General features: G+C 40.7%; 2 protein-coding genes across 4 annotated transcripts; both read left to right on the forward strand.

The window, feature by feature from the left end:
- Nucleotides 1-11,637: 11,637 nt before the first annotated feature.
- On the forward strand, nt 11,638-46,215 carry TUT7 (terminal uridylyl transferase 7). 3 transcript variants are annotated; one of them, XM_063319612.1, is made up of 29 exons: nt 11,638-11,747; nt 13,629-14,155; nt 16,943-17,118; nt 17,665-17,781; nt 18,785-18,962; nt 19,429-19,517; nt 20,552-20,603; nt 22,382-22,451; nt 23,325-23,451; nt 24,202-24,321; nt 25,320-25,451; nt 26,081-26,261; nt 26,618-27,759; nt 27,885-28,035; nt 28,785-28,871; nt 29,809-29,909; nt 30,431-30,488; nt 31,202-31,305; nt 32,292-32,381; nt 32,472-32,585; nt 32,694-32,771; nt 33,418-33,595; nt 34,288-34,335; nt 34,455-34,546; nt 35,026-35,141; nt 41,647-41,972; nt 43,822-43,898; nt 44,065-44,128; nt 45,218-46,215. In XM_063319612.1, the coding sequence occupies exons 2-29, from the start codon at nt 13,660-13,662 to the stop codon at nt 45,283-45,285; spliced, it is 4,632 nt and encodes a 1,543-aa protein (XP_063175682.1). In that variant the 5' UTR covers nt 11,638-11,747; nt 13,629-13,659; the 3' UTR covers nt 45,286-46,215. The 3 variants fall into 3 exon arrangements, with proteins under 3 accessions (XP_063175682.1, XP_063175680.1, XP_063175681.1); XM_063319610.1 differs by lacking the exon at nt 45,218-46,215 and having other exon boundaries at nt 44,065-45,211; XM_063319611.1 differs by lacking the exon at nt 45,218-46,215 and having other exon boundaries at nt 11,687-11,769; nt 44,065-45,211.
- A 2,950-nt stretch (nt 46,216-49,165) lies between these two features.
- On the forward strand, nt 49,166-57,402 carry ISCA1 (iron-sulfur cluster assembly 1). Its single transcript, XM_063320528.1, has 4 exons — nt 49,166-49,325; nt 50,900-50,953; nt 52,678-52,783; nt 55,620-57,402. The coding sequence occupies exons 1-4, from the start codon at nt 49,245-49,247 to the stop codon at nt 55,766-55,768; spliced, it is 390 nt and encodes a 129-aa protein (XP_063176598.1). The 5' UTR covers nt 49,166-49,244; the 3' UTR covers nt 55,769-57,402.
- The last annotated feature ends 13,975 nt before the right edge of the window (nt 57,403-71,377 follow it).

The following is a 71,377-nucleotide window of genomic DNA, read 5'->3' on the forward strand; positions in this document are numbered from 1 at the left end:
GTGGGAGAAAGAGTCGGAAGAGACAGCCTGTTCTGCAGCAGAGCAGTCACAAGAACAGGAGGAGGAAGAGACTGAGATCATAAATGACACATAAACCACTTGAGCCCTCTCCCTAAGTGAGCTGTGAGATATGTGAAAAGATTTTAGCCGTCAACAACATGATCAAATTCTCAACTGGTTACTCTGATGCTGGGATATTGGTACAAATAGTGAGGAATTAGAAGTTAAGGAAGATAGGATCCCTTGCTGTGGTGGTGACCTATAACCTGGATAATGACCAGGCATTCGAAGACCCAGATGAGATCTGGGGCATGCAGTCCATGTGGTGAAAATTTATACAAAGTCCAACGGTGTCATACGCCAGCACCCTGGCAATAATGAGCTGGATAGATATGGAGTCATCAATATGGATGGATTGGCCAGACAACTCCAAGAATACAAAGATAATCTCACTTCTTCCCTATGGACCTGTGTCTTGGCTGTGAAGGAACTGACACAAAAATTGTCAGAGCAATCCAAGGGTAGGTCTTCCTTACCCACGCCAACCAATGCCTCAGCCATTAAGTGTCAGCCTTTGTCTGTTCAAGAGTGAGGGTACCGGTGTCTCATGCCATGTTGAACCCTGTGGTTCTTCCTGCGTGACTAGGGGGAGGACATGAGGAAATGGGACAGTGAACCTATCTGGAGACTAGAAGCTGGTGTACAGGAACTGCAAGGAAAAACAATCAAAAGGCATCCATCCAGGAAAATTACTGTCCAGTGTCTGTTGGGCAGAGTAGAAGGGCTGGTCATACTTTTAACTTTGATAAAGGGACTTCTGTTTTGTAGTTACAAAAATCAGGTAACGAAGACTCCAACCAGGAATAGAGGGGTGCTGCTTTCAGTCAGGTGGGGAAAGGGACCGCCGGGTTTACTGGACTGTGTGGGTTCAATGGCCTGGCACATCAGCTGCACAGAAGTATAAAGCTCTAGTGGACACTGGTGCAACAGTGCACCCTGATACCATCAGATTATAAAGGGGCAGAATCCATCTGCATTTCTGGAACAACAAGAGGATCCCAAGAACTGTCTGCATTGGAGGCTGAGGTAAGCCTAACTGGGAATCAGTGGCAAAAGGACCCTATTGTAACTGGTCCAGAGGCTCCATGTATCCTTGGCATACGCTGTCTCAGGAGAGGTACTTCAAGGACTCAGAAGGGTACCAGTGAGCTTTTGGTATAGCTGCCTTGAGTACGGAGAAGCTTAAAGAGCTGTCTAGCTTGCCTGGTCTCTCAGGGGATCCTGCTTTTGTGGGGTTGCTGCAGGTTAAAGAACAGCAGCTGCCAATTGCTACCTCGACACTGCACCGGTGACAATATCGTACCAATGGAGATTCCCTGGTTCCCATCCTTAAGCTGATCTGGCGGCTGGAGAATCAAGGAGTGATCAGGAAGACTCATTTACCTTTTAATAGTCCCATATGGCCAGTGCAAAAATCTAACAGAGAATGGAGGCTAACAGTGGACTATCATGGCCTGAACGAAATCACACCACCGCTGAGTGCTGCTGTACCACATGCTAGAACTTCAGTATGAACTGCAGTCAAAGGCTGCCAAATGGTATGCAACAATGGATATTGCTAATGCATTTTTCTCAATCCCTTTGGTGGCAGAGTGCAGTTTGTTTTCACGTGGAGGGCTATCCAGTACCCCTGGAACTGGCTGCCCCAGGGGTGGAAACACAGCCCTACCATTTGCCATGGACTGGTCCAGAGTCCGCTGGAACAGGGTAAATCTCCAGAGCACCTGCAGTATATTGATGACATCATTGTGTGGGCCAACACAGCGGAGGAAGTACTTGAGAAGGGGAGAAGAAGAATCCAGATTCTTTTGAGAGCTGGTTTTCCTGTAAAAGAAAGCAAAGGACCTGCACAAGAGATCCAGTTTTTAGGGATAAAATGGCAAGATGGGTGCTGTCATCTCCCAAAGGATATGATCAATAAAATAACAGCTATGTCTCCACCAACTAACAAAAAAGAAACACAAGCTTTCTTAGGTGTGATGAGTTTTTGGAAAATGCATATTACAGGTTGCAGTCTGATCATAAGCCCTCGCTTCCAAGTGACAGGGAAGAAGAACGACTTTGAACGGGGCCCTGAGCAGCACCAAGCCTTTGAACAAATTAAATAGACATAGTTTCTGCAGTAGCACTGGGGCCAGTCTGGGCAGGACAAGGTGTGAAAAACGTGTTTTACGTCACAGCCAGGGATAATGGCCCCATCCGGAGCCTCTGCCAGAAAGCACCAGGAGAGACTTGAGGTTGACCCCTAGGGTTTTGGAGATATAGAGGATCTGAGGCCCGTTACACTCCAACTTAAAAAGAAATATTAGCAGCATATGAAGGAATTTGACCTGCTTCAGAAGTCGTTGGTACTGAAGCACAGCTCCTTTTGTCACCTTGATTTCTTGTGCTGGGCTGGATTTTCAAAGGGAGGGTCTGTTCTGCACATTGTCCAGCTGGTGCTATGTGGAGTAAGTGGGTCGCACTGATCACACGGTGGGCTTGAATTGGAAACCTTGACCACCCAGGAATTCTGGAAGTGATCATGGACTGGCCAGAGGGCCAAAACTTCAGAGTGTCACCAGAGGAGGTGACTCATGCTGAGGAGGCCCCAATGTACAATAAATTACCAGAAAATGAAAAGCAATATGCCCTGTTTACAGATAGATCCTGTCATATTGTCACCGAAATCACAAATGAACTTCTTAACAGCAATGTAGTCTTAAGAAGCAGGCAGTCTTTTATTCGGTGCCAGGGACGTGGGGGATCTTTGCACCTAACATGTCCACTGAATGACAGATTCACAGAGACTTATATCCACACAGAATATGCACGGTCATTACATTTCCAGCACTCACTGCCATATTCATTACATTTCCAGAACTCATATCCATATTCATTACATTTCCAGAGCTCATTTCCATATTCATGTCACCTTGGCACATGTGCATTAAGTCTGTTAGGAGCTTCATGGTAGGTTTTGGGTAGTTCCTGGTGGTGCACAGTAGCTGGTTTGAGCTGATAATAGTGGAATTTCTTTGTGTGAATTGGGCAAGATAAATGCAGATGCTTTTGCAACTCCCTCATTTATTTTGCAAGCTTGTTATCAGTCCCTCCAGTCTCTTCAAGGATGTGGTATTCTTCACTGTTTGTTCTTCTCAAGGAGTTACATTTACCTGTTTACCAGACTCGCAGTCCCTGGTTGTAACAATATTGTGGGAAAACAACAGATGTGGAAATATGCTGTGTGGAGTCCTACACAGTAAGTCACAGAAACTTCTGAAGGACAAGGTGAATCGAGCCAGTTTGCAGAGGTGAAAGCAATCCAGCTGGCTTTAGATATTGGTGAACAAGAAAAATGGCCAGTACTTTATCTCTATCCTGACTCATGGATGTTGGTAAATGCTCTGTGAGTGGCCACAGCAATGCAAGCAGAGCAACTGACAGAGCAGAGGTAAACCTATCTGGGCTGCTGAACTATGGCAAGATATTGCTGCTCAGGTAGAGAACCTGTTTGTAAAAGTATTTCATGTACATAGATGCTCATATACGCAAGAGTCGAGACACTGAAAAACATCAAAACAACAAGCAGGTGGACTAAGTGGATCTGGACTGGGAACATAATGGTTGACTATTTACAGCTCAATGGGCCCATGACACATTAGGACATCTAGGAAGGGATGCAACATACAAATGGGCTCATGATCGAGGGGTGGACTTGACCATTGATGCCATTGCACAGGTTATTCACGAAGGTGAAGCATGTGCCATAATCAAACAAGCCAAATGGCTAAAGCCTTCTTGGTATAGAGGACAATGGCTGAAATATTAATATGGGGAGGCCTGGCAGATTGATTATATCACATTACCATTAACCCACCATGGCAAGCACCATGTGCTTGCAATTACGGAAGTGACTAATGTATGGTTGGAAACATGCCCTGTGACCCATGCCACTGCCTGTAATACTATCTTGGGCCTTGAAAAGCAAGTTTTATGGTGACACAGCATGCTGAAAGAAATAAATCTGACAATGAGACTCATTTCTGAAGCAGCCTTATAAACGCCTAGACCAAGGAGCATGGCACTGAGTGGGTCTGTCACATCCCCTATCATGTATCAGCCTCCGGGAAAACTGAATGATATAATGGACTGTTAAAAACTACACTGAGAGCAATGGGTGCTGGGTCTTTCACGCATTGGGGTACACATTTAGCAGAAGCCAATTGGCTAGTTAACACTAGAGGATCTGACAGTCAACCTGGCCCTGTCCAATCAAAAACCCTGCACACTGTGGAAGGAGGTAAGATCCCCGTAGTACATGTATCAACTTGTTGGGAAAAACAGCCTGGGTTATTTCTTCCTCAGGACAGGGGAAACCTATTCATGGTATTGTTTTTGCTCAAGGACCTGGGTGCACCTGGTGGGTAAAGCAGAGGGATAGGGGAGTCCAACGTGTACCTCAAGGTGATGTAATCCTGGGTGAAAATAATCCATGATTTGAGTTGTATGATGGCAGTGTTACATGATGCTGCGTGTCACCACTGCTGTGGCTGCCATATATCAGCGGTATTACAGCAGGATATCACTGATAGCCAAGCTAGAGGCAAGAGGAGGAATTCACTGCAATGTTAAAACTTATGACCTAGTCCAAAGGGACCAGAAATAAAGAATGTAATGGATATACCTTTAAATCTTTGTAACCCATGATTTGATTTGCATGTTACAGGCAGTACTACAGCAGAAACCACCTAAATCAATGAAGGATGAACCTCACAAGAAGCAGTGCAAGTGCAACAGTGACTCCAGCTGATTTTAGTTCCCAGTAACCCCATGCAACACTACCTCTCCTGTCCTGGGTGAATACCATAACAGATGAAGCCCAAAGTCATACACCAAATGAACTCAATGAACATTTTATGGATATTTATGGACATTTAACAAACATTTTATGGGGAACAGGGTGATAATGAAGATGTATTGCAATAGGGTGGGACCTGAACATAATATAAATAGCATGGAATAAGGGGTGGAGAACGTACTGGCTGGGATAAAGTTAAATTTCTTCACAGTACCTAGTATGGGGCTATGTTTTGGATTTGTGCTGAAAACAGTGTTGGTAACACAGGCACAGCTCAGTTGCTGCTGAGCAGTGCTTACACAACATCACGGCCTTTTCTGCTTCTCACACTGCCCCACCAGTGAGTAGGCTGGGGGCGCACAAGAAGATTAGAGAGGCAATGACACTGGGCCAAGTTTTTTTCAGGTGTGAATGGGTCAGCTCCAATGTCTTCAGGAAAATCTCACCTTAAAATATTGGGCAGACAGGTTTTCTGACTTATCTGCAAGGGAAGAAATCTTCCACTGATGTAGACAAGCCGTAACATTTTCAATACTTCTTAGTAGCTTTTCGAGATGGAGAGTGTCGCAACAGTGGAATGCTGAGGTGACAAAGACAGCAAATATGGGGTGAGGCTCCAGGAGATGGCTGAGTCACAGTCAAAGCAGACACTCCATCTTTGCTCCCTACCACTCCTACACCTGGGCAATCCCATCCCCACTAGCACCAGTATGGCAGGTTTCTGATCCCAAATTGACCCAGTTTATCTCACAAAACCACAGAAAACCTCAATCATTTTTTTTTTTCTTGGTGGGCAAGCTTTCCTAAAGGAAAACAGCATCTATTGTACACACACACAAAAAAGCCACTTAGAAGATGTGCCAAATACTTGTTTAACCTAAGTAAATGTAGCTACGGAAAAACTGGGAATGTAATGACTTGGTTTAAGCTGGAACAAAAAGTCTGTGGCAGATTCAAGATCAGCACTCATGAAATTCCAGAGATTACATCTCCTCAAAAATAAAGTATGATTCCGTGATGCCCAATACTGTGATCTGTTCTTTAAGTTCAGTTTTACCATTTATATGTATCTCACTTATCTTGTCTGATTTAATGAGTTGTACTCTTTTAATATTTTTCAAATTCTCTCTCTTGTTTTCTTTTATTCCAGGTAAATTTTGCAAGATTTGCTAATTCCCATTTCAGTACATTTGGATTCAATATGCTGTTTAATTTTTCTTGCAAAAGCTGACTAATCATATTTAGAAAAAAATCCCAGCTAATCAAAGTTTGGGTCTTCCAAGTATCATGCATATTTAGGACATGTGGCCCTTTTAGCTCACTTCCTCTTGTATTTATCTGATCATAGAAAATGCTAGTATTTGAGTACACAATTATCCATCTAATCGAAATCTAAAACAGAACCTGAGAGTTTCATAAAAACAACAGGAATTTTAGTTTCATAAAAATGACAGGAACTTGAGACAGTCTGGCATGGGTGCACTAATGAGGAGCTTCCATAAGACTAAATGTTGTTTGACCCACCCCAGTCAGCATGCCATGAAACATGCTGGGCCTGTAGCCACTCAAACAATTTTATGGAAGAAGGTGGAAAGACAAGGCTCAGAAACGTTTCTGTGTTTGGCACCCCAGCCACATCTGCTCACAGTAATGGTTTTGGTAACTTCCGCTGTCATTAAGGGCAACAAGAAAAGCTTCTATAAGTTGTCAGTGATAAAAGGAAGACTAGGGAAGATGTGGGCCCTCCCAGAAGGAAACAGGAGACCTGGTCAACCAGGATAAGGAGAAGGCTGAGGTACTCAATCACTTTTTTGCCTCAGTCTTCACTGGCAAGGGCTCTAACCACACCACCCAAATCACAGAAGGCAAAGGCAGGTGCTGTGAGTATGAAGGACCCCCAACTGCAGGTGAAGATCGAGTACGAGACCATCTAAGGAACCTGAAGGTACACAAGTCCATGGGACCTGATGAAATCCATCCGCAACTTCTGAGAGAACTGGTGGATGAAGTTGCTAAGCTGCTTTCCATTATATTTGAAAAGTCATGGCAGTCTGGTGAAGTTCCCACTGACAGGAAAAGAGGAAATGTAACCCCCATTTTTAAAAAGGGAAAAAAGAAGACGCAAGGAACTACAGGCCAGTCAGTCTCACCTTTGTGCCCGGCAAGATCATGGAGCAAATCCTCCTGGAAACTCTGCTAAGGCACATGGAAAATAAGGAGGTGATTCGTGACAGCAAACATGGCTTCACTAAGGGCAAATTGTGCCTGACAAATTTGGTGGCCTTCTATGACAGGGTTACAGTGTTGGTGGATAAGGGGAGAGCAACAGACCTCATTTACCTGGACTTGTGCAAAACGTTTGACACTGTCCCGCACAAGATCCTGGTCTCTAAATTGGAGAGACGTGGATTTGATGATGGACCACTCGGTGGATGAGAAATTGGCGGATGGCCGCACTGAAAGTGTTGTGGTCAGTGGCTCAGTGTCCAAGTGGAAACCAGTGATGAGTGGCGTTCCTCAGGGGTCAGTACTGGGACCAGTTATGTTTAACATCTTTGTCTGCGACATAGGCAGTGGGATTGAGTGCACCCTCAGCAAGTTTGACAACAATACCAAGCTGTGTGGCACAGTCAACTCGCTGGAAGGAAGGGATGCCATCCAGAGGGATCTGGCCAGGCTTGAGTCGTGAGCCCATGTGAACCTCATGAAGTTCAACCAGGCCAAGTGCAAGGTCCTGCACGTGTGTCATGGCAATCCGAAGCACTAATACAGGCTGGGCAGAGAGTGGCTTGAGAGCAGCCCTGAAGAAAAAGACTTAGGGGTGTTAGTGGATGACAAGCTCAACATGAGCTGGCAATGTGTGCTTGCAGCCCAGAAAGCCAACTGCATCCTGGGCTGCATCAAAAGTAGTGTGTCCAGCAGATTGAGGGAGGTGATTTTGTCCCTCTGCTCCACTGTGGTGAGGCCCCACCTGGAGTACTGCGTCCAGCTCTGGAGTCCTCAGCACAAGAAGGACATGGACCTCTTGAAGTGAGACCAGGGGAGGGCCACAAAGATGATCAGCGTGCCGGAGCACCCCTCCTATGAGGACAGGCTGAGAGAGTTGGGGTTGTTCAGCCTGGAGAATAAAAGGCTCTGGGGAGACCTTACAGCAGCGTGTCAGTACCTAAAAGGGGCCTACAAGAAAACTGGAGAGGGACATTTTACAAGGGCATGTAGTGATAGGACAGGGGCTAATGGCTTCAAACTGGAAGAGGGCAGGTTTAGATTAGATATCAGGAAGAAATTTTTCACTATGAGAGTGGTGAGGCACTGCAACAGGTTGCCTAGAGAAGTCGTGGATGCCCCATCCCTGGAAGTGTTCAAGGCCAGGCTGGGTGGGGCTTTGAGCAACCTGGTCTAGTGGGAGGTGTCCCTGCCCATGGCAGGGGGGTTGTAACTGGATGATCTTTAAGGTCCCTTCCAATCCAAACCATTCTATGATTCTATGATTCCATGCCAGGCCATCTCCAGAGAGCGTCTTGCCAGGCAACTTTTCTTATTTTGGAGGGTCATACAGGGGAAGGCAAAAGTAACTTCCAAGTGCTGATGCAAACTAGGCTATAAAGCTATCATGTCCTGTCTTTGAAAGGTACCATAAGTAATTTTCGGAAGTTGCTGCTATTTACCTCTGTTCAAAATCTGTATACTGGTCCACATTTTGCTAAGGAAGTTCTGCATTGGAATGGGAAGGTGAATTCTCAGAAGGACCATGTGTGAGCTGATGCAGGCAGGACACTGGAACAACCACAAAACCATGGATAAAAGGCAAAGAACAAGTTTAATCTTAATACTTCACAGACTGGGGAATCTCCAAAGCAACTAGAGGCACACAAGCAGAGGACACGGCACCAAAGAGTGAGAGAGAGTCCTTGTTAGCAAGAGTCCTTGGCAGTGAGAGAGTCCTTGTTAGCAAGAGCATGCAAAGACTCCCTGGTCTTGCTATTTCAAGGGCTCAAGCATAGTTTTCCAACTGCTTTGACCTTCTTCAACAGTGCAGGATTCTCAAGCGGCTACATAAGGTGTCCCTGAGTCCATCACAGACTTATGTTATCTAAGTGCAAATGTTTTACTTGGAGGCACCGAAGTCTGAACAACAATTACTGTGACATAGGTGTTTCCCAGCACCCCAGGTGTGAGCTCACTTGAGCACCTCACTTGAGCTTATTTACAATCCTCCTCGCCGATCTTCCATTGCTTTCGCACAGACCATCTGATGAGGTGGGTTAAGAACACCTATTTTCCACAAATATGGATGCAAAAGTGTTGCGTGAAAGGGGCAAAGCAGTTTTGGCAGAAAATAAACGCCCTTGCATTCTAACACTCCTCACCGAGGTGGGAGGCTAGGTGCGGCTAGGTTTAAATTATGAGTGATGCCCAATTCACCACTATCAGTCCAGTTGTGTTTAATGTGTGTTAAACTGTTACGATTTGGATACACTAATAGTGGACTGCACCTTCAGTCTATTCGTGCTCCTGAACTAGCACGGCCACTCTCGAGTCTTTGGTCGCGTTCAATGAGAAATCAAAATGACTAGCTACTAAAACAGTGCAGTTTATTTAAACAACAGATATATAGGTTCTTAGGATTGACGGTGATAAATACACCGTCTGCAAAGCACGTGCAAATAAAAGTATTGTTAAATATACAAAACACGCGACAAAGTTATAAACAATTCAGCCTGGCTATAAATGTAGGAAAGAGATTCTCTAGAGAAATTTCTAAGTTCCCCAAGGAAGCACTCGGTATAGCCTAAGTCTTACCCAAAGGCGTCCCTGTGGGGGGGAAGAAAGGCTCAGCCCGTCGACTGGTCCCGGAAGTCAGTGATGGGGTTCTCCTCGACTTGTTCGCAATGGTGTCTTCCCCAATGTCCCCCCTCTGTCGGGCTATTTTTATACTATTTGTTATCTTCAAGGTGGAGTTTGAGTGACTTTCGTCATACATACTTTTATTATGATTGGTGTAAATTTTTCTCACTTCACAATTAAAGGTATAGTTTACAAGAAATTCAGGGCGCATAATCAAGATGGAGTGGTTGCACCTTGGAGGCGTGGGATGAAGGAGCGTTTTGGTATTATAATGACATTATAATGAGCAAAGTTTGCACAAATGACAGCATTTCATCAAAATTTGAAGAAATGTTGTCTCAGGGTAGCAAGTAGGTGGCTTATCTGTTTCATAGTACCATCTTGTTCCCGTATCTGCTGTTTGTCACAAGGCAAGGCCACAGAAGGTTACATTCCGTTCCGTCCCTCATGTAGCTTTGCAAGCATCCTTGTACAGGGAATCACAGATGTTGCATTCTTTGCATGCCAGCTGCGGCTGTATTCCACCTCAGAAGCGTTTTGATTTTATAACTTTCCTTAATGTGTGAACAATGCTGTATTTTTGTCCATTTTAGTAATTATTACACAAAAAGAGCAGCAGGAAGAGACCCTCCTAAACTAGGCATTAACTAAATAATGAAGGGGGCATGCAGAAACAGGGAGAAGCTGTAAGAGGAAGAGGCTGAGCGAGTGCAAGTAACATTCTGAAAATGTCACTTAATTCAGTGAGAACCGTAATTTAGTGAAAAGGGAAATAGAAGGTTTTCTTCTACAGGAAACCAGGTATGTGCCCACTTCCCCACCTGCCCAGGGTTTTCCCACTTCCTGCAATTTGTGTTTCTGTTTCTCTTGAGTCACTTGCTCTGAACATTACCTTCTTCGACTGGGGTGGTGTGAGGAAGTAACAATAGATTGGTGAGGAGGATTGTTCACACACTCAAGTGACTCGCACCTGGGGTATCGTAAAACACATACATCACACCAATGGTTATCTAGTCTTGTGTGCTTGACAAGTAGAACATCCGGACTTAGATAACACAGGCCTGTGATCGACTCAAAGGCAACTTATCAAACATGCTTGAGATGCCTGTCCTGCTTTGGAAACAATGAAAGCACAGTAGAAAACTATGCTTGCGTGAAGCCCTTAAATACAGGTGAGAAAAAGCATATTTGGATTCTCTCTCTCTCTCAGACTCTCTTGCTAACAAGGGACGAGCTCCATGGTGCCTGCATTCCTGCTTGTGCGCCTCTGCCCAGGTGCTGCTTCGGGGATCCCCCGGTTTGCGAGGTATTGAGATTAAATTTACTCTTTGCATTTCATTCTGGGTTTTGTGGTTGTTCCTGTGCCCTGCCTGCGGCAGCTCACACAGGTGGTTGGTTTGATGAGGCACCCAGGCTATGTGCGGTTGGGTTTGGTACCCGGCAGCGTGGCAGTGCCTTCACTCCTCCAGCGGACGAGCAAACAATGTTACGTTCTGGGTTTATTCTGCAGTATTTCCTTATATTGTGCTCTTTTTGCAATTGCTCGTGCCAGGCGCACACGACGCACCCCTTCCATTTTTGTCGGGTTCCACCGAACACTTAATTGCCGCTTTCTTCCGGCCTCGCGAAAGACCGCTCCACACCCACTCGCGGGTCCAGGGCTGGTCGTGACATAACGCCCGCGCCACCGGGAGCCCACCCGCCGACCCGCGGCCGCGGCCGCCCCCGCCTCCAGTGGGTCAGTGGGTCGGTGAGTGGGTCGGTGGCAGGGGGGAGGGTAAGGCCGGGGGCAGCTCCCTGCGACTCCCCCACCCCACGGCCGAAGCGAACCTACGGCCCAACCTACCCACGCCTTCCGTGAACACCGGCCCCGCCCCGCCCGGTTCGTCCCCGCCCCGTCGAGGGGAGGTGCCGGGCTGCCGGAAGAGCGGGTCGGATCGGCGGGGCAGAGGGCTCCGCACAGCTTCCGCCGCGGCAGGAGACGGGCCACCGGCGGCCAGTGAGTCCTCTTCCCTCGGCGGGTGCGGGCCCGGCGAGGCCTTCCCCGGCAGCGCGCGGTTTCCCCCAGCGTCCCTCCGCCCCGCACCGTCCCGGGCCTGGGCCACGGCCCGCCCGCCCCCGCCTTCCCCGCCGCTCGGCCCGCGGGTCGTCCGGATGAGGCGGCGGGGCAGGGCCCAGCCGGCCCTAGTCCCCCGCCGCTGCCCCGCGCCGGCCGCCTGACCGGCCCGCCTTCTGCAGGCCGTTCGGGGGTCGGGCCGCAGGGGGCTGGGCTGGGGGCCTTCGCCAGCCGGTGGGAGGGCTAGAAGCGGGAGGGGGCCGGGAGCTGCCGCCTGGGAGCAAGGGAGCCGCGACCCACGTAGCGTGTTTCCTGCGTGGTGCGTCCCGCGGGCGGCGCGGCCGGGGGCCCGCGGGGAGCCGTGTGTCCCCCGCCCCGGTGCGGGCCCGGCAGGCCGGCACCTCCCGTCGGGCTGGGGAGCCAGGGGACAGCGTAAACTGACTCTCCGGTGCCTTTCGGGGTGGCAGCGGAGCGCGGCACTGTCCGGGCTGGCGGCTGGGCGAGGGTGTTGCTGCTGGGGATCGTTCTGAAACAGGCTGGTTTTAGGTCACTCTGGAAATTCAGATGCGACGGCGGCTTCTTTCCTAAGATTGGACGCGGGTTCACTTTGTGCGTTTGAAACTTTTGTTTCATGTCTGAGCTGGAATAGCTGCAACTCCACGGTCGTACATAACCGGCTCTCGGGTCTTTAGGGCAGGACTCCTACTTGTTCTGTCACTTACGTGACAGCGAGAAAACCTCTGTTTAAGAGGAGCATAAATACTAAAAGCCTTAAGCCTATAGAAAGCAGGCACTGAGGTGCCTGAGGATGTCTTTGGGGCCTGCATAACTTAAACATTTAAGAAAATCAGGTACCCTACTCCCATATTAAAGGCAATAGGAGGGCATTTCCTGCTGCTTGTAAATGCCCTTCAGCCTTTGCTGCATCCTTAAGCACACACATTTCTTTTGAAAGAGAAAACTTTTTTTGTTTGGTTTTGTGTGGCTATACTTAAATTGAACAATATTCAGTGTCAATGTGACTGCTGACACTTTACAGTCTCTCCCAGCTAGCTTCCCATTTCACAGTCCACACGGGTTTATGCTAACATTGGAGTTATAGCTCCCTGGAAATGTTTTACGATAAGAACATGGATGTGACCAGGGGAGGGGGCAGTGGGCAGAGGAGACCAAATTGGTAGTCCAGATGTTTTAGAGAATACTAAAATAGCATGAAATACCAGTGCTTAATAACGAGTAATGTGAGACCTCAGAACGCTGGTATAGGTAAAACGTGCAGAGTGCACTGGGAGTGCAGCATAGTTTCTTAATCATTGTATCGTATTTGCCTGACAGATAGATTGTTACTCAACTTCTACATCTCTAGCTCCTCTGATCACAGTTTTCATTCTACTGTGGGGGAAAAGGGAATATTCTGATGATACTGAGGGGCTTTGGGGCCATCCTCATTATTGTCTGCTACATATTCTATGTACTACAAAGTTTCTTCTGTCATTCTTTCAAAGCTGAGACTCCTCTGTGGACTTGTAAAAGTAGTTATCTGTCCTAAAGGTGTCTAGATATAAATGCCTAAATAACCCATAGGCGGTCTCTGCAGTTTGTGAATCATCCATAGGTTTTAGACATTTTAAGAGAAGAAACCTAGCTGAGTTTTGAACTGCCTTTTGTTTGGTTGAAGCAAATTTTGCTTTCCACTAAGACTTGCTTGCCTTGATGGTATTACAGAGGCAGGGCTTTGGTTGTTGAGATTTCTATAACACATAATAACCAGTGTTTATCTCTTGATTAATTTTGAAATGCAGCTTTTAACTTCTCAATTTCTAGGTGGGGATCACTAAATTGAACAGCAATAACCATGGGAGATGCTGCAAAAACTTGCTTTGCAAAACAAAATAAGGATCAGGAAATTTTACATCAAGAAGAATTAAAAGGAAGTCCCTCACAGAAAGACTACCGAGTCATGGATGAATACAGAAATGGCCATAGCAATAAAACAGATACCAGCCTGCAAAAGAAAAAGGGAACACGTTATGATTATGGAAACAGTCCCAGGCGAGGGCCACGTAGTGTTTTGAGTAGCCCAAATTCACTTAGAAACACAACTTACAGTCAAGGGTCAAAGTTAAGTGATATCCAGAGAGACCAAATGAAGAAGTGGGTGTCTGATGACCATCGTGGTACTTCTGGCAGCTGGAGAGAGTACAGATCTGTTGCCTGGATTCCTGCACATAGCCGGAAAAGAAAGGACTCTTTTCATGAGGTTGAAGGTGGTGGAAACAGAAATGTAAGACAACAGCTTCAGGAAGACTTAATGAGTGAAGATGTGCCAGACATGCAGAAAGGAAGCTCTGGTAATCAACATGTTTGATTTTACATAACTATCCAGTAAAATATTCACATATTTTTAGTCCAGTGGTGATTTTTGGTCTGGGGTCTTCTAACACCTTATTCGATTCTTTTTCTATGTCCAGGCAGGCAAGCTGTTGACTACTCTGACCTTGTTGATCTGCAGTCTCTGCTGACAGTTGTAGCCTCCTTATCTTGTTTTCTTATACTAAAAGACTAAACACAGCACTGTACCAGCTTCTAGGAAAATTAATAAGAAAATTTATTCTGAAGCCTAAAGGCTTCAGCAAATCTAGCTACTTGTGTTATGTAAAGCTAAGCAAACAGCATAAATCACACCATAGTATAACCCCAAGTAGCTTATTCTAAGTAAAATTTATTTATTTAACCCAAACTAATATTTCTCAACAGAGAAACTTATTCATGAAAACTGAGGTACTGGCATATAGGAAAGGGCAAGTGTCTCTGTCTGGCTTTGGCACCCCACTTGAATGAATAAAATGGAAACAGTCCGAAGAAGAGCAAGAAGAATGCCAGGGCACATAGAAAACAGAAACTACACAAACTGTAAACAATCCCCAATCTTTCTGCAAAAGGAAAGGGTAGGGAGGCACGATAACAGTCTTCAGCTGTCTAGAAAGGCATTAAAAAGCTGATGTAGTAATCTGACTTGCATATTTCCAGTAGATGGGACAGAAAGCAATGGGCCTACGATTCAGCAAGAAAGGTTCAGATGAGGAATAAATGGAAAGTTTCTAATGGTCAAGGTAGGGAAGTACTGGAGAGGTTTTTCTGGACCGCTCATGGAGTATGTACCTGAAGGCCTTTAAGAACAGGTTAGGTGAGCATTGCTTAGGATTGACAAAGTTGATTTCATCCTGCTGTGAAGCACAGGCATGGCATAGCTCACCTCTTGAGGTCACTTCAAAAGCTCTAATTCTATGTCAAGTAGCAAACAATTATTAAAAATGTTTCTTCTAGCATTTCCTTTTACTTGAAATCTTTTCTGTGGTTATCCCTTTCCTTTACCTTTATGCCTTTTTACTGCAGCTCATAAGGAAGGAGTTTACTGAATCTCTGAGACACTGATTTTTCTGCAGGAGCTTTAACTTTAACTTGTCTTTAGTACTTTATTTAGTCATTTACCTATACTACTGCAACTGCCAAATATTAGAAGTATTTATTTATTTTATAATTTTTTAAAGTTAATTAGTGGTTACAGAAATAATTGGCAAGTAGGTAGTTGTCACATGCTTTCCTGCAAAGATGTTCATTTAATACAGATTTTTTCCAAATTCTGTCTACACTGATAAGTAAAAGTGTAGTTGAACAGCTACGGTGGGTCGTAGGATTTTGAGCTGGAGAGTCAGCAGGGAAAATGGAAGGGATATGTAAAGTTCAGAGACTCAAACTTCTGTTTCTGCTCCTTGGAGCTTCCTTTGGACTACTGTCCCTGCAATCTGCTAAGCCTTAGTTCTCTTTATTCCGGCATAAACTTGTGCTGCTACTGAAAGAAATTATATTGTCATTCTTGCTCTGGTCCTGTTTACCACACTAGCACATGCGTGCTGCTTAGTGAACTGAATCAAACTGGTTTAAAGTACACAAGTTGTTCCCCCTTTGCCAATTGTTAGAGACAAATATTGTGATCACAGGAAGGAAACTTTGTAAGCATATTTGGTAGAGCAGTTGTGTTTTATCTTCTTTTTTTTTTTAACAATTATTACAAATGAAAACATGCTATGATAAGGGTTTTGGAGCTTAAGGAACTTGCATAAACTTTCTCAGAAGCAGTGAACTTTAGAAATTCCAAGCATCTGAACATCCTGTATAGCTGTTCAAGTGAAAGGTAAGATGTGATCTGAAGTCACATGTGAAAATCTGGTGTGTGTATATTAATTCCTGACATGATTTTTACAGGTATTGGACCAATAGCAATCCCTGCTTCAAAATGATGGCAAAGTCTGCTTAAAAGTAGAACTGGTATTTACATTGCTTCGTTCCAGAACTTTCGCTGTAAATATAACAAGCTTTCTAAATCATGTTTATTCTGCCAGTTTTATAGCTTTATTAAGCAATGTGTGCAAATACTTGGCAAGTTCATTTATTGACTTACGTAGCCAATAGAGGTTATTAGTTTGTTGGGGTTTTTTTCGCTTGTCTATTTAATAATGTGAAGGCAATACTGATCCATATGCCAGTTTAACTGAAAGGCAAGCAGCATTAACAGGCGGTTATTGCTGGTGGTAATAAATTGTTGTATGCCAGCTAAACCATGCCAGTGCTATATCATAGTGCTGTTAGCTCTTACAAATCATTCAGATAGGTCTACACTCACTAATTTGGTCATCTTTGTAGTGGTCTATGGGTCAGTTCATTTTCTTGCTTGTTCATCTACCTAAGCCTGACCAAGATCCCAAAATGTTTATTCTGCCTTTTTGTCATAATGACATACAGGTATGTCCCAACTAGGCAGTGAAATCTATTGCATTTAGTGTTATTTTTTTGCCAGTTCTAACAAAGCCATCTAAATAAGGTTGGTGACTTGGACAGGAGAAATCAATGGTTTTTAATGGTTCAGAACAAAGGTACTATAGATTATGATATAAATATACAGCCTTGCTATTATCAGACTTACACAGAACAGAATATGAAACAATGCAGGGTAGATGATTTGTATCTTATTTGACTCACACATAAGTAGAATGGTAATTAAAGAAGAAAAACCAAACAAAATGCTTTGTGGTACTCTGAAGTTATTTGACATATTTGCTTTCCTAACTCTTTATAAGAAATGACAAAGCTTAAGAAACTAAGAAAATTGAGAAGAACTAGACAAGATGAACATGATCAAGATGAAGTGGATGGTCCAGTCATAGATGAATCTGTGCTGTCGGCAAAAGAACTTCTAGGGTTGCAGCAAGCTGAAGAACGATTGAAGCGAGACTGCATTTATAGACTGAAGAAGGTGCCACTGTCTTTACTTCTATAGTCCTCTCTTATTTTCTTGTCTGTAAATACAATATAGCGGGTACACTTCAAGCAATTTCTCTGACTGTAGCAGGAAAGTCTAGTTATAGAATTGATGTAATGTACAAAATGGGGGCTATTAATGAATTGTCAAGAGAAGGCAGGTTATTCTTTGGGGTTTTGCTATGTGTCTTCGTTTGGCAGCAAGTTAAGCACAAAAAATCGCTGCTTCTTTAGTTCATGAATTAACATCAGATCACTGCATGCCAGGGCAGTGGACCAGAAAGGTTTTATTGTATATTTGTTCAGTTAATATATTCTTCCATGGGCGTTGGGTAGTTTCCACAAGGCTTGATTGACCAGTACCACCATTCTGCTGGCATTATTTTTGATATGCAAACTTTTGACTCTAGAGATGAAGTTAGGAAAGCTAAAGTGAATATTTCTGGATTTCAAAGTTAGTCATTCAACTTAGCAAGTGTATTGAGTGAAATGAAGTGGTATCTTTCTATATTTTAGGGGTTTTTTACTCTCTTTGTTTTAGCAACCTCGAAGCTACCCGTCAGCAAAATATACCTGCAAATTGTGTGACGTTTTGATTGAGTCAGTGCCTTTTGCTCATAAACATATTAAAGAGAAAAGACACAAGAAGAGCCTAAAGGTGAGTTAAGGACAAGAAAAAGTATAAAATGCATATTTATGAAACTGTCTTCACCCTACTAATGACAATGAAACTATACTGCTTCGAACATCGTTCCACATTTATTTTTTTACTGTGTTTGAATCTTCTTAAAAACTCTTATTTAATCATATTGGTAAAAAGAGTAAACTTGGGACTTTGCTTCTGCTCCCAGCTTTGTAATATAATTTGTACTTTTTCATGCCTATTGTTACATTAAAAGAAGTCCTCATTTAAAGTGTAACTCAGTAATATTTTGTTGGTGGTGACTGAAGTATAATAAAAAACAACTGACTCTTCTGTTTTGCTGTTCTATAATTCTTCTTGTAGGCTACTTACGTGCATTCTTCTTGGTGTATATTTCATTGGCATATTTCAACAACGAAGAGTTTTGAACAATTCCAGGGCAATGAGGAGTAGCAATAAGCAAATATAGTTGGTATGGCAGAATTAGAAATTATAACCTATGTATCATGGTGAAGATTTTAGTTCAGAAATACAGTAAAAATTAAGAATTGTGCAGTATTACAGACTTGTTTATATGTAAAGGAAATAGGTTTGTTTTGAATATAAACATCAAAATAACTTCCAGGAAAACATCAATTTTACTTTTTTAATTAAACATCTTCTGTTCCTTCTACTTTCTCAGCTTGGATTGGACAAAACTATTTGTCTTCTGCAGCTTTTCTATTTCTTCCTTTTTAACTCCTACCCTTTCCCATGTCACAGGTGATGAAAGAATTGGTGACTTTTTTTTTTAATATTCCAAATATATGTTTACATACCTCTACACATTACCGAAGCCTCCTGGAATATCTAGTTCTTCATTCCTGTTGCAGTTTCTCTGTTGGTGTTCTTTCTTCCAATTACCTCCATTATCTCAAAAACCTGTGGTGGTGTTACTTGGGATGAGTTGCAACATTCATTCTAGCACATTAAGCAACTCAAGAAAATCATTAAAACATCAGTCTTATTGTCTTTAAAGGAAAAGCAAGAAGAACAGCTGCTGACTGCTCTGCCTCCTCCAACGCCTTCCCAGATACAAGCTATTGGTGTTGCTATTGAAAAAGTAGTGCAGGAGTTTGGTTTAAATCATGAAGATCTAGAAGAAAGGTTCAACATTAAAACAGTGATGGAAAACTTGCTGTGTCAAAAATTGCCAGGTATTATTTGCAATTTGTTTTAAATGCTAGATATACCAACTTAACAACAATAACAAAAAAAACCCAAACTGAAACAACCCACAACAGCTCATAAAGTGAAAACTTAATTAAAAACTTTGTCTAGCTAAATTCTAAAACAGTATGTTTAGTTGCTACTCTGTTGAATGACATGATGTGATGCTATAACCCTGAATTAAATGACAATGGTGCTCATGACCCAAACAGGGTCATGAAAATAAACAGGATTTGGGGGGCATTCAACCTTCACGATAAGCTTTTATGAGCAACAGCATGGAAAGCAGGAGTTATTAACACAGTTCTGTGCTGTTGGAAGACACTTCTTTATTTCCTGTGGTTATCAAAACTACATGTAGGTTTAAGATCTACTGACAATGCTGTAAAGAAGCTACAGGCTTAGAATGAGTAATGAGAATGAGTAAATGCAGTATCATTCTTTTTGTTGCAGAGTGCTCATTAAGATTGTATGGCTCCTCCTATAGCAGATTTGGTTTCAAAACTTCAGACATAAACATAGATATCCAGTTTCCTGCCAATGTAAGTAAGACCGTTTTATTAAGTATGTCTAAGTGGGTTTGAATGTTTGCACCTTTATGTAGATTATAGTTTAAGTATGACTTACAGTGTGGTAGTAGCACTTTTTATGAAAATGAATTAGGTAAAACAGCTATCACATTAAAATGGTCTTAAAATAGCATTCCTCACTTCATACATCAGTAATGTTCAGGCAGTATAATACAGCTTTGTGTTTTATTGAATCTTTATTCTGAAAAACTGAAAACACTTAAAACGTCTGTATTCCTACCAGTCATGTGAGACAGCTCATTATTTATGGCCTCTTACAGCTGGATTAAATGGCACTCCCATGATCTTACTGGTGTAGTGATACATGCACATCGGAGTTTTTGATTGCTAGGTCAATTTGAGCTGTGAAACCGTCTTAAGTCATTTATATGTAAAGTAATTTAAAGTCTTGATTTGTCATGCTAATTGTTTCTGTACATCCTCATGCCTGAACATTGGAAAAAACAATTAAGGACTGCGAAAAGCCTTTGATTCCGTATTTAAACTTATTCCTGCTGTAGTTGATTTGACGGGTTAAAATTTAGCATTTCCTCTAGGAAACAAAGATGGAAATTTTATATGGAAAAAGAATGATCCAAGTTCATAAAGTGCATATAATTTAAAAAGGCTATGATTCCAATCTTTGATGTGAGGTAGATCCAGTATGTCCGAAGGCAATGATATTTAAGTGCACTGAAATAGTAGTTCTGTTGGTGGGTTTTTTTGCACAATCAAGTCTTTGGTACAGGTTAAAATAGCTTTGCTTCAAATTACTCCAGGGTTTGGGTTTTTTTTAATTCTAAATAAGCAGAGTTCTGGTTCCTTTTGATACAATTTAGTGATAGCCAAGGATTAAGAGAAGTTTTTTCTCATTTGTTGTTTTGTTTCCGTCTTGCTGCCCTCTCTGGAAGAAAAACAGAAGTGGCTTGGGGGGATGGGTTTTTTTTCAGTTGTGAGAAAGCACCTCTTTTACACTATGAAAACAGCTTTGTTACTTTTATTGACAGATGGCTCAACCAGACGTTCTCTTACTTGTGCAAGAAAGTCTCCAGAACAGTGGTAAGAAAAAATTGCTGCCTTCACAATTCTGTTAAATGTTACTGCTTAGTAATTGTTGAATTCCACCTCTGTTGAACAGGTAAACCACATGCTATTCTTTTTTTAGAAAGATGTGAGACTGAAAAATAGTGCAGGAAAGAATACATTGGCAGAACTAACTTTAGTTTGGTATTCAGTTTTATGATGGTTGAAGTCCCGTTGTTTGTGTTGATATGAGAAATTCCTAGTGGGAAGTTTTCTTCTACATTATAAGTGAAGATGTCATTAAACTACCTTAAGGTAGACTGTGCTGCCTTTCTTTTCCCAGGCTGCTCTATTAGCTGTGTATAGTGCAGAAGGTAGCCTAAGCTCTTCTAACATGTGCTCAGAAACTTGGTAACATAATTTCAGGTTGTGGTCTCTCTTCCTATAATTATGTGCCCATGCCTGTTACTGCAGTGAGGCTGTGTACAAATGACTGCATACAAACACGTTTTTTTTTCAGGTAATGAATACAACTCTATGCACTAATATAGGCAAGTAAAGTCTAAGATCTTAAAAAAAATGCACTTACTCAAATCAATTCAAGCATATGCAGGCAAAAATGAAAAGATGTGAAAGAAACTTTTTAAATATAGATTGCAAAAAGTAGCTTTACTATTTTCTTGCCTTGCTTTATGCCCACGGTTGGGAAATCAGACCATATGGTTTCAAACTTGTATATTAAACATGCATATATTTACTGACCTAGTTTTTTCTCATTACCACCCCCATTGTATGTGCATCTTCTTGTCTGGTCAAATAACCATTATAGTCTTTGAGAATGGCGTTGTTGTTCAGCCAGACTGCTGGAATGGAGACCCAGATCCCATAAGAAGTTAAGATCTCTAATGTGTTTTGAAAGCAAGCAATATGTGTATTAACATCGTGTGCAATGCCTTTTTCTATGAGTCAGAAGATACAGGGACAGAGCATTAGGCATTTGAGGTACCCCACTGGCAAAAGCAAGAAGTTTTTCAAAGAGGATACGTGTCCAAAGGGCTAGGTAACATCAAGAAAACTTTGTGATTTCAGAATTTTTGAGTTGGGTATCTAAAATTATTTCATAGTTTCCTATCTACCTGGCCCAGTGAAACAGTGAGGCATCAAGAAGTAAGCCCAGTTTGGATCAGTAAACTCCACTAGGAGAAGGGACTGCAGTAGCATCTGTATTTTGTAGTGTTAAGATAAAAATGTAGCTGAATTGTAATTGGAAACCTATGTAACGAATAAGAGGAAAAAAAAATAATTAATCATAGCAAGAAGGCATTACATTTTGTCAGTAAGCCTGTTCTATACTTACATTTCTAGATTAACAGGGAAAGTAAACTTGCATGTTTTCTTTCTGTCTGGTACCGACATAGCACTGTTTTTTTTCATCTTTCGAACTAACATGTTTTTATAGATGTTATTGGTCTCTCTGTATGCCTGGATTACTGAAGCCAGCACTTAACCAAAATAGACCTACTTAATTATACCTACTTTATGTATGAATTTTGAAAAGCTCCTTTTTTCTTGAGAATTCTCTTACCAGTGCTTATCACAGAGTATAGACCATACTCTTCCCATCACATATGGAAACACTTGCATTAAAAGAGTTACAGGATTAGACTATCAGATGTGCTGAGCTATTTGTTTCAAAATTAATAATTTTATTAAGAAGTTGAGGTTCTAGCTGTACTCCTCTAGCTGCATCCAGTTCAACATATATTTTGTCAATATCATGCTTAACGTGGCTTCTTTTTCTTTCTCCCACCTAGAATCTTTTATGGAAGTTGATGCTGATTTCCATGCTAGAATACCAGTGGTGGTGTGCAGAGAAAAGCAAAGGTCTCGGTTGTCACTTTGTGTGTTCTAATAGTATATAGCAGTGTAAATTATGTGTACCATCATCTGAAAAATGACGTTTCTGTACTAAATTATTACAGTTCCATGGATCTTGAAACACAAACTAACACTCATGGGCAAGTCATTCCTAGCCTAGAATAAGAGGGTAAGGGTTGTTCTGTCCTCAGCTGTGTATTTCCCAATCCCTTCAATCATTATGGCTTCCAGCATGTACCCTTACCCTTCCATTTGGGAAAACTGCTTGAGCAGAAACTTTCGTTCCTTATGGGTAATGTAGATACCATATTAAATTATGGATTTCTGTAGGGGCAATATCAGATTATTTAGCTTCGCTGATATTTTGAGAACAAGTGAAAGACGTCTTATTTTGCCCATTTAATGGATATCACTTAAGATTCATGAAACATTCTATAGACAGCTACTGATATAGAAATGTTACCAGTTATTTGCTGCTACCTTTATCTTTCACTGGTGAAAATATTTCTTGTGCTATGTAAACAGCATAGAAACTATTTTCTGGTGGGCGTGGTATGGGAAGATTTTTCTGATTCATGAAGGAAATCAGTACTGTAACTTTTTTTTAATTCAGTGAACTAATGTCATTAGAAACAAATACTTGAATTGTATTTGAAAATACTTGTACAGAAAAAAAGTATAACGCATGTATTTTCAACCTATCCATAAATCAAATTGGTTTTTCATACATCTTTTAAAGTAGATACAGTGTCTTTGAAAGGCTGCAAAGTCTTTCCTTACAGCCTTCTGCCACACTGTTTTGTGAGAAGTTATCTGACCTATGTCTGGTCTTAGAAAACCTCCAAGATCTTTTACTTTTTTTTTTTTTTTGGGTTTTAGTGGCCTTATTTGTAAAGTGAGTGCAGGGAATGAGAATGCCTGTCTGACAACAAACCATCTGGCTACACTTGGAAAACTGGAACCTACTGTAGTACCTTTAGTGATTGCCTTCAGGTACTGGGCAAAGGTAGGAGTCATTTATATTCCCCCATCTGTGAATAAATATTGAATGAACATTGATAGTATGCTGGTGAGACTGAAGGTATGGTTTAGAAAACAGTTGTTGAAACTCTCTTTCTAAAGAGTTGGGAAAAGGATATTTAAGTTTTCTATAAATTGTAAATTTTATAAAATATATCATTTATATCATTTGTGTGTTATAACATTCCACTAAATTTCAAAAGTGGAATTTTAAGCTTGCTTCATCCAGTGGCCTGCAGACTGTAAGTATCCTGCTCTGTTACGAAACAAGTCAGAGGAACGTGAATGACCAGTTTCCCATAAACTTAATTGATCATGAAAAAAATGACAGGAAAAAGCTGCTTGTTTCCATATGTAGATGAAAACTTTCTTGTGAATTTAAAGAACTTGTTCCAAAACTTTGTGTGCCTACAACTAAAATATGATTTAAGAAAAAGCTTGAAAAACTTTTGATTTGTACTATATCTACATAAAACAAGTCATCATTTTTCCAAAGAGGCTGTATGCTGTCTGTTTTGCCAGTCTGCATCCTATGGCTGTCACACTGAAAATAAGACATTAATATTGTGACTGCAGTAAATGCACAGGCCTTGAGAACAAAGTCCATCTCATAAGAGCTCAAAGATGTCTGAGTTTCTGTCAGTATTTAATGCGACTGACTTCTGAACAATAATTAAAAGAATATTTTTCACATTATTACTTGAAACGTTAATGACTGCAGAATTTATTTTTACAGTTGTGCTGCATTGATCGTCCTGAAGAGGGAGGCTTGTCACCATATGTGTTCGCTTTAATGGTTATTTTCTTTCTACAACAGAGGAAAGAGCCTATTCTACCTGTCTATTTGGGATCATGGGTATGTGTATTAATACACTGAATAGTATAAATGAGAGGACCAATCCCTTTTCGTGGTGTGTAACCTGTCAGCTTCTTGCTATTCTGAGCAAGCCACAAGCCAGCCACTTCTTCAGGAATTCAGGAAGAATGTGAATTCAGCCAGACTACATCTAACCTTTGTATGCTTGGCTGTAAGGATGCGATTCACAATCCTAGTCATAGAATTAAGTGTTCTGTTGCCCCTTTTGTAAGGAGAGCTGGGCATTGACTAATGCACTTCATAACAATCTACTTCCTCGTTTCTTCAGCCTTTTTTCCAGACTCTTGAGAACTCTGAATTCACATAGCTACATCAAAAAAAAAAAAAAAGTCTTGTCTCTTCACATCTAATTCTACAAAATGTAGACCACAGCTGGGGAGCATACTGGTGTGATGTCTGCCCAAAGGATCAAACTAGGGGTTTAGAGCATGTATATCTTGGGTTTAGAAGCTGAAATTCATCTTGATATCAGGAGTTGTATGAAGGACGGAAATCCAGAATCCAATTCTCTAGGACACCATTCAAGTGTTATATTCATGGCATCCATTTTTGTTCTTAATAGTCAACTGTTATATTTAGCGTGCATGTTCCAGTTTCCATAACCAATTACATGGGCCTTCCGGTTTACAGTTTCCTTCAGTACATGAATGACTCATTCCCAAAGCCTCTCCACTGTCTGCACTGAATGAGAGAAATGTGCTATAGTATATGGCCATATAATTAAAAAATATGTATTTTTGCTTGTGTCACATGCAAGACAAGTTTCTGTGACATACTGGATACCCTTCCAAAAGCAGTGACCTCTTGAGAGATTTTTTTGTATAGAAGTATAGGGAAAAGAGAGAAGCAGATTGGACTATATTCTAGGCCTGGAACAGTTATTTGTAAACTTTGTTCTGTTTTAATTTGGATTGGGGGGGGAATAGTAAGATTTAAAGTTCACGTGATCTTTAGCTGTATGTTTCTGTTTCCTTTAGATTGAAGGATTCTCATTAAACAAATTAACTAATTTTCACCTGAAAGAAGTTGAGAATGATGCTGTGGTTTGGGAGCATAACCCCATTGATGATTCTGATTTGCCACGAGAAACTTCCCCTAGAAGGGGCAAGGTCTGAACTATTTAATTTACTTCTGTAGTAATCTAGCAGTCACTGCTGTTCTTGAGAAAAAGAACCATCTCCTATTTATTTTTTTTGCGTTTATGTTGCAAAACCATGAGCTGAACTAAGAGATTGCACAATTGCTTGGTACAAGGCTTTCTGTGTTTACCTCTTGATGCTAAGAGGCTAGCAGGAAACTAGGTGTTACTTCAAAGTCTTTGGTAACACCCCGGGTTTTATCTGTCAGGGGAGAATATAGTTTATGATTGCATGTTATGACAGTTAACAATACAGGTTAGGCTTTGCTAAAAAATAGGGTATATAATCCATTCTGTCCAGTTAGATTACACGTGATATTTTCTTGGATATTTATAAATTATAAATGCTTAAATAAGCAATTTCTGTTTATCATTGATGCTATTCTTTACCATTGCTGGAATCTTTCATTTGGAAATTTTATAATCTGAGTTTATGTGATCTCTTTCAATTTTTTTATTTGCAGTTTTTATTGCAATGGCAGGAGTATAGAAGCAACTATAAATTTTGTAATATTACATTACAGATGAGATACAAGGAAGTGTAACAGCTAAACACTTGTGCATTAAAAATTATTTAAGCTTTTCTTCTGTAATTTACAGGTTCCCTTAGTATTTGATTCAGGACATCAGTGTTCAGCACCTGCTGGTCAGCTCTGGGTAGAACTGCTTCGTTTCTATGCTTTGGAGTTCAGTATGGCTGATTCGGTTATTAGCATACGACTCAAAGAAACAGTCCCTCGTGAATCAAAGGACTGGCCTAAAAAGCGCATTGCTGTGGAAGGTATATATATCAACAAACATCAAAGAACCGTTACTTTAATTTTCTAGGGTACTGTCTTGGCTATTGACATTGTGTGTAATAACTTAGAATTTTTCAATATTGGACTGTGATTCCCAATAATATAGTAGAATATGTTTTGAAAAAAATTTAATTAGTATTTCTCTTGGGTATTTTTTTCCACATTATAAAAGTAATTAAGAGAACTTAAAAATTGTCTTCAGCACAATTCATAGATCTATGTCCCTAAACAATGTTTTAGAGTAACAGTACTATATTCAGATTTTGTAAGGATGAAAGTGTATTCTTTTTTTAAAAAAAGTTAACTCCTACACTGCTGGCTCACTTCTTTTTAATAGACCCATATTCAGTGAAGAGGAATGTGGCAAGAACTACGAACAGCCAGCTAGTCTATGAGTATATTCTTCACTGCCTGAGAGCAACTTACAAGTATTTTGCCTTGCCTCACAAAAAAAGTGCAAAATTGAGCAAAAAATCCTCTCCGAATGCCAATGAGGAGAAATCCCAAATGCTGGACCATGGAAAAGATGCTATAAAGCATGAACATTCTGAGTTGCAAAACTTGGATGGTAGACCAAACACAGCAATAGTGGAAGATTGTGTAATGGAGACTGCAGGTATGCCCCAGGCACATAGAACTGATCCTTCAAAACTGTGTGATGGCTCAGAAAGCTTCACGGAAGAAGTAGCTGATGATATAAGTCATTTGGGAATTGCCCATGAAGATTCAGACTGTATAATTGAGGAAGTTATTTCTGGAGATAATGAGGATTTTAAACCAAGTTGTGAAGAGACGGAGAGTGGAAATGACGAGGAAGAAGAGGAGGAAGACGAAGAACATGAACAACAAAAAAGATGGAATAATATCTTGACTACCGAGCAGGGAATAGATGAAGACAGTGATAGTGGAGATCTCCATGTTACAGTGAATGAGCATGATGTAGAGACATGTAGTACTTCAGACTTAGAAGGTTTTCAAAATGCTGCACTTACAGAGAGTGATGAGTTTGGCTTAGAGTGCTCTGGCATAATGGATGACAAGATTGACATCGATGAGGAGAGCACTGAGGGTACTGATGAACTGGATGAATCGCCCAAAAAATTCCTATGTTCAGCACAGAGTCAAATATCCCAAATGATTAACTCAGATGATGAGGAGGAAGTGGAGGAAGAAGAAACAAGTCTTCTAAACCAGAGAGAGTGTGGTGTTATCATAAGACCTGGGGATGAACTAGATAACACATACACTGGATCTGGAGAAGATGATGCACTGTCAGAGGAAGATGATGATTTTTCCATCCACAAGAAATATGAGAATAAACATTTCGAAGAAAATGTGGATGCACCCCTGAGGATCAACTTGAGTCAAGAGGATCTTACTGAGAAGGCGAACCTTTTTGAAGAGAACACAGCAATGGAACAGTGCTTAGAATCTGAACTTTTTTATGAATTCAGTAAACCAGCTTTTACAAGGGGCAAGGTAAGCATGCTGTATCGGAACATAAACATACTGCTTATGTTCTATTATCAGTTATATGAAAGTGTTGCTCAAACTTGTCAAAGTGTTATAGTTTTTAAAACCAGTCTTGCTTTCTGTTCATGCAGTCTCCTACAGTAGTATGTAGCTTGTGCAAACGGGAAGGTCATTTAAAGAAGGATTGTCCAGAAGACTTCAAGAAAATTGAGCTTGACCCACTGCCAGTGCTAACGCCCACGTTTTCAGTTATTCTAGATCAAGTTTGTGTCCAGTGTTACCGTAAGTTTTTTCCTTTGAATATTGTGTGATAGAAAAAGAATTGCAAAAAATAATGAAATAACTATGGACTAGTGGTGTTATAAAGGGGGCTGGTTTATTTGGACTTCGGACTTCAGCATCTGAAAGGTCCCTTCCAACCTAGACAATTCTATGATATGCTACACTGCATCCAACTCTTAGATAAAAATCTTAGAATAGGACTGCTGAGTAGTTCGTATCTAGAGAAATACAAAATCTTTAGGTTTATCTTGTATGCGTTGGCTGTCTGATTACTCATTTAGACATCTTAATATAATTTCTATGAGTTTAATTTTAGGTGCATTTTTTGACTGATGCTTTTACATTTCTGTCTACATTGTCTACATTTAATTTTGTTACTGTTCCTTAACTTGTGGTTTTTAGTAAACAAAGACTTCAGTGTTCTAGAAAAAATGGAGTCAAAATACTGTTTTGTAACACTTCTCCAATTTTGTTCTTTTCAGAGTGACCCAACTTTCCTCCTTTCTCTCTCGCCATTTCTGACCAGACAAAATGCATTATTTGTCTAATTAATGTTTTTCTTTGAACAGGTATTTCTCTTCTACTTCATCCTTGCTTTTTTTCCTTCACGTGTGAATCTTCTCTTGCTTTTTTTTTCTCCCCCCTCCCCTGCTGTAAACCCCTCACTTTTTTCATTTGAATCTTTGCTGTTGACTCTTTCTGCAGATTAGTTTGCCTAAATTGTTGTCACTTTTATTTTTTTTTCCAAGACGATTTTGCTCCAAATATTGGAGAGGATCAGGCTCGGGAACATATAAAAGAAAATCTGGAAAACTTCATTAGACAGGATTTTCCAGGTAATTGGGCAGTTCTTGCTTTATATTTGTACTTTGGTGTGTTCATACTTGAGTGTTTTCCAAGAAAACGTGTATCAGCATGAAAAGGACTTTAGTTTTGAACATAGAACCTATATTGTAGCTCAGCATTGCTATACCTCATTACTTTAATTTCTGTTTTAAGACTTCCAAGGCTTTGGTTTAAGTCTTTTTTGACTTAGTCATATATACAACACATTAGTAGGAAGGAGCAATGTCAAGCTAAGCAGAAAACAATCAAAGCAGTAGTGGAACAGGTTTGTAATTGTTATTTTAGCCTTATTCATTAGACAGACTTCTTGTTTGTAAAAGCAGATACAATAACAAGCATTTTGTAGTCCTTCCTACTGAAACTTACTGGTTTTGGAATATTTTAAAATGCAGGCACAGCATCTTACCTATACACAGAATGTTTTTTTGTTTGTTTCTGGAATTCTTACCTGTAACACCTGAACTTTGGTTCGTAGTCTTTTAAAATTAGCAAAAGCTTTTTTGGCTGGAGCCTGGTATGTGGACAGATATGTCCCTTATCCTGAAAATCTTTGTAGAAGGCGGTCTTACTTTTTTTTTTTATCAGATGTCAGCTCAGACCTGCACAGTGATGATTTAATTATTGGAAAACCTAACTTGTTTCTGGATCTGTCAGACTGCTCATTTGAACCAATAAGAGATTCTTTTAACGGTGATGAGGATCATCAGCAAAGTTGATATGAAAATAAGTTTTGATGTACCATAGAAAGATAGTGATGTTTTCATGCCTTGTATTAAAAGACATGCAGTGGTTTGAAGCTATATACAATTTGAGATTCTGTGTCTCTATGGGGTTATAACACATCTAATAACATCTACCATTTTATATAATTTATAAAATCTCCTGTTTTATTACTTTATATAACCCATTTTATAATGTCTCTTGCAGGAACCAAGCTGAATTTGTTTGGCTCCTCAAAAAATGGCTTTGGCTTCAAACAAAGTGACCTTGACATCTGTATGACAATGGATGGGCGGGAAACTGCGGAAGTAGTTTGAAAAGATTTTTTTTTTTTCTTTTTAATAAATGCAGAATTTTATGGTTATATTGTGTATATAGTGTAACAAATTTATTATTTCATAAAAGCTTTTCAGATGAGAAGAAAACACAAGTAGGTGCCAGAAAGGGGTTTTGCTGTTGGTCTAGGCATGAGTTTAAGAACTACTCTCAGTAGTCAGTTTCCCACTGAATTCTGCACTAATATTACTTCTAGGATTAGCTGCGCAGATAAATAACGTGCTTTTTAGCATAAACAGCTAGCAATGGGAGACAGTGGAACAGGACATCAAACTCCTTTCATGACTAATATAAACTCCTTAAAAGTCTATGTTAAGATACCGTCTAGTGTTGATTTTACAAGTGCTATTTTGAACCAGTTTCTGGTATTCACATAATTCTGTATCATATGAAACGTAATTACACAGCTTTAGGTTTAATGTCAAGTAATAAAAGGTTTGCCGAAAATACTTGTGGCAGATACAACCTTCAGCCTTTTTTCTTAATATCTTAGGGACTTGATTGCATCAGAATCATTGAAGATTTAGCAAACGTTCTCAAGAAACAGACAGGTAACTTTCTTGAAAACTAAAAGAAGTGGTTCTGTTTCCGTGACTTCACTTGCTTTTGTGAGAATGTTCTGGGCACTGTAGAAGAAAATAATTAAGATAAAACTGTATTGACGAGCTTAACGTTAGTAAAAATGAGGTTATATGTTGTGAACACTTGCATTTATTTTTGTTTGTGTATGTAGGTCTATGAGGTCATAATGTTATAGGACTGCATCTGAATTGGACAAGTAGTATATTTATAACCTACATGCAAAGGACAAACCTTGTTAAAGCTTCGGGCTTGAAGTTAGTAGTTTTGTTGTATTTGTATGTTCCGTGCCTAATAAGTTAAAAGGTAGGCTGAAAAGGAATGCTGTTTTTTATACAAGAAATTATGATTTTTATAGTGCTTGGTTGGTTTGGTCTGTGTCACATGAATTTAATATAATTGGAGTGAACTATCAATGACCTCTTCAGCTTATTTTACCATAACATTTAGACTGATCTTTGCTTTATTACAGGGCTTAATGTGTGTTTGTATATATTATATTTAGCCAATTCATCATGTTTGACAAATGCCTAAAATCAATATTAAAATATAACTGAAATACAATTTCAGTGTCACTAAGATTTTATTTTGTATCCTTTTTACTACAGTTTTGAGTTATTTGTAGAGTATTTGATACTGTTACAACTGTATTTCAGTCATTCAGTAACTAAACATTTCATCCTAGGTTTAAGAAATGTCTTGCCTATAACAACTGCTAAAGTCCCAATTGTCAAATTTTTCCATGTCAGAAGTGGTCTTGAAGTAGACATCAGTTTATATAATACTCTGGTAAGGTCATCTCCTTTTTTTATTTTTTTTAACAGAAAAATGTGGGTCTGCTTCTTGAAATTTAAGTGACTGTTTTGAGGTTCAATAATCAACTGTCTCCCTTTGCCTTATTGGAGTTTTAGATTTCTGAACAACTTTGGGTTTTTTTTGACTAGTAGTGGAGTCAGTTGCAGAATTGTGACTTTAGTGTTGCCACTTTTCTAAGAAAATATATTAGTTCTTCAATAATAGTAAAAAATAGTGGTTTAGGTGTTTAAGTCTTCTGTAAATAAGAAAGACAAAATAATATAACTTCAGCTTTCCTATATTCCGCTTCCCATCATGGTGCTTGCGTAGCCTTGAGACCTGGAATAGTGATTTTGAACTCAGCTTGCCTGAACTAGAACATGTGTTGGAATTTACGAAAAACCACAAGTTCTTGGACAAATATTTTAAAAAGAAGCTTTGGGGTTTTTTTTTCAACATCTCTGAACTGCAAAAGCCAGTTCCTTGAAACATCAAAGACAAGTAAATTTTAGAGCCAAGTATTAAGCTTTCTGAAGGTTTTTTAAGAGCTCAAGGGAAGTCTTCAAGAAGATATCTCAACAACTAAGTAAGTCTGAAAGTTTTCTTCTTGAAGTTATGCATCAATATGGCTCAGTTGATAGCTCTCACATTTCTAGGCTCAAATCTCTTAGTTCAAGAACTTACCTTCTACCAAATATTTTGAAAATGCAGTAGTAGATTAGTGCTTCCCTTTGTGAAGTACTGTTGTGTGAATGCTGCTTTGTACCACTTCTGCGCAGATTCAGGACATTGATCAGCATTTTAAGAGAGCAGGTCATAACTTCATTGTTGAATGCTTCCTTAGAAAATATACATTCTACTATGCAGGGCTTCACATCTGCATTTCTTGAGCACACAGCTTAAGAGCTTTTGGTTTTCATGTTTTCAGTGTATTTCTTCAGAGCTCCTGTATTTTCTATATGACTTTCTTCTTTTTATAGGCCTTGCACAACACAAGACTCCTGTCAACATATGCAGCCATTGATCCTAGAGTAAAATATCTGTGTTACACAATGAAAGTCTTTACGAAGGTAGGTATATTTCAGACATTTTAGAAGCAAGAGACATAAATGACATAGAGACATAACCATAGAAGATACAAATCGTGTTTCTTTTTCTAGATATGTGACATTGGAGATGCATCTCGAGGTAGCCTTTCTTCTTATGCATATACTCTTATGGTGCTTTATTTTCTGCAGCAGAGAAATCCACCTGTCATCCCTGTTCTTCAAGAGGTACAGTATGTCAAGAAAGAAATGAGGATCTGTACACAGTATTGACCAATAGAATGTCAGTGCTGAATCTGAAGGGCTCTTCTAATGAGTTTAATATTGTGCTTTCAGATCTACAAAGAACCAAAAAAGCCTGAAATTTTAGTTGATGGCTGGAACGTTTATTTCTTTGATAAGATAGAGGAGTTGGTGAGTAAATCAGGTTAATTTTGAAATGGTGTTACCTGTAGTTTTGCCAATGAAAAAAGAATTTATTCTAAGAAACATTGTTCTCAAATATCATAGTTGAATATAGAAATGGAAGTGGAGTAGCTATTGCTTTGAAAATCCCAATCCCTTACTGTAAAGCTTTAAGAATCTGGTTGGTTATAATTCACCTGTGAAAAATCTGTAAAAACTGAAAAAAATAGATTAGATTAAAAAAAGTTATTTTAAGGTGTTAGTGAAGATTAATTGCTCTGTGTGTCCTGTTACTGGGTGGAGATAACCCCTACAAATACCAGCTGCACATCTAGTCACAGCTGCTTGATCCTGTTGAATAATTTTATGTCAAATAGGCACATAAAGTGAATGAATATTTTTTTTTATAACAGGCAAAACATAATGTTAGAAGTTCTATTAATTCTCCACTTTTGTTGTTAATATTTAAAAAAATCCACCACTTAAAAATCGATATTGTATTATTAATAGCAATTATGAAAGGAAGAGAAGTATTCTGGTGTAACTCAATTGTGTCTCTTTATAAAATAAGACTTGCATTGTTTAAGTTTCAAAGTTATGAAAATTAATCTGCTTAATGTAAGTACTGGAAGTAAAAATACTTTGTCATTTTCAGTCAGTTGTTTGGCCAGACTGTGGCAAAAACACTGAATCTGTTGGGCAGCTGTGGCTGGGACTTCTCCGTTTCTACACAGAAGAATTTGATTTTAAAGAGCATGTCATCTGCATTAGGAGAAAAAGTCTGCTTACAACTTTCAAGAAGCAGTGGACATCCAAATACATTGTAATTGAAGGTAAATGCCATGAAGTACATGAATATGTGGAATTTCTTTAGTGCCCACGTGAAAAATTGTGTCTTTCCACAAGGCTTGCTTATTTTCTTTTCCTGGGTTATAAGTTGTTATTTGCTCATGTTTTGAAATCATTGCAAAATTCCCATTCATGCTAAATATTATTCTTGGCGGCTTTGTCTCTACTGAAAAGAAGATGCAAAGCAGACTTCATACTTTTCATGAGGACAGTAACTGACAAAAAAAAATTTAACCAAATCCTTTAGAAAATAAATTAGCTGTAATGCAGTTGAGGTTTTCTCACAAATAGCTAGGTTTAGCAGACTCCATGTTTACATGACCAGTTTAATCCTGTGTATGGTTAAGTATGTTAAGTAATACCATGGTATCTATCAAGAAAATGCAGTGACACATTTTAGAAATGTTCCCTAAACCCATATGATTTAGTGAAAAGAATTTCTGTTTTCTTGCCTGCACATTCAACTTACTGTTTTATAATACTTCAGTCAGTTTAGAGCTGGACAGCTGTGATCCTTTGTCTGTGGAGTTAATTCCTTTTCAATAAATTTGTAAATGGTTCCATTTCAGTATATTAATTCTGCATTGGGAATAGCTGCCTTGGGTTGATCACGTGTATGTATACATTTCTGATCTTGCCCTGGACTTGAATAATGCCTGTAATGCTTTTTCTACAGACCCCTTTGATTTGAACCACAATCTTGGAGCTGGATTGTCAAGAAAAAGTGAGTCTCCTGTTAACAAATTTGGGTACAAAGTGAAGATCTTGTCTTAGATCTTGTTTTACTGGCTTGTTTGATGTTTGGATGACGATGTTTTTGTGCTGTTTTTTTTCCTTCCCCAGTGACAAATTTTATAATGAAGGCTTTTATCAATGGCAGAAGGGTATTTGGTACTCCTATAAAAATATTTCCTAAAGAATATCCATCAAAAATGGTAAGTTACTTCTAAGACCAATATGTGCATACTTTTGGGTGTTTAGCTTAGCTTACCACTTGCAGGAGTCTGGTTACACTCTCTTTAAGCTCTTCTCCCTTAAATTTCATCAGTAGTGTAAAAATCTGTATGGGAGTTATTACTGAGTACTGTTTTCACGTTGTTTGCATGTAAATGCTGAATACTAATCAAGTCAAAGCTTCATTGTACAGGCTTACATATTTTAGTTCCTATCAAAACCAGCTTACTATTTCTTAAAACTGCAGTTTTACAAAAGACCTTGCAGACCTGGTGGTCATCAGGCTGCCTGCAAAAAAAGAGGCCAGTGGCCAGTTAATGTCACCAGGTGTTTCAGGACTTCAGCTACACACATCAGGTTTATTATTCTCTATAACTCCTACTGCTGTTTAACACTTGCTTATCTGTCTTGATTCCAAAGTGTATGGGTTTTAATTTTAAATTAATGATTTCTTCTTCAGGAGTACTTCTTTGATCCAGAGGTACTAACGGAAGGAGAACTGGCACCAAATGATAGATGCTGCAGAATTTGTGGTAAAATCGGCCATTTCATGAAAGATTGTCCCATGAGAAGGAAGTGAGTATAGTTTCGGAATCTGTGGCGGACTTTTCCTTAGGTTTGTTTAGAAGAAAGATTAGGATGGTAATGCTAGAGCAAAACTCTTAAATGCTGCAGATTATTTCCCCACTGTTGAATTGAAAATGTATCTATACCAGTTTTGGCAGTGATGGATGGTGGTGTTTTTTTTAAATTTTTGGTCAGTGTTGAGTCACTACTTTTGCCAGTATCATTTGTAGTGGTTTTTAACAGAATCTGTTAATAGAAAGCTGCAAAACCACCTAGCTTAAGTTAGTAATGCTGACTGCACTTTGTTAGTGCAGTAGTTAAAGAGAATCCAAATGATACTGTGAAAAGCACTTGTGAAAACAATCTTTTCATTTAAGAGTTTCTACTTCTAGGATCCTGCTACTCCCAGGAAGACCAGATTTTGTTCTGTTCACAGCAAGACAAGAATGTCACAGCATTATTTATTTTTCTTAAGTACATGTGTAAGAGAACAATGTCTTGGTTTACATCTAAGAGAAGGTTTCCTCATCCTGAGTAACCAGAGATCTAAAATTCAGCAACTATCGTCTTGTAACAAACGAAAGCTAAACTCATCTTTCTGGTTTTCACCTTAGTCTAAAGTCTCTATTAAGTCTAAACTTAAAACTTATCCATTGATTTCTTTCCTAGTTAAGACAAAGTCTTTAGAGACTTCATGTCTATAAAAGAGTGAAAATTGGCAAATAAAACTTCAAGTGGACAACATCTTGAAAGCCTTTGTGCTCACTTGAAAGGTGAATGGAAAAATCTGACCTTTGTTTAGAGTCTGTCTATGTTAAAGCTGTAATTAAAAATCACCTGCACTTTTATGCCAAGTTGCTAAAAAGCTACTTGCATCGGATCAGATGAAGTAGCCTTTATGCTATACAATAGAGTATTGTTGAGACTGTTAATTTGGTAATTTATTCAACATCACCAAATGCACGTAGAGCAGCTGATAATAGTTTGATAATAAAGAAAAATGAAAGTGGTGTGAAAATCTATTCAGTGTCTAAACAGCTGTTTCAGATGCAATTGATTTTTAGTCTTGCATTCTGGAGTGAAGCCCCAGTTCACTGCATATGTGCAGCTATGTTCTGTACAACATTAGAGTGAAAGTCAGTGGGATCTTGCATCTAAGCATACCCCCCCCTTACAGGGTAAGACCACTGATACGCTTGAGTCCTCTGTCCAGCCATTGCAATAGGAGATGCTGTCTATGGAGGGCACACTAATTTGCTGTTTTCTGTAATCTCATGCATTCCCCCAGCATCTGCAGTCACTGTGTAAGAGATGTTAGAGCACATACCTGCCGTGGTTTGATAGTACTCATTTGTGGACCGAGTTGTTCATGATTTTGTCCGGTTTGTTTGTATGTTTTCTGAACCTGATTCTTCCATTTTCTTTAACAGTCTTCTATGGCAACCAGTTCCGTAAGAATCAAAGAACCGTTTAGGTTGGAAAAGACCTTTGAGATCATCAAGTCTAGCCATTAACGTAGCACTGCCACGTTACCACTGAACCATGTCCCTGAGCAGTACATTTACATGTTTTTTAAATACCTCCAGGGATGGCAAATTAATCACTTCCCTGGGCAGCCTGTTCCAATGCTTGGTAACCCTTTTAGTGAAGAAGTTTTTCCTAATATTCAATCTAAACCTCCCCTGTGCAAGCTGAAGCCATACATGTGCATATATACATGAATGACATGGTGAGAAATGAAAACTAGTAATGGTAGAGGGCTGGAAGAGAGCCTGACGCCCCACATCGCTACAGCCTCCTTTCAGGTAGTTGTAGAGAGCTATAAGGTCTCCCCGCAGCCTCCTTTTCTCCAGCCTAAACAATCCCAGTTCCCTCAGCCGCTCCTCATAAGACTTATGCTCTAGACCCTTCACCAGCTTCATTGCCCTTCTCTGGACACACTCCAGCACCTCAATGTGTTTCCTGTAGTGAGGAGCCCAAAACTGAACACCGTATTTGAGGTGCACCTCACCAGTGCCGAGTCCAGGGGGACAATCACTTCCCTAGACCTGCTGGCCACACTGTTTCTGATGGAAGCCAGGATGCTATTGGCCTTCTTGGCCATCTGGGCACACTGCTGGCTCATATTCAGCCAGCTGTCGACCAGCACCCCCAGGTTCTTTTCTGCTGGGCAGCTCTCCAGCCGCTCCCCAAGCCTGTAGCACTGCATGGGGTTGTTGTGACCCAAGTGCAGGACCCAGCACTTGGCCTTGTTGAATTGTTGAATCCAGTTGGCCTTGGCCCATTGATTCAACCTGTCCAGATCCCTCTGTAGAGCCTACCTACCCTCATAGAATCATCATAGAATCATAGGGTTGGAAGGGACCTCTGGAGATCATCTGGTCCAGCCCCCCTGCCAGAGCAGGGTCACCTACAGCAGGTTGCACAGGAACGTGTCCAGGTGGGTTTGGAATGTCTCCAGAGACAGAGACTCCACCACGCCCCTGGGAAGCTTGTTTCAGTGCTCTGCCACCCCCAAAGTAAAGAAGTTCCTCCTCATGTTTAGGTGGAACTTCCTATGCTCAAGTTTGTGCCCATTACCTCTTGTCCTGTTGCCAGGCACCATTGAAAAGATCTTGGCCCCATCCTCCTGACACCCACCCTTTAAGTATTTATAAGTGTTGATAAGGTCCCCCCTCAGTAGTCTTTTTTCCAGACTGAAGAGACCCAAATCCTTCAGCTTTTCATCATAAGAGAGGCGTTCCAGTCCCCTAATCATCTTGGTAGCCCTTTGCTGCACCCTCTCCAGCAGTTCCCTGTCCCTCTTGAACCGGGACCCCAGAACTGGACACAGGACTCCAGGTGCAGCCTCACCAAGGCAGAGTAGAGGGGGAGGATGACCTCCCGCGACCTGCTGGCCACACTCTTCTTGATGCATCCCAGGATGCCATTGGCCTTTTTGGCCACAAGGGCGCATTGCTGGCTCATGGTCATCCTGTTGTCCACCAGGACTCCCAGGTCTCTTTCAGCTGAGCGGCTCTCCAGCAGGTCAGCCCCCAACCCGTACTGGTGCATGGGGTTATTCCTCCCCAGGTGCAGCACCCTACACTTGCCCTTATTGAATTTCCTAAGGTTCCTCTTTGCCCAACTCTCCAGCCTGTCCAGGTCTCTGTATGGTGGCACAGCCTTCCGGTGTGTCAGCCACCCCCCCAGCTTTGTGTCATCAGGAAACTTGCTGAGGGTGCACTCTATCCCCTCATCCAGGTCATTGACGAATATATTGAAGAGGACTGGACCCAGTACTGACCCCTGGGGAACACCACTTGTCACTGACCTCCAACTAGACTCTGTGCCCCTGATCACTACCCTCTGAGCTCTGTCTTTCAACCAGTTTTCTATCCACCCCACTGTCCATTCATCAAGCCCACTCTTCCTAAGCTTCCCTATGAGGATGCTGTGGGAGACCGTGTTGAATGCCTTGCTTAAGTCAAGGTAGACCACATCTACGGCCCTCCCCTCATCTATCCATCCAGTCATGCCATCATAGAAGACTATCAAATTAGTCAGACATGATTTCCCCTTGGTGAATCCACGTTGAGTACTTCTGATAGCTTTCTTTTCCTCCACATGCCTTGAGATGACGCCCAGAACAAGCTGTTCCATCATCTTTCCAGGGATGGAGGTGAGGCTGACCAGCCTGTAGTTCCCCAGCTCTTCCTTCTTGCCTTTTTTGAAGACTGGAGTGACGTTGGCTTTCCTCCAGTCCTCAGGCACCTCGCCTGTTCTCCAGGATCTTTCAAAGATGATGGAGAGCGGCCCAGCAATGACTTCCGCCAGCTCCCTCAGCACTCTTGGGTGCATCCCATCGGGGCCCATGGACTTGTGAATATCTAATTGATCTAATTAATCCGTCACCCGATCCTCCTCAACCCAAGGGAAGTCTTTTTTCCCTGTTACTTCTCCCAATGCCTGGGACTCCCGAGGGCTGGGCTGAGCAGTAAAGACCAAAGCAAAGAAGGCATTCAGTAACTCCGCCTTCTCTGCATTCTCCATCACCATGGCTCCTGTCTCATTCAACAGTGGGCCCACAACTTCTCTGTCTTCCTTTTTCTTCCAATATACTTGTAAAAGCCCTTCCTGTTGATCAGGATCAACAACCCTCAAGCAGATCAACACTCCTGCCCAACTTACTGAGTGTGTCATCTGCAAACTTACTGAGTGTGCACTTGATCGCCTCGTCCAGGTCTTTGATCAAGCTATTGAAGAGAACAGGCCCTAGTACTGAGCCCTGGGGAACACCACTTGTGACTGGCTGCCAACTGGATTTAAGTCCATTCACCGCAACTCTTTGGGCCCAGCCATCTAGCCAACATGCTAACTGATGTGTAAAATAGTACTTTCTTTCATCTGTTTAAAGCCAATCTCATTTTAGTTTCATAAGCATTCCATAGACGTAGCCTTGTGGGATTCAGTTAGTAATGATACTGGCTTGATGATTTTGTAAGCCATGATTGTATTCACCTTCTCTCCAGATGGGAGAGTCTTGGCCTTCTTATTATCTGTTCCTTAAACACTTTTGTTCTTCATCACTTTACTGCCTTTCTCCGTACCTTCTTTAGCTCTACTACTTCATTCTTAAAATACTGAGACCAGACTAACATGCAGTACTCAGATGTAGGCACACCATGGTTTCATGTAGCAACTAAATGATGTCTTCTGTCCTATTCTTAGCATTTTATCTGTCCTATCACTACACTTGCTGACACAGTCCCTCCCCATCTTTCTTGTAGGCCCCCTTTAAGTAGTGGAAGGCCACTGTAAGGTCTCCCCAGAGTCTTCTCTTTTCTAAGCTGAATAACCCCAACTTTCTCAGCCTTTTCTCATAGGAGAGGTGCACCAGCCCCCTGATCATTTTTGTGGTTCTCCTCTGGACTCACTCCAACAGGTCCCTGTCTGTCTTGTACTAAGGGTCCCAGAGCTGGATGCAGTACTACAGGTGGGATCATGAAAGCAGAGAAGAGGGACAGAATCACATCTCTTGACCTGCTGGCCATACTTATTTTGATGCATCCCAGGTTGGCTTTCTGGGCTGTGAACACACATTGCCAGCTCATATTTGGTTTTTCATCCAACAGTGCCCCCAGATCCTTATCCTCAGGGCTGCTCTCAATCTGCTCATCAGCCGGCCTGTATCTCTGTTTGAGATTTGTTCTGACCCACTTGCAGGACCTTGCATTTGGCCTTGTTGAACTTCACGAGGTTCGTAAGGTTCACGTGGGCCTGCCTTTATAGCCGGTCAGGATCCCTCTGTATGGCATCCATTCCCTCTAGAATCTTAACCCCACCACTCAGCTTAGTGTCTGCAAACTTTCTGAGTCCCACTCTAAGCACTCAATCTCACTGTCCATGTCCCTAACAAAGATGTTAAATAATACCGCTCCCAGTATGGACCCCTGAGGGACACCACTCGTGGCTGGTCTCCACACTGACATCGAGTCATTGACCACAACTCTTTGAGTGCGGCCATCCAGTCAATTCCTTATCCACTGAGTGGTCCACCTGTCAAATCCATGTCTCTCCAATTTAGAGACGATGATGTGCGTGACAGTATCAAATGTTTTGCACAAGTCCAGGTAGATGACGTCAGTCACTCTTCCCTTATCCACCAATTCTATAACCCCATTATAGGCAGTCACCATATTTTTCAGGCACGATTTGCCCTTAGTGAAGCCGTCTTGTCTGTCAGCAGTCACCTCTCTGCTTTCCACGTGCCTGAGCATAGTTTCCAGGAGGATGTGCTCCATGATCTTGTCAGGCAGAGGTGAGACTGACCAGCCTGTAGTTCCCTAGGTCTTCCTTTTTTCCCTTTTAAAAAAAAGGGAAGCTCACCTTGAAGCTCATCTGACTGACTGGAGGAGCCTAGTATCATCTTCAGACTTGAAAGTTTCACTGATGTCTCTTTCTCTAGGTCATGTATAAAGAAGTTAGATAAAACCAGTCTGGCAGTGGTAGCCATTTCCCCACTGCTAGATCTCTTAAGTCGCATAGAATGTTTGAAGTTTCTCCTAGTAGAAGAGACTTTTGGAGATACTGTGAACATGTACAGTTTCAGAAGGAAGGGAGTTCTGATTGAATTGTACAAGTAGGAAGAAAATCCCAGAACTATAGCCATATTTTTCATACTTTGTTAGCATTTTGCTCACTGTTTCTTTTCTCCCCCTGTCTTTGCCACTCTAGCACCCAGATTTTCTGTTGTGTTTACATGTTTGACATATTAGGTATTAATTATTAGAATTTAAGGCTGTATTGTAATCTAATTGTAAACTTAAATTGTTATATGCACGTTATATCAGTGTACCACTGTTTGGTAGGAGAGTACAAGGGACAGGTATGTTAATTTGCTTTATTTAACCCACTGAAGAAATACATGAAATACATCGATTGTCTGCAGACAGCACTTGGTTTTATTTGTTTGTTTTTTAACTCTTGTGTATGTAAGGCCTATGAACTCTGCAGCATTTTTCTCCTCCTGCAGACTAAGACGGCAGCGTGATTACGAAGATATCCAAAACCAGAGGTACACAGAAAGTAAGGAGAAAAGAAGCAAAGAGGACAAAGAAACTCAGAATAAAACAACAGAAAAGGAGAGCTTAATTAAGGAGGGGAAATTGCATCTATGCACACCTCAAAAGAGGAAACTAGCAAGGGTAATAGTAGAAACCGGAAGAGAAAAGACTCCCAGGCAATCAGCAGAGAAGTGGAAGCGCCTGGAAGACAGAGACTTAAGAGAAAAACGCTGCTTTATCTGTGGAAGAGAAGGTCACATTAAAAAGGAATGCCCACAGTATAAAGGAGCTGCAGGTATGAAGCTGATCAAGCTGAGTAGTTTAAACAGACCTTATGTTTTTTTGGTATTTTTCACAGAGATGACTAACGGGTAAGGTTTTTGCTTTGAATGGCATCACATAAATACTATCTTTTTTTAAAAAAAAAAACAAAATGTAGTCACATGTAGTCAGTTTTCCCTTCATCCTCGCCTACCTTTCAGAACTTTGTTGTATCCCAACAGATTTGACGCGGTTTCTCTTGGCAGGTAAGATGCCTCTAATAGAAAGGGTGTGAGTGTCTAATATGTTAAAATTGCTTCCATTGTCCTCGCTGTATGAGTTTGCTAATGTTTCAAATTACAATTTCTCTTTCAGTACATTATAATTACAACAAAAGCTAGCCTTATAGCTCTTCACATCACCTAAACCAGAATTCTTCCAGAAGACCATAATGTCACTATGAAAGTGCACAGATTGCTGAGACAGAATACTGTGAATGAAATGATGTTCTTGCCAACTCAGCAGTCAGAGGGATACAGCAAGCTGTCTTATTTTTCATGGAGTCAGTTTGCAACTTTGACTTAAAAAAAAAAAAAAAACTATAAAAATGTCCCCAAATCCAGATCCTGACTGACAGACCTGAATGAAATAATGAAATACTTGCTTACTAGCATCTAAGTCATATTTCAGATAAGACAGATCTCTCATCATCTGTGTTGTAAAGGAAAATCATTGTAAGATAAAACTGAGACTCCTTAAGACAGTGAATGGTACTTATAGTTAGCTTCCAAAGGAGCACAGTATTACGGTTTCCCTGTAGGTAAACGTAGGAGCATTTAAATTCATGCTGGAAAAATTTGCTCCACAGATTTGACCTCTTAAAGTAACAAATAGGAATCCTTTGTATAAATGGAATTTCAAACCAGCTCTTCTCTACTAGCAAAAAATGTTCTGTCTGGCTTAGATCAGGAGACTCTATTTAATCAGATGTAATTGGTGGAAAAGGGCATAAGACTGTGCTAACAAAGTACTGGAAGTGGGAGAAAAATGGTGCAAATATATTCAGAACTTTCAAGTTATTTAGAAGTGCCCTTAGTTCAATAGACCACTAGAAGCATTGGGTGGACAGAAAAGATGTCTAAAAATTTAAGCCACATTTTATTCAGCTTGTGACCTTTTGAAGGTCTCTGTCAAGTCTGAATTTAACTTCTGAGTTTCTTTATCTTTGACCTTGTCTCCTTGAACATTTCTTTCTATCGTTCTATTTGCCATGAGTTTGCTAAGGTGGAGTATGCCCAACTGTTTTGTAGTCAGTGACGTTGTATTTTACAGTAGTCGTCATGTGAGAACTAATGCTGAGGCTGTATAGTACGTATGTCTAAAATCATGAATTCTGGAGTAGGTGTTTTTGTCTATTATCTGTAATTTGGGAATTACTGTATTTGAATTTGAAGAGAACTGCTGTAGGTTGGGCTTTGTCTGGTTTTGCTTGCTTAGTGCCTGAAGTGTTCTATAGTTGAATAGAGGACTATGAACAACTGGACCTAAGAGATCAGATTTCATTCTTTGCTGTGCTACGTTTTGTGATACTATGGTCAATTCACTTATCACCATATTTTCATTCTCTGAAGTTCTCTGTCTCCCTCTGATTCTGAAGGAGGATACCGAGCTTAATTTATTGTAGATTCCTAACTTAGATGCTTAACTGTAGATGCATATCGCCTCATTGGGACAGTTTTTCTGTGTTATGAAACTGAGGAAAATCAATGTCCTACCTTCTATGTACTATGAAGGTAGATTGCAAATACTTTGGTATTATTATATCTCATGATACCTGAAATGGAAACTAGTTTCAAATCTTTGTTATATTATGATCTTTGCAGGTGGTTCAAAACCAGAAGTGTTGTGTGGATCCTATTCTTTACCGAGTGCTGCCAAACATGCTGGTAGATTAAAGCAGGTAAACACCTTTTATTTGATCTTTGTCTCCTTACATGTTCTAAAGTCCATATAAAGTAATTAAAAATAGCTTTACCTAAGCTTTTGAGAAGAACCTTTTATTTTCTTATTGTGGAATGACATAATTAAATTTTGTTGATTCATCAATGTGTGTATGTTGTTTATAGGGAGTGCTTATACACGAAGAAAAAAAGAAACAAAAAGGAAAAGTATTTTTGAGTCCGCAGTCAGGTTTGTATATCTTCATTTCAATTCAGAAATTCTGCGTAAAAGCATGTATTTTTAACTTGCTTTCTCCATCAGTCCTTATGGGAACTCTGCCTAATTTGCTGAACGCAGCAGCAGTCTGGACAGGTTGCTAGATAATTCTGAAGTGAAGCCACGTTTATTTTACTGGAAAAGTGTGCAATTTTTCAGTTTTGTTTATGTCAGTTCTATACATTTTTTTCTTTAACTCTGGTAGACTTATTTGATAAAAACCCACCATATCCTTCTGTAGATTTCACCTGTTTTGGCATACATGGGGTTTTGTGTTTCTTCAGGGATGACATACGGAGTGCTTTCTTGTGAGGCTTCCTCAGAGTCATTGTCTAGAATTCTACATGATCAGCTAACTTAAGAGAGCCTATCAAAGCACATCCTTGGTCTGAGCTGCAAAAATGCAAGAAAACTAAAATTACACTTACAAATAGCAGGCAAATGATAATATAAAGGCCTTTATGTACTCTCTCTGGATCAGAGATGTTTTGTGTTAGATGCACGGTTACAAATGTAGCTTCCTTAAAGTAATTTCTCACACTTACTAACAGGTACAATTACGATTTTAAAAGCAACTGCTTTGTTTAATTACTTTGAGTTTCTAGTGAAATTCTGCAAACCTTTTTTCAATAAAATATATAAATGTCTTCTGTGGCACCTGGAGGGGGACCTAAGTAGTCTTTAACAAATTTTGGAAAGCTAAACTGCAATTAAGTATCTCAAATTAAATTCTCAATTTTCTTGGGAAGACATGGTATTTTCTGTTTTCAGTGCAAGGCTTTTTCAAATCTAAGTTTGGGGATTTTAAACACAAAGTGATTTGTCATTGGGTGTTTGGTTGAAGAAAATGCTAGTTTTCAATTTTGTGTTTTAATACTTCCTACTGTCCTCCAGCAGGTAACGATGTAAAGCTGATCTGTACATGCTTTCATTACAGTTTGATTTAGCAGTAATTTTCTCCTGTCTAATTGTTTCAGTTGTTTTATGTCTTGGTTTTTTTTTCTTTACATTTTTTTTTTTAAAAACCTTTAAAGCGTGATGCTTTTTTCCTCCCAATCTTAGGCAGCCTTTCCAATAAATACATGACTCAGGGAAAAGCCTCACAGAAGAGGACCCAACAAGAATCATGAGCGATATTAAGCACTGTTAAATTGCAATACAGGCCCTTCATTCATTTAAAAAATTTTCTTTGGCTAAAGCATCTGGATTCACAGGACAGCAGCACATACGACGTTCTAGTTAATTTTAATGAAATAGGGGTGGTTTATTGGTAGTACAAGCGACTGTGGATTTTAATATGGACCCCTGCTCTTAAATAGATTGTTTGAGCATTTTAATAGAAAGCCATGATGTTTCGTATTTGTTTCTTAGGTAAATCATGTAGAAAAGGGCAGGTACTAAAAATGGATTGTTTTCAAGTTTTTGTTGTTCCACCTGATCATTTTCAAATGCACTCAAATTGTGTGCAAGCCAAATACATTCTATTTTCTTCAAAAATTGATTTTTTGAAGGAGCAAATAATATTTATTAATGTTAATTGTTTACTGAATCCTTGTGTAAAAGTGTTTGAAATGTTTGTAGACTGCTACGTTATTTTTTTTCCTGTAGAAAACTGAAAACATAGACACTAGTAAACATATGTAAAACAACTTCTAGACAAGCCGTGCCATTAAGATTTCTTGGGTTTTTTTCTGTTCTGTGATTTTTATGGGAGCTTGTTTGCTGCTGTGCTTGTGTACAAGAAGAAAGAAAGACTAAAAAACAGGTCAGTCCTGTTTGATGCTGCTAAGAATCTTTTTCAAGGCCTTGGGGATACAGACAAAAATGCTTTAAAGAACAGAGGTATTTTATTTGGCTACTGGGGAAAACACGTGTCCATTTTGTATAAAATGTGAAGAGGATCCTTGTACCAGCCAAGAATTTAATTAGTAGTATGAACTTGAGCTTTACTTGAAGTCCTTCCAGAGCTGGTAATGTACCATCTTATCTTGTTCAGGAGATAATTAGTTACATGGTAAAATTGAAACCACTGTTATTTATGACTTCTAAATAAATTTAAAAAAAAAAAAATCAGGCTTAAGTGTTTGTCTTTTTTCTTAGGTTGTGGTTTTCAGTATTTTGGACTTAAATGTAGAACTAATGATAACTTATTAGAATTACCTGGTTTTAGAAATGTCATGTTTAACTTCTTTTTCCTTATCCATCTATTTTTATTAAAATTGAAAGCTAGAATTGCCAAAGTGGTCTTAGGGAACTGGGATACTAACTCCTGTTTTGGTTTTCACCCATCTGTAGCAAGCTATCTGTAAACTTTTAGATGTGCAACTTTTGCAAATAATTTATTTTGTATTCTTTTCTCAACATATTTTCAAGCAAAATATTAGCCAGCAACAAACAGAAAATAATTCCAGCTTTGTGTTCTATAGCATAATTCATCCCATGAAATGCAGTCATTTTTTTCCCTCAAAAATAGGTTCATTCATGTAGTTTTTCATTCACATCCCCAAAAAAAGAAAGGCTGACATGCCTTCTGTATGTCTTGTTTAGCCCTCTATTGAGAGTTACTTTCAGTTTTGCTGACGGGAATGAAGTGTGTAAACTTTAAGGCACTATGGCATAATCTAGAAGATAGAAGTTATTTAAAAAAAAAAAAAATTATGCATACTCACACTCTTCTGTTTGTGATACTTTGTAGTTTAGCAGTGAAGTTTTCAACTGTGAAATTTCTGAACTCGAATGCTCATTCTGCAGATCCACCAGTCTTCTGCTTCCGTATACCAGCTGCTGCTTCCGTATGCAACTATAAATCCTAGATAGTTGCTAATCTCACAGACCTAAAATAAAACCCCCAAACTTGGATTATATGTTACAAGCATTAAACCAGTAACTAATAAATCCTTTGCTTAAAGAGTAGTTAAAGGGCACAGTCATAATTTAGAGAATGATATGGGACCCAGAATAAACACAGTTGAGGAGGCATGCATATCCGGTGGATTAAGTTCTAAAATTTAGGAAATGGATTGAAAATTAAAAGTGAAGAAAAGGAGGTTCTTCATAACAATTCTTGATATCCAACATCTTGCTTATTTTATGGGAGTATATTCTCAAAGGAGCAACTTTCCACATACAAAGAAAAACCCTGAAAGAACACACTGCATTAATAGTTTCTAGAATGCTATCAAAAGTAATAAACTACAATAATAGTTTACAACTAAATTTATACTAATAATAATAAATACTAAAAAACTAATAGTTTAAAAGACCTCTTCTGAACCACCTGTATACTCAGTCCCTCTAATGATATGGAGAATGCTGAGTTCGTTGCACTGTTTATTTGTCATGCTTTTTTCTTTAAAAAAAAAAAAGCTCTATTGTCCTTATTGTCCTATTTCATACAAATTTCACATGCTTTTTATGTCCTGTTTCCAAATTTGGAAAATGTCTTGTGCTATGAATAGTTATCAGTACTGAAAAAAGGAGGACAAAGTTCTGTTTCAAGTATGCCATACAGTTAACCATGTGTTTTAAACAAGCAGTTTAATCTCAGTTAGCTATATAACTACGAGATTAACACACATCCATCTCAATTTGTTTGTTCGTGTGAGATTTGTTTCATAGCTATATTTGAAACTGGTTTCTCATACATTAAAAATTATATTTAAATTATTTAATACGCAATGATTTCTTTTATAAGCATCACATTTTTATAAGAACTGCGGAAGCCGCAGTAACTTCTTCACTAGTAACTTTTTCGGGCCTGAAATAGCCGCTTACAATGCGAGTGTGCTAGCAAAGCAAATACTTTTGTTTTCCTGTACTGATCAAGTGATCAATAATGTTTCTTGTTATTCACTTGAACTATTTAGATTTTAATACTGACTTTTGCTTTTATCTTCTCCTGGTGATGTACTGAAGATGAAATACAGCTTAGAAAAAGGCTGGTTTTCTTGCCCACGCTCAGTCTTTTATGCTGAGATTCAATCAGCAGACAGGTGACTAAATGGTTGGAAGCACCCTGAGGAAGTCCAAGAAGGTAAAGTTCTTTGTGCCCACGTGGTATACTGTGAATGATAAAGACAGTGTTAGTTACCTTCGCACACAACCTCCCCCCCACCCTCCCCAAGCATGCATATTACTGACCTCAGCTTCTAGCTAATAGCACGTTGAAACCCCACCACCACCTAAGCAGGTGTGTTTTAGTTGAGGAGATGTGAGCGTTTTGCACGAATTGTGTACAAAGGACACATTTTGTGTAGCTAAAGGAAATACAACTTTTTTTATGTATATACTTGCTGTCTTTGTATTGGAGGTCTAAGTACTGCACCTCATTGAAGAGTGGAGGCATAATTACCTATGTAAAAAACAAAAACATGTGTGCATTTGCTATCAAGCTCTTCCAAATGGCTAAGCCCAGAATTAGGTACCCAACAGACACGGTGATGAGATGCGGACACGTTGCTTGTGCTTTGTAAATACGGGTAAATACAGGTTTACAGTATTATCTAGCACATTTAAAGATGTAGTCAAGAGCAGGCGAAAAGCGGGTACTTGTTTTCCCTCTGGCACAGCCCAATGCTCAGTTTAAGGCAATGGGATTAGTCTCCCTGTGCCCAGGCCGCCCGGGTTCAGGAGCCGGCTCCGCGCACCGCCCCCCGGGGCTGACAGCCGCAGCTGGGGCGCGGCTCGGCCCTTCTGCCGGCAGCTTGCCGACCGCCGGCCCCGCGGCACGGCGCGCCAGGCCTCCAGAAGAGCGACCGGGCCTCGGCCGCCTCACAGACGCGGCGGGAGGTAGGAGGGCTGCTTCCCTCCCCGGGGAAGGGCCTCCCGCTGCGGCTGCCCTGCCCGACTCTGCCCCTTATCGCTGCGAGCAGCCCCGCAGCCTGCCTGGCCCTGCCCGCACGCTGGCGGCGCGGCGCAGGCCGGATGCAGGTCGCTCTGACCCGGCTCGGGGCGGGAGGCGGCGGGGAGGGGGCGGAGCCGCCGCCGCTTGCCCATCACGGCCCGCTGCCCAATGGGGAAGCGCGCCGTCGCGGCGTGACGTGGGCCGGTGCCCCATGGCAGAGGGCAGAGGACGGGGCGGCGGGGGGCGATGGCTTCCTCGGTGGTGAGGGCCACCGTGCGCGCCGTCAGCAAGCGCAAGATCCAGGCTACGCGCGCCGCCCTCACCCTGGTGAGTGCCGCCGACGCGGGCGGGGCGCGCTTGGCCCCCGCCGGCCCTCGACTCCTCACGGCCGCGAGAACTGCGCCACGGGGCCGGGCCGGGCTCCGCGGCAGGTGGTGCGCGGCCGCCGGTGACAGCGGGGTGTGAGGGGAGGAGGGGGAGAAGGGGGAGGAGGACGGGCCGCCCGGCCTGTCGGCAGCGGCGCTGCCCGCTCCAGCTGTCAGCGGGGCGAGGCGCCGCGGCGTTGGGCCGTGCCGGGGGCGGCGGGAGGTTGGACTCGCCCCCGGGCCGCGTGGAAGCCGAGGGCCGGCGCCGTTAACCCTGGGTGATTGCCAGCTGGGCGTTGCTCGGTAGGAAAGGGCGGACGGAGGGGTCTTTTCCTTGGTGAGTTTACCGGAGTGAGCGGCCGCTGCTCGGTAATGCCGCTGGGGGCAGGCCCCGCGCCCCGCCGCAGGCTCCGCGGGCAGCAAGAGGGCGGAGGGCAGCGCCGTTCCTTCGTGCGGGGCGGGGGAGAGGGGGGAGCATTTTGCACGGTCACTTGAAGAAGTGTATTTATTTAAAACAAATAAAAAGAAAAAGAAAGAAAATGTATTATCTACCGAAGCTGATGAGTCGGTTGTTTCCAAGGAGGCTTTGTGTTCTTTCGTTAATTGAGGAAGTGCTTTTGCTACTTTGTGGGGTGTTGGGGAGGCAGTGTCCCTGTTAAGAGGGATTACTGCAAAGTACAGTCGGTTCCCTGCAGGAACAGGGGCAGATTAAGCGTGTATAGTTCAGTCATTTGTCAGAGCTGGTAATCCCTGTTCTGTCAAAAATGAAGATTAATAGCAGTAATTGGAAAAGGCTTTCTGCTGCAAGTCTACTTGTATTTTGCTTTGTGTGTTGTAGTCTGCTCACGTGAGAACTTTACGTTACTAATGTTTTTCCTTTTATCAGTGTCTTAGAAACTTGTCAGCATGTAATGGAAATTCTTACGTTTGTATTGTGTTCTTGCATTTCTGCAACAGCTAGATCTGCATGAACAGTGAATTTGTCTGCTGTAAAGTCACAGTTTCCCTCTAAGGTTAGTGGGAAGAAAGAAGTAGGCCATGAACACTTCTGTGCCTAGTTGATTTTTGTCTCTAATTTGTATGTGACAAAAGTTTCACAAGAGCAGAACTGCTTAATTGAATTGTGGTAGTGATTTTGTGGGGGAAAAAAAACAAGCAAACGCCCAAATATTAAGGACTGCAGTTCTTGAGCTGTTTGCTGGCAGCGTGGGTGAGGAGGGGAGTGAGGAGGTATTGTGTCCTGTGTGGATTAGATTCAGCAATCATCTGTTTTACAGCAGAGTGAGTATCTTCAGATCAGATGTCAGTTTCAAGTAGAACACAGGCTAGTCAATACTGGCAGGTGGGTGATTTAGAAGGTGGACTTCGGAGGTAGGAGACGAATGTAAACTGAGAAAATTTGAGTGCATGGATTTAGAATAGAAATTTTTTATAGTATAATTGAATACATTGCACACTTAAATACGTGCACGCACTCACTGCAAATAAACCAAAAAAACCCCATTTCAAATCGATATATATGGTTTTGTTTTCCAGACCCCGTCAGCTGTTCAGAAGATAAAACAGCTTCTTAAAGATAAACCTGAGCATGTAAGTATAAACAGGGCCAGCCTGTAGAATGTGCTAAGGTATTAGCACAACTCATGATCGCAAAGCATTTCTGGCTGACTTAGAAGTTTGAAATAAACACTGAAGTGTTTATTAGAGATGCTGGCATGTTTTTTGGAGGGGAATGTGTAAGCTTGTTTATATATCAAGCCTTGTTTCTTTATAAAATGAAATGCAGGAAATAACTGTGATGACATTTCACTGTACAGTTACTTTTGAGGTGGTTAAAGTTGAAAACATTTCAAGCTTCAAAATATTTATGAGCCTTGTAGTATGGTATAGTGGCGACTTTGGTCAGGCAAGAGATCTTCAACTGTTGATATTAAGACATTATTAATTAAGTTCTTGTAGGAATTCTCATTGTGCAGTATGTAATAATAAAGTTAGATTCATACCCATTGGAAAACATCTAGGTTTTAGGAAACTTGCCAGATAATATATATTTTTAAGTAATTTACTTAAAATCTGGAGAATTTCTCCAAATAAATGATTGAGCTTTTCATCTTTTCTTCTTGGGGAAAAACATGCAGAGTCTTGTTTTCTAACCATTATAAAAACAAGCATTAGATTTTCTTCTTTACGGTATTATTTCAAGAAGAATCTTCTAACTTTCATACATGGCCCATTGTTTCTTTTGCATCCTGCACATCTGCAACTAACTAGACTCTTTGTTCTAATGTTTTAAACCAGCCTAAGGAAGCCCTAAGCCGACAGTTTAGCTGGTCAGTCATCCCCTTGCTATAAATGGTGTTTGCGTCTTCCAGCCCATTATTTGTAGCAGTTCCTGTAGCGAAAGGTATTTAGTCTGAAAAGATCAAATGCTGTTTTTCTGAGATCCTGCTTGATGACAAGTCATACATTTTTATTGTAACATTGATTACAAGGATAGACAATGTAATTTTCCTCTTCAGTTATTAAGCGGTTTTGTGTGCAAAGTTGTACAGATACTTTTGAAAGATTGTTGTGAACAAATAAGTTTTCTGTTTTCTTTAAAATCGTTTCTCAGTTCATTACTTACACACATGCTGTCTTTGTCAGACTTGTTGGATACTCTGAATGTTACAAACATATTGACCTGATTGGCTTTTAATGTGGCTTAAAATGCCTTTTAATGATTAAAACAGTAAGCAAATACACCTACTTGATATAAGGAGGGGATTGTTTTTTAAGTGAGACTGTCAGTAGAGTAATGAGAAATCAAAGTATGTGTTTCAAAACTTTGATTTGAAGCAGGTTTTCTGATGGTGTCACTAGTTCTGTGAAAATCTAGTAACTGCCCTTGTCGTGGCCTCACAGCTTCATAATTACAGTACTGTCAATAATCTTAACATAGCACCTGAATTAGCATCTGATTGAACTTTAATTTGAAGTCACAAAAATATCTTCTTTGAAATTTCACTCTTGGTGAGATACCAGACACCTACAGGAGTGCCAACAGTTTATTACTTCAAAAATTTAACGTACTTTAAGGCTTGATCCATGATAGCAAACATCTGACATTTGCTTTTACCTTGGCAGTCAATTTTGTAAAAGGAAAAAACTGTTACCTCTTAATCCATTAAGGAAATTCACCTCCGCTTTGAGGCAACAGAGAATAATAAATGTCAGCATTTTGTTGTTCTGCATGCTTTTTATCTTGGTGTTCCAGAACAGGTTCAAAAAATGTCATGAATGTGGTGTTGCGTTTTGTTTTTTGGTTTTTTTAGGTAGGTGTGAAAGTAGGTGTTCGTACAAGAGGATGCAATGGACTTTCTTACACGTTAGAATACACAAAATCGAAAGGAGACTCCGATGAAGAAGTAGTTCAAGATGGTGAGTTTCTGATGCAGCAGAGCAAACTTCTGTGGTGGTGGGGAAGAATAACCTATTGCAGGTTTGCCAAGGTACAGGTTACAACTTACTTGAAGTGACGGCTTATATAGCAAGAGGTCCTGCTGTTCTGTTACGGGAATTGTCACATTAGTTTCTGTTTTGAAGTAATCAGTTAGTTAAAATCTGCATCTTTGCAGTCTCTGCATCAGAGGCTGCTCCACCAGGATAGTCTAGTCCATTATGCACGTCTTTGGAGGTGGCTAATAGCAGATATTTAGAGAATAATACAGAACAATGCACATGTAAAGGAATACTTTATCAGCACAGCTAAACCAAGGCTTGGCAAAATAAAGATTTTATTTTCAAGGGATTTTCCCAATTACCTTCTCTAACTAGTCTTAGTCTTCATTGATTTGTAACTTGTTTTTAACCTCTGTGCTTTTGACCTTCACATTGCTTTTTAAAAAAAGGTTCCATGATTTTAATTTAGGAGTATTTTAAAAATTGTTTTCACGTGCTGGTACTTAAGCTTTCTGCCTGATAATGTCATTGAGCACCCCATGATAGGTCTATTTCTAGAGTTCTTGTTGTGGTTTAACCCCAGCTGGCAACTAAGTCCTACACAGCCGCTCGCGCACTCTCCCACCGTGGGATAGTGGGGAGAATCAGAAGGGTAAAAATGAGAAAACTCATGCGTTGAGGTAAAGACAGTTTAATAGGTGGAGCAAAATCTGTGCATGCAAGCAAAGCAAACCAAGGAATTCATTCACTACTTCCCATGGGCAGGCAGGTGTTCAGTGATCTCTGGGAAAGCAGGGCTCCATTACGCATAACGGTTACTTGGGAGACAAACACCATCACTCTGAATGGCCCCCACTTCCTCCTTCCTCGTCCAGCTTTTGTATGCTGAGCATAATGTCATATGGTATGGGATATCCCTTTGGTCAGTTGGGGTCAGCTGTCCTGGCTGTGTCCCCTCCTGACTTCTGGTGCGCCCCCAGCCGACGCGCTGGTGGAATGATGTGAGGAGCAGAAAAGGCCTTTAATGCTGTGTAAGTACTGCCCAGCAGTAACTTAAAGCATCTCTGTATTATCAGCACTATTTTCAATACAAATACAAAACATAGCCCCATACAAGCTATTCTGAAGAAAATTAACTCTATCCCAGTCAAAACTGGCACAGTTCTATACATTTTTCCAGATTTTGTAAAAACTTCTGTTTTGTCAGTGGTCTTTTTGTCTAATGCGGATTTTTATAAAAGCATAATAGTGTTTGTTTCGTTTTCTGTTCTGTTTCTGAAAGTACTTAAGATTCCTTTTGTGGGGGTGGTTTTGGGTTTTTTTAGGCATCACTGAACTCTGTTATATTATGTTCAGGATTATTACTTTAATTTGGTGTCGAAGTGAGATATTGAAACATACGTCTGATATCACAGTCATTTTCTTAGAGAAGCTACGCTGCTAGGCAGAGCCCATCTTCCAGCTGCCTACAAAATATCTGTGACCAACTCATAAATTTTATTCTCTTTAACAGACAGTTAGATGGAACTTCAGCAAATGATTAAATTGAACCAGAGTATGCGAGATAGGGGCTGCCACATAATTCTGCAAGTGCCTCGATGTCAAATTCAGCTGGCTTATGGAGTTACCTCTTCTGCTTGCCTCAGAGCTGCTCTAGGTTTACAGGGCTGAAATCAGAAGGCATTTCCTGGTTTGGATCTTAAGGAAGATAAAACCAGTTTCCCTCAGTCAGGTCAGAGACCTTAAGTTCCAAAGCCAGACAGTGTTTCAAGTGTCTCTGTATACTTTCTGTTTGGTTTTGGTTGCTTCTGGACAGATTTCCAGTGAAGTCTCTGACTTTTATATAGCTTTGTGCTCAGTGAGATGGTGGCTTTGGATCTCAGGAAAAATTTTCTGATAGTAAGTGACCGCTTCAGGGGTTGGGTCCATGAAATCTTTCATTAGGTTTAGCCTTCACTGTCAGTTACCGTCCAAATTGACCGCAAAAATGTGTAGATTCAACTCAGTTGCCCAAAGACTTGTGTTAGTAATGTTTTGTCTCAATGTCTACTATGATGAAACAGCTTTCCAGGAACTCTCATATAGCATAATGAGTTCTTGTTCTGTTTACTGATACAATTTACACTTTTATTTTCATTATTTGGTAGTCTGTGAAGAGCTAAACCAGTCCACTCAGGCCTATGTATCAGATTTGCAGTTTGAAAGTTCCATAACTTTCCAGAGAGGTTGATACTTCGTATCCTTTAGAAAAGGGAGCTCTGGCTAGTTCCCTAAAATGAACTACTCATTCTTAATCCTTAAAGGTTGTGATATCTTTGAAAGTTCACACATTTGCCTTATTATAGGATTCAGTATTGCTAATAGTTAATTTAGACATGATATTTGTGTCAGAGCAAAAAAGAATCCTTTTAAGAGAGGAACATTTGGGTTTTCAAGGTTTTGGGGCATCTTGTTGGATGCACAGACTTTAAGAATGGTAGGAAATGGGTTACTGACTGAAATGCCTGGGAATTAAGTATTGAAGCTGAGATTTGTTCCCAAATTCTACAGATTATTTCCCAGGGTATCACGTTTTCAGTTTCCCTCTCAAAAAAATACATACATTCATGTGCACAGGCAAATAACAGTTGTAGACTGTTGCTAGACTTTTCTAGGTAAAAACAGAGATGAAAGTGCCCTGTGTTAGGCCAGGGAAACCAAGTTATACTGGTAGTCTTCATACTTCGCTTCCATTTTTTTATTACTGGTGGAAAGAGAATTTCAAAGTGAATAATGATTTTGATGTATGTAACTGTTTTTCTTTGTTGTCTTCAAGGGGTTAGAGTGTTTATTGAGAAGAAGGCACAGCTGACACTTCTAGGAACGGAAATGGACTATGTAGAAGACAAACTGTCCAGTGAATTTGTCTTCAATAATCCAAACATCAAAGGAACGTGTGGCTGTGGAGAAAGCTTCAACATCTGAAATCTCAGGACTACTTCTTTGACTCTGAACACCCCAAAACACTTACTATTATGGCTTTTGGAAACAAATGCATTTTCTTCAGGTTCGTAGGCTGCATAAAATGGGGATATTATTAAGAAAAAATAAATCATTTTGAAAATGTAAATTGTGTGTTAAATTCCACTGCTGTTGTAGTTATGCTGTAATTTGTGATGAGTTAGGATCCAAAAGGTAAGAACAGTAAGCACTGTAGTAACATCTCTGTACTTACACGTCAAGGAAATAAAATCTCACTGTTCTTTTCCTTTGTCATTTCCTTTGTCCACTCTACTCACACCTCCCCATCCGAAACCCATTTGAAAGAATATATTGCCTATGTGTTCTGCTTTGATTTGGCGGGTGGGGGGGGGGAGGGGAGAGGAAACACAACCGTTTATATGTGTTTGTTTATAAAGATTTATATACACAGGCACACAGTCCTCCGCTTCAGCATTCACTATGATTACGTAGATGCTTGCTTTGTTTTTGTAGTTTTTCTGATGCTTTCATTTTTCATGTGTGGGTTTTTTGGTGTTTTATTTTCCCATAAATCTGGGAAAGTCCAGAAAGAAGTTCATGCATTAATATAGCTGTGAGCTACCATAGCACTGCTTGTAGACATACTCAAAATGGGCTAACCCAATTTTAATTCTGTTCTGTTCCTTGTAAAAGGCACAGTCTCTGCCATACTTAGAAAGTCATTTTCAAGAACATGAAATATATTCAGGCACTGGAGTACTAAAGCAGGATACATACAGGCATCATTTCTCACATTTCTGTTGCTTATCTTTCTTAACTTAAATTGCAAAGTTGGTAAAATGCCTCCAGATTCTGATTTCCCCATTTTCACAGAATGTGCTCTCTGTGCACCAAAAGCTATGAACACTTTTTTTTTGAGAGAGAAATCTTACACTTCTGACTACTGTTTTTTGTAGTCACGTCTGCTACTAATTTTGTTACAGCTTGAACACTGTTTTGTAACTGTATGTACTAGGGTTTTTCACCAAAGCTATGGTAGCTTCTGTTTAGCTCCTGTTGTGAAGTTAACTTGGTAGCAGGAGAAAAAGCATTTATAATTTCAAAAGCCCTAGTATTTAGTAATTGTTTTAAATAAATCTGGACAGTAATTAAAATACTATGTTTATAGGACACCTTTTTTTCCTTTAGAATTTAAACTTATTTTCTCATAATTGTGTAAAGAGTGTTTTTTCAGGCTTATGAAGTCTTCAGCACTTCTTCACTGGTGCTCAGGTGGAAGTGTAAATGTCTTGCCAGGCCTTCCCAAAAGCTGGTATGAGAAGTACTATTCCATCCTTTTATCGCCATGTTTCCCTGAATGTCCAAAGATGACATTGGGCTGCTAAGCTGCTCACTTGTGCAGAAGAGAAGATAATGTATCTGCCTGGGCAACTGATGGGAACAGCTGGTGAAAAGAGTACAAATAAAAAGCAGGGGACAACCGGGACTGGGATCTTGCAGTCCAAGACAGGAAGGTGTTGAGATGGGAGTGAACTGAGAGCAGTAAGGCTGCGTGTTGAAAATCCAGAGGTCATCTTGATCTGGACAGTTGTACCCACATGCCTGTCAACACCTTTGGAATAGTAATGTGCTGAAGATGTAGGATTGCAACTACATTTTTATTCTTCCCTCTACACCTTTTATGAAGTGTAGAGGGAAGAATAAAAAAGAAAAAAATAAATCTGTTTTATGTAGTGCACAGGAAAAGAAGGTCAGAATTTCCACACCTACAGTGTAATATTAAATACTCAAATTTTGGTTGAATACTATATCACCTTTTGATGTAAAAACACTATTCCTTCAACAGTCAACTGTTGTACACAGTTATTTTACTTTATATAGTAAATCAGGAATTACTGGTAATACACTGGCTAGGTGCATTTATAGTGCCGTAAGTCTCTCAGTCTTGCCAAACAAAAAAATGCAGTTAATGTGATACTGCTGCATTGATACGTAAAGCTCCAAGCTAAGGGCATTTCTTCAGGCTGCACTTCTCTGCTTCTGCTGGAGGATAGGACTTTGAATGTGGTAGCACTGGTGATTGCTAAGAGAGTGCTAGTACTTACTCAACTTATTTTGGTGTGTTTTAGGGTGGGGGGATCTGTTTAAGGCTCTTTTTAGACCTGTGGCATGTGTAACAATCCTTTTCGTGTGTTCTGTGTATATGCCTTGAATGAAAGTTTGCACTTTCATACTCCCATGAGATAGTCCTCTAATTTGTCACTTTACTAAGACACCTAACGCACAATGTGTTAAACTTCTGTTAAAGTGGTATTTACAGTTGCATTATAATTTTGTGCAATACTATATGTAGAGTTCTCAGTTATTATAATAAATATTGCCTGTTGGTAAACATGGAATATTCGTATCTTGAATGATTCTGTTTACAGTAATAAACAAGCACTGGGGGGAGAGAATAGGTTTGTATGCTGGGATTACAAAGTAGATACAAGATTACTGTTAACCTGAGTTCATACTTCTCAGAAATATGAAACATTTCCAAATTTTAACAGCATTGGAATAGCATAGAAACATATGGAAAGAAAATTAATCAACTATGTACAGAAAGGTATTTACATATACCAGAAGCATGGGCTGTTAATGTATAGACTTCTATTAAAATTTGCGACATGCTGTTCTCAGGGTAAAAATTCTAACAGGCAAGATGCTTATTTTGAAGGCTTTTATATGCCAAAGGTCATTGTGGTATGTTTTAATGCAGATTAATGATTTTTATCAAAGTAATTTGACATAAAAGGTTTTTAATTGGCTAAGCAATTTGAGGGTGACCATCAAAGGGCAATCCTGGCCATTCCACTTTAGTGCTGTATAATGACACTAATACGCCATAGTGTACTACTCTTACGACACATTCGGAGGTTTTTCTTAGATACAGTCTCTCCTCCTCTAAAGCTAAGTTTCCTTTTCCTGTTATGTGAAGGTTCTGAGTGATAGGGTGTGAAGTAATAAATTTTGGAAAAATGCTAGAGATTGTTGATACAGTTGCATATTCATGATGCTGGAGAGAGAGAACCAAGACCTTCCTGCAGTCAGGAGTCTGGAAACACAATGGTTACGTTTCTGTTGGAGTTCTTACAGAACTTGTGGAAAAAAACGCAGAACTACTTGCTTGCACCAGCAAGTCAGTATACCTGACCCACCCCTTTTTATAGCTATCCTTGAATGGCTGAAGAACAAATTGTTTACGAAAACACTGAACAGTTCAATATGCAAGTCATCCTGACAACAGCTGATGGGACAAAATGAATTTGGACTCCAAAATAAAAAATAAGACGCAGGTAATGGGACTGTGAAATTTAATGTCAAGGAAACTTTTTTTTTTTTAAAGTTAAATCCTATCTGGCATAGGTTGCTTCTATTGTTTGGGGGGTTTATTGTAATTATTATTCTCCCCATTTATTTAAATCAGCACCTTCACTAGTGGAAAAATTCTCCAACTATCCCGCTATTGTGCTTACATTGGCTGCCTGGCCAGTTGTCAGATAAATTTTTTATGACACTGAAAGTTTGCAGTGTCTTCTGTCAGAAGAACCCCATGGTTGTCTGACATGGCAAAGTGTGCACCTCTGTGTTTATCCCAAAAGAGTACTTGAAAAATTACTGTGTTCATCTTCAAAAGAATACTTGAAAAATTACTTTTTGTCATGGCTGGTGCAGCTTTTTGTCCATAAAGTTGTCTGCCAGACAGTAAGCAGTTCAGTCTGCTTTGTTCTTAACTGCCACTTTTAACATGTATGAGATACGCTGCCTCAACATGGGGAGCAAAAACGCAACTACTTATCACAATACCACATGCATTTAGGTTTGAGCAGCGTTTGAATTTGAGCTGGCATTTTTCTTAAAGAGAGAGAGAACAAGGGAAGATTAACTGCTGCATTTCAGCAAGGTCTTCGCCCTCCTCTTTTACGGCCACGCAGCGGCAGTGGAACCCAGGGGGTCCCACACCATGTCTGCTTAGGGGCAGGGCCCTAACCCCTGCATCTCTTCATAGACTCGACTCGAAATGCTAGCTGCTGGGAACAGATATCCACTGCCACTGGGTGTCAGCAAGTTTCCAGTCCACGTGTTCCGAAAGGCGACTGGCCTCATTCCCGGTAACTGTGCTCCAAGTCTCCTACTGCAGTTGCTGAATACCGGAGTACTTTTGCATCTGCTGGTGAAAACTATGGTTCAGCTCTGCTGTTTGTCCTTCTTGTAGCCTGTTCTGTGCCTTTTACCTGTTCCTGAAGGATGGCAGATGACTGCAGAAATGCAAAATACCAAATCACTTTGTAGCACCTGACGCAAAGAGAAGCAGAGGAGCACAGAGCATAGCTTTCTGACCAGCTTTGGCCATTGAAGCACTGCTTTTTTTCACCCTTCCTCCCCTTGCTACTAGTGTGCTGATGTGCCTCATCAATGTTGTGTCCAGCTCCAAATTATTGCAGATTTGTTTCTGGTGGTTGGCTTTAACCTCTAGGGTAACAGAAGTTCCTTGCTGGGATGGCACAGTCCAGCAGGACAAAGAATCTCACGGAACAGCATAGTTTCCGTTCACAACAGAAATACTCTCGTCCCCTGTGCCTCAATTATCTGGGGTTTTTTACTGATTGCATAATGGTTTTATTGCATTTGATTTTGATGAAAAATTCATTCTGTAGTTTACTGAAGCTGAGTCCAGACAGTAGGAATAAGTTCCTCTTATTAGCTAATGCAACAAGACAGCCTCCAAAATTTTGAAATAACCTGAGTAGCAGAATTCAGTTCATACAGAGGATTTGCAGCCAGCCACTTCCTTTCTCAGTCACGTGTTCTAATCTTTAAATTGTTCACGGTGAGTCATTCACACAGACCTTTCCTTCCTAATCTCAGTGGTCCTCCCAATTAAATACTAAATAATTGTATAGAGTGACAAAACTGTGTTTAAATCAAATTGCTTCACTGTTAGTTATATTATTTCCTTCCTTGTGCTTGTTTCACTTAAGAAGCTTAAATGCAAGTATTCAAATAAAGAAAAAAGGCAAGATGTTAATGAATGTAATGTTGTGGGATCTTATGAAGCACATAGGTGGTAGAGAACAGGAACCAGTCCCTCCTGGCAACTCTGTTTTCTCAAGAGATTTGCAGAGTACAGTCATCCCATTTGCAAATGAGGGCCAGCTGAACTGTATAGTCAATGTTTATTTCCAGTGAATATCTAATGTATACTCCCCCAAAATAAATAAATAGAAACCCTAATACTTGGGTATAAAAAGTGACAATGTAAAACTGCCATCTAGAAACTTTGTTGAGAAGAGAAATCATATTGCATCTCCTTGAAATACATCTTCTGAATTTCTGTCTCTACTATTTGAGCCATGAACTGAGATTCAACCAAACAAACGTAGGCAAATCTTGCTGAAGTGCTTTTAGGAAGATCCCGTGTACTTGTCCCCTCTGTTTGAGGCTGCCACTACTACAGATTTGTGAAACAAGTGCCTGCGCCTCAGCTGTTGAGGGTGAGTTTACATTAATGTGTTGCACTGTCCACTTAGTTGTTCCAAGTTGTTTACTCTTGCTGAAATGTGGGAAAACCCCAGAAAAGTGACAAATAGTTACATAGTGAGCGTACTTTACTTAAACTACCCTATGGAGAAGAGCTAGAGATCATCTGACCATGTCTTAGGGAGCCTCAGATACCTGCTGCAAGGATATTTTAAATTGCCTCCCACAATGTTCTTTTCAAGAACCTATGGTTTCTACAAATAATTTAGAACATTAAAATACTCTTGCAACCCTTAAACCCAAAGCTTGTTAAGTATGTAACAGGGATCCTTGCCATTCCTATTTGATGGGAATGCCCCACAGCAGAACTGTGAAGCAGTTTAAAAAAGACTCAGAAAAATGGTTGTGAACCCCAGGTCTGGATACTTTCAAAGAAAACTATTCACATTAGATCTACGTGCGATTTGCCATCCTGCGTCTTACTGAAACTTGTGCTGCTAGGGCTGTACTTAAACTGGTTAAAACAGCCCTGCCTTATAATTCGGGCCATACGTTGCAATAAAGAGACTTTTGCATGCGCACACTTCTAAAAATGGAAGCCTTGTTTTTTTATGAATTGGAAAAATATTTCCTGGAAAACAGCGCTCTGGTGGGAGCAGGCCAGCACTGAGTTTTGCACAGGGGATGCTTTGGTGCACTGCGAAGGCTGCAGCTTTGTTTCTGGTCTGCTTGATACCCCTGGCCCTGCCAGCTCGAGAAGCTTCCCTTGTAGTCACCCACTGTTTAAAGCAAGTCCGCTACCAAGCATAGTACTTTTAAGTCAAGGAACTGGCCTTTTGGGCAGGAGATGAAAATAGGCAGAAAACCAGGAATTGTTCACTTGAGGTAAAACATCCAGTAAAATACTGAGCCAAATAAATATGAAATTTCTGTTGAAATCATGAAGTACTGTATCTATCCTCGTGCCAACAGGAGCTGCCATTTACTGATGCCCATTTTCGTGGCCCAGAGGCCCCAAATCTTACCTGATGACTGACACCAGCCTTCCCCTCCCGCTGTACCTGCTAAACCAGCGCTAGGGACTGCAGTCCCACCACGTAGGGTTCCCCCTCCCCTTTGGGTGTGAGGGAAGGGCCAAGCCCTCCCCCTTCCCTCCTGCTGGGGAGCCAAACATAGAAAAAGCAGCATGGTGCAGCCAAGGCCTTGCTGCTGGCGGCCATCTTCCCCAGCCCCTGCTGCCGCCGCCCTGAGCCTCCTCAGCATGCCCTGGCACTCCCTGAAGGCAACATCCTGAGCTGCTATTGGCTAACACAAGCCCTGTCCCCACCCCACCTGCCAAGCCCACCAATCACATTCTCCCTGGCCAGAGGCCCCGCCCCCCCCATGAGGCAGCTGAGGTGGCCATGGGCCATCCCTGCAGTGGCTCCCTCACAGGCCCCAGGGTGAGGGGCCGGTGGGCACTCTGTGCAGCCCTCATTTTCCTCCTAACAAATTTCATCTCACTGGGATTGTGGTGGTTTGTCTGCGGACCATGGTGGGGCTCACTACGGGCAGAGACAATGGCGGGTGATGTCACCAGGATGACAGCCCGTGAGCATCCCCCTGAGCCAGAGCCCCTTGGGGGTCTCCTCTCTGCCTTCCTGGGGTGCAGAAGATGAATTTGGGGGAGAGCGTAGCAATAGTGGGAAGGCTGCTAGGGGAAACCCACAAAGTGAGCTTAGAAGGCGCCGGTGTGCCTTGGCAAAATGTAAGAAAAGGAGAGAAAAATGCTGGTCTACCAGGATACATAGGCAGCAAGCAGGCAGGGGATTTGTCTATGGCAGGAAAACGGAAACCAGGGGAAAACAGAATGACGCTAAGTAAGGAAAATGTAGTATTTTAGGATGAGCTAGCTGCTGAAATCTCTTGGCCTGGGAATCGTCTCACAAGGAAAGTGAGAAATCCTGCCATCTTTGAGAAGGTTTTAAACTCCAGTGGGCAAAGTACTGTGATGCATAATACAGATGCACCATGGTTAGCTCACCAGACACTAGGAAATAAGGGACGGACTACCTTCTGGGCTTTTGGATTTTTCCTGTTCATCTTTTCTCTTTTTAATCCTGTTTCTCTATCATTTTCATGTCTTTTGATTGGTAATGAAACTGCTTTTCTTTTTTCAACACGGTGAAGGCACAATGGATCAAAATGGGAAAGATATACTGCCAAAAGAAGAAACAGTCATTCTCTCTTGGTTTGAAAATGAGTATTGTAAAAGTATAAAACCAGTTTGTAGGTTTTCTACGTTATCTACTTTCTTTTATCCTCATTTTTTTATGGATCAATTGGGTAGGTACCTCTACAGTACCAAAATCTGTTCAAAATTCTCTTTGGTATTGTGGAGTAATTACTAAATTGGCCAAGAATACAAAAGTACAGCATTGTTCACACATTAAGGAAAGTCATAAAATCAAGAGGCTTCTGAGGTAGAATACAGCCGCAGCTGGCACACGAAAAATGCAACATCTGCGATTCCCTGTACAAGGTTGTTTGCGAAACTACACGAGGGATGGAACGGAACGTGATTTTTCCGTGGCCTTCCCTTGTGACGAACAGCAGATATGGGGACGAGATGGTACTACAGAACAGATAAGCGGCCTACTCACTACCCGAGCCAACATTTTGTCAAATGTTGATGAAATGCTGCTCTTTGTGTGAACTTTGCTCACCATAATGTACCAAAACACACCTCCATTCTGGAGGCTACCCACCCCCAAGGTGCCACCATTCCTCCTTGAGTACACCAACCATAATAAAAGTATTAATGACTAAAGTCACTCAAACTCCACTTTGAAGATAAAAAAATAGTACAAAAATAGCCCGACAGAGGGGGGATATTGGGGAAGACACCATCGCAAACAAGTTGGGAGAACTCCATCACTGACTCCCGGGACCAGTCGACGGGCTGAGCCTTTCTTCCCTCCCCACCCCCAATAGGGACGCCTTTAAGGGTAAGACTTAGGCTATACCGAGTGTTTCCTCGGGGAACTCAGAAATTTCTCTAGAGAATCTCTAGCCTACATTTATAGCCAGGCTGTATTGTTTATAACTTTGTTGTGCATTTTGTATACTTAACAATATCTTTACTTGCACGCACTTTGCAGACGGTGTATTTATCACCGGCAATCAGTTTAAGTAGCTAGTCGTTTCGATTTCTCACTGAACGCGACCAAAGACTCGAGAGTGGCCGTGCTAGTTCAGGAGCACGAATAGACTGAAGGTGCAGTCCACTATTAGTGTATCCAAATCGTAACAGTTTAATACATATTAGACACGATTGGACTGATAGTGGTGAATTGGGCATCACTCAGAATTTAAACCTAGCCGCACCTAGGTGGAAGGAGTTGTAGAACGCAAGGGGGTTTATCTTCTGCCAAAACCGCTTTGCCCCTTTTCACGCAACAGGTATGGATAGTGGAACTGTCAGAGTGCAAAGATTCTAGGCTAAAAGTCACAAATACATTTGTATTGATCTTTTTGTTGTGAAAATAGAGTTGATACCAGAATTTATAGCAGTTTAACATTTCAAGTTCAGTATTCATATGCACAGATTTTCAGTTACTATCATTTGCCACTATTCTGAAAAAAATAAGTATTTGTCTTAGCTTCATGGCATAAATTGAAAGATAATTCTGTTTGTCAATGGTGCTGTATGTGTCAGTACACTTGATCAGAAGATCTGATTCTGCTATTTGATTCTGCTTTGTCCCTTGGATTGCGTGGCCTTAAATTCTCATTCCCTGTTCTTGGTGATTTACCTTTTTCCTTTTCAACATTTGTGAACAACTACTACTAATAGACTCACTAGAAAGACAGCTGTGTTCGTTACATGCTGCAGCATCCCAACTGTTAGATCTGACTGTATAGAAGAGAGAGATTTGTTCTTGCTCCAAAAGTGATTGGTACTTTTGCTGCTCATTTTTAATATTTGTGAGGGATGACGACAATTCTGGTAGCTGAAAAGAACAGAAGAAATTTTTCACATTATATGACTGACTACAAAGTTTCACAACAAAAAAATCAATACAAATGTATTTGTGACTTTTAGCCTAGAATCTTTGCACTCTGACAGTTCCACTATCCATACCTGTTGCGTGAAAAAGGGCAAAGCTGTTTTGGCAGAAGATAAACCCCCTTGCGTTCTACAACTCCTTCCACCTAGGTGCGGCTAGGTTTAAATTCTGAGTGATGCCCAATTCACCACTATCAGTCCAATCGTGTCTAATATGTATTAAACTGTTACGATTTGGATACACTAATAGTGGACTGCACCTTCAGTCTATTCGTGCTCCTGAACTAGCACGGCCACTCTCGAGTCTTTGGTCGCGTTCAGTGAGAAATCGAAACGACTAGCTACTTAAACTGATTGCCGGTGATAAATACACCGTCTGCAAAGTGCGTGCAAGTAAAGATATTGTTAAGTATACAAAATGCACAACAAAGTTATAAACAATACAGCCTGGCTATAAATGTAGGCTAGAGATTCTCTAGAGAAATTTCTGAGTTCCCCGAGGAAACACTCGGTATAGCCTAAGTCTTACCCTTAAAGGCGTCCCTATTGGGGGTGGGGAGGGAAGAAAGGCTCAGCCCGTCGACTGGTCCCGGGAGTCAGTGATGGAGTTCTCCCAACTTGTTTGCGATGGTGTCTTCCCCAATATCCCCCCTCTGTCGGGCTATTTTTGTACTATTTTTTTATCTTCAAAGTGGAGTTTGAGTGACTTTAGTCATTAATACTTTTATTATGGTTGGTGTACTCAAGGAGGAATGGTGGCACCTTGGGGGTGGGTAGCCTCCAGAATGGAGGTGTGTTTTGGTACATTATGGTGAGCAAAGTTCACACAAAGAGCAGCATTTCATCAACATTTGACAAAATGTTGGCTCGGGTAGTGAGTAGGCCGCTTATCTGTTCTGTAGTACCATCTCGTCCCCATATCTGCTGTTCGTCACAAGGGAAGGCCACGGAAAAATCACGTTCCGTTCCATCCCTCGTGTAGTTTCGCAAACAACCTTGTACAGGGAATCGCAGATGTTGCATTTTTCGTGTGCCAGCTGCGGCTGTATTCTACCTCAGAAGCCTCTTGATTTTATGACTTTCCTTAATGTGTGAACAATGCTGTACTTTTGTATTCTTGGCCAATTTAGTAATTATTCCACAATGACTTCAAAGTACGTTATGGATTCCTATCAGTTTTTCATATATTACTCTGTGTGCTTGTGTGTATTTGCATGTGCACATGCCTGTCTAAGGAAAATACCAGTTTATGGCTCTGAGTGGCCTTCCTGCATAACTTGGGAACACTTAAAACAATTTTTATAGTTTCTGGATTCTCAGATATAACCTCAAAACCCTACAAGGAACAATTTGGTGGAGGCTGTATGTTTTCCACCATTTGGAAAACTCCACCTACACTTTTGGGTAGGTGAGTCTGCACCTCAAGACTGCTACAACATCCACTTCTTTATGTCCCTCAAGAAGCTGACAACTCTTTAGGCAGCTAGTTTCAATTGGTTCTCACACTGTCTCTGCCAAGATGTTCCTCAGAGGCCAACAGCAACAAAATCCATGCCTAGATGACCAAGGAGGCTTTCGCATGGGAGCAGAATGAAACAAGCTGAAATAAGATCTGGTTTTTTAACTTCAAATAGCAGATGCAGTGTAGGCAGCACCAGTACAAACCTGTCTTCTCTGATTTGCAGCAACCCACATCTGTGAGAGCATACAGTTGTTAAGCATTGACATCTAGTCACTCTTTGGCGTAGTTACTGACACTGACAATATGAGTGCCAAACAGTGATGGTGATGTGAATTATTTTTCCTCTTGACTTTATAACCAGTAAAAATCTCTCTACGCATCTCAGTGGAAGCAGGACTATTTATTTTTTTCTAAAAAACAACAAACAACATAGGCATTTATCAGTGTGGATACCTCACTGCCACAGTTGAGTCCTGAACATCAGTTTAAATGACAGCATCAGAGGTCAGTGTTCTGCCTTGTTACAGTGCACTCCCACTTATTTTAGGAAAAAAATTATATTACATATGTGTTAACATAATACATACTTTTTTGCTAGTTTCAGAAATACCATATGTGACTTTTCCACAATCTGAGGGGACTGCAATGGAAATTGTATAAAGGCACTGTGAAGAGGAAAGAGCCATTCTGAAATTTTTTGACAGAAGCAAATTGTAGACCTTTCAAGATACCACAGGGAACAACTCAGAAAACACTCTATTTCCTCCTTCGATTTTTAAGGATTCCATAATTTTCTTTCTTTATCCTGCATATCCTGTTCTGCATCGTGAATTTAAATGGGAATGACTGCAGTTCATCAAAGCAAGCAAATAAAATTGTGAGTGCTGTAGGCAATTAAAAAGTTGACGTTATTTTGAATTATTCTTCAGACTGTAGCAGTAGCTTGAAATTGAGCCTGGAACATGACCTCATGCTGTAGAAACACCACAGAACAAAAAGACTTTTTCTCCCAAATGTTTTACTGCTCCTCAGTTCTGAAGCAGCTGGGCAGAAACATAAGCCTTCAGACAAACAATGTACATGTATTTCTTTGTCTCTGCAGGAACATAGTAATTTGCTGTTTATGTAACAAATAGTATGTCTTCTTCTATTCAATGTAATTCCCAGTTGAGAGAGACTGGCTCAGTTAACTACGGTCTGAGATATCCCTAGGTCAGATGTGATCTCGAGAGTAGGCATGTTCTAAGTTAATCAGCCCAGTTGTGCCCTGCTGAGACTAAGGAACTCAAGTCTGTCCTTCCTCCTCTCTCATCCCTTTATCTCTCACCTTATTTTTGCATATCTGTCTCTCTCTATATATTTCTCCATTGCTTTCTACCCTCTTTCCAAATAATGCCTTGTATTTTTTTAATCCCTTTTCTCTCAGAGTCTACTCTTGTCAGCCATGAAGCAGTCTTTGCTTCCAAAAGCCCCGGGAACGGCCCCTCTTTCAGTTTGCTTTGTTTCAGGGATAAATTTCGCAGTTGCATTCCTCCCTCCTCTTACGTTCTCTTTTGACACACCAGAATCTCCTGTTCTATTACAGGATTCCCTCAGTCCTGATTATGAGAGAGATGCCTCTGCCAGACCCACAGCCCTGTCTCCAAGTGTTAGCAACATCTTTGGCTTGCCTGGTTGTCATTGATGATGACTTAGTCCAGTGGTGTTGCCTTGCCAAAAAGACTCCCTTCTTTCCAGGCACCCAGAATAGCCACAATCATTCTCTTCAAGCTACTCGCTACAGCTACACTGCTGGTAGCTGCCTGGTAGCCGTGCTCTTTTTCTGTCTTCACCATGCAAATAAGTTATTCCCTGGAGGCATACATGACTGTTAAATACAGCAGATTAAAACAGTCATTTCTTCAAGGATGAGATACCAGGCATGGGTACAGTCCTGCTGCACCAGCTGGTGTTCATGAAGATACCTGAGAAAAGAGTGCCGAAGCTGCCTTAGCTACCCACCATTAGTCATTCTCTCAGAAATCCCACTGGGGGAAAGCTATGTAAGAATTTCAGATTTACTCTAAAGCTGTAAAGCATTCTTCTCAGATGCGTAAGGGGTGTGGCAAAGAGCTGAGTGAAAACCTCAGCTGGGTTCTGCCTTGCTCAGCTTTAATTGTATCCCCACCCAGATCTGGTAGCTAGGTGGTGAAGTACTACTTTGTGTTTTGGGCTTTTTTTAAATGATCTGATTTGAAACGCATCAAAGTTATGAAAACCCTAAGGCTTCAGTGAACTTTGGATTAGGACCATAAGGTGTGAAATAGATTTCTTCTGACACAAGAAAGATAACTATTCAGTGAGTATCCTGGCTATTTTCTGATAATAGCTGCCTGTGCTTTAGAATTTTAGTTCGAAAGGACACGTAGCTTGATTTCCCAGACATGTACTGCTGTCAGAAAGCACTGCCTCTGGAAAACAGTGTGCAAAAAGGTTCTAGTTGAAGGAGGATAATACACATTTGCTGTAGAAGTGGTTCCTTTAAGAAGGGTGTTTTAATGCTGCCCAAAGGCAAGACTGTGCCTTAGTTCCTGGAGACTCTTGCATCTCAGCCTGATGGTGGTGTCACACTGGAGAGTGTCCTTCCCTTGCAAAGTGTTCTACGGAGTGATAAAGCAGACTGTACCTCTGATTCCTTCTGCATGTAGAAACACACTCAAATGTGAATCTCTCTATTTAGATGAATTAATATTGCTGGAGTAGAATGTGTAATTTAAAACTTGTGTAGGTCTTAGAACAAGTGCCTACAAAACAAAAGAACTAGTGCCCGTGTTTCAGTTGTAGCACTATCATAATCATTCACTGTCTATAATTTTCAGGAAAGACAGATTTCCTAGTATAAAACAAAGATTGCATAATTTCCAACAGATCAGCTTAGGCTGTCCTTATTTATGATGCCTAAAATTCACGGACAAGCTAAAACAAGTAAAATTTCTTAAAAGTCTTTGGAGAAGTCTGTGGAGGGAAAGAAAATGAGAAGGAGGAATGCACTCTAACCTGTGTTTTGTGTCAATGTTTTTATTGATGTAGTAGTTTTTACAGTGAAGAATTTAACACAAATTATTCTAACATTGCTGAAACTGAGTAACCGAAAGCTACGTAGGAGAAATATAGTCTATTCTTCCAAGCTTTCGGTATCTGCTACAGCTTTTGAGGAGTAATTTGAGCTATCCCCCCTCATCTGTAGTTACCTTTATTAAAAGATGTGAGAGTCTAACTTCCAGCAATGATTGTGATGTTGGATGTTTAATTCTGAAGTGCTTTATTCCACGCAGGGTGTTGTAGCTGCCTCACTGCATTCTGCCTGCACGCTGTAGGGGAAGCCTCACTGTCTAACATGAGCATTTGAATTCTGCTATGCAGCAAGATGATTAGAAGTTACATCTTTAAAGCAGATCTTAAACCACCTCTCCCCTCTCTTCCCCCTTTCCCCTCAAGTCGCTCCAGTCAAGTTTTCTTCAGCTCTCTGACATTCCAGGCTTACCAATACGATGTAGGGTGTCATGCAACAAATAGAATACATAAAACAAAAATGCTTTTTTTTGTCCTTTTAAGGCTACCTCTGTCTCTGATCTAACAATGTGGCAACACCAGTTTTCTTTGCTCCGTGATCACTACTGTAATGGCTTGCGTATTTAGGAATGGCTGTGTCACAGTGGGTCGGTTTTTTTCACTTCTGAAGCACAGCTTCACCATACAATTATACTGTCGAGGGAACAGAAGACCAGGCTCTTTTGTGAATTATATGTAAAACACAAAGGACCAGGGACATTTCTTACATTGGAAAGATGTGGTTCGTCCCCACAAGAACTCCATAATCCTCACTGAAATCTTGCTTTATCTTTATGTTTTAAGAGTAACATGCATCATGCATGATGCATCAGAAGTTTCCCTCTTTTATACAATGAAGTAACTATTTGCCTTGTACAGATTTGCTATAATATCTCACAAGTTACAATATACAACAATCAGAACAGATTGTAACGTGTAACAAGTTTCTACTGTTTGTGTGATTGTTTTTTAAGGAATGCTTGACAGTGACAGCGTTCTGCATTCATGCACCTGATTAGAAATCTCAGTGGGGATTTCACTGGCTGTTCCCAAGCTCTCAGGAACAGGGACTTGGTGATTCAAGCTATGAGCACAAACAGGGCAGTGTAAGAGAAAGTTTCAAAAACTTTTACAAGGTAATATTCCTTTTTTTCTTTTGCTGTTTCCCCCGTATACAACTAAATAGTCATGTCTTGTTAGTTTTACCTTGTTAATGTACTTGTTTTGTTTTGTATGACATTGTAGCTTAACATTTCTGTTGTGTTATATGCATAGTACACATACACACACTGGACAACTACTGACCTCACCAGCTAAAAACACATTAGAGCCACTAGAAGGAAAAAACACATGCATGGAAACTTACATACAGAGTCTGCTCTCCCAAGGTCACACAGACAAAGTATCACAGCTGGAAATAATATTCAAGACCTATTGTCCTTAGTCTCTTCTATTGTGCCTTGTAAATCATGCAGTGTCCCAAAGCAGA

The sequence above is a fragment of the Chroicocephalus ridibundus genome, chromosome Z, assembly GCF_963924245.1.
Source record: "Chroicocephalus ridibundus chromosome Z, bChrRid1.1, whole genome shotgun sequence".
Taxonomy (NCBI): domain Eukaryota; kingdom Metazoa; phylum Chordata; class Aves; order Charadriiformes; family Laridae; genus Chroicocephalus; species Chroicocephalus ridibundus.

Bases quoted from the DNA above. Each gene is read 5' to 3' on its own strand.
- TUT7 (XM_063319610.1), top strand. From the start codon at position 13,660: ATGGGAGATGCTGCAAAAACTTGCTTTGCAAAACAAAATAAGGATCAG. The intron at 28,872-29,808 runs GTAATTGGGCAG...TGTCTCTTGCAG, and splicing joins CATTAGACAGGATTTTCCAG to GAACCAAGCTGAATTTGTTT. The intron at 32,382-32,471 runs GTAGGTATATTT...TTCTTTTTCTAG, and splicing joins CAATGAAAGTCTTTACGAAG to ATATGTGACATTGGAGATGC.
- ISCA1 (XM_063320528.1), top strand. From the start codon at position 49,245: ATGGCTTCCTCGGTGGTGAGGGCCACCGTGCGCGCCGTCAGCAAGCGC. The intron at 49,326-50,899 runs GTGAGTGCCGCC...TTTGTTTTCCAG, and splicing joins CGCGCGCCGCCCTCACCCTG to ACCCCGTCAGCTGTTCAGAA. The intron at 50,954-52,677 runs GTAAGTATAAAC...TGGTTTTTTTAG, and splicing joins TTAAAGATAAACCTGAGCAT to GTAGGTGTGAAAGTAGGTGT.